The sequence below is a fragment of the Emydura macquarii genome, unplaced genomic scaffold (assembly GCF_026122565.2).
Source record: "Emydura macquarii macquarii isolate MOO-44397 ecotype Brisbane River unplaced genomic scaffold, CSIRO-AGI_Emac_v2 contig_2960, whole genome shotgun sequence".
NCBI classification, from domain to species: domain Eukaryota; kingdom Metazoa; phylum Chordata; order Testudines; family Chelidae; genus Emydura; species Emydura macquarii.
This window is the reverse complement of record NW_027133097.1, coordinates 277,862-348,767: the sequence shown is the minus strand read 5'-3', so window position 1 is coordinate 348,767 and position 70,906 is coordinate 277,862. Positions and strand designations below refer to the sequence as shown.

At 51.2% G+C, this 70,906-nt stretch overlaps 1 protein-coding gene across 1 annotated transcript; it reads left to right on the top strand.

Annotated features, from left to right (window-relative positions):
- Positions 1-18,318: 18,318 nt before the first annotated feature.
- On the top strand, positions 18,319-69,413 carry LOC137167687 (uncharacterized). Its single transcript, XM_067569934.1, has 5 exons — positions 18,319-18,455; positions 21,272-21,338; positions 40,951-41,023; positions 67,726-68,498; positions 69,282-69,413. Exons 1-5 carry the CDS (start codon positions 18,319-18,321, stop codon positions 69,411-69,413), a joined length of 1,182 nt encoding a protein of 393 aa, XP_067426035.1.
- The last annotated feature ends 1,493 nt before the right edge of the window (positions 69,414-70,906 follow it).

The window sequence follows — 70,906 nt, the reverse complement described above, 5'->3', positions numbered from 1 at the left end:
GGGGCCGCTCAGCGCCACTGGCACCTCCTTCTTGCTGGGGCCACTGCCGTCACCCGGGCTCGTGGGACGCTACTTGCTGGGACCAGACGAGCCATTCCCCCCCTCCCCCTCCTCCAGTGGGCTGGACCACCTGCCTGCCCCTCCCCTGCGGGCCCGCGCAGTGCAGCTGGCGGGCTGCCCGCCGACTTCGCTCTCCTGCCCTTTTGCAGCCTGCGGCCCCAGGGGCCAATTCAGCCACTGAGCCTGCATGACTTCCTCCTGCCCTCCTCCGGCGTGGGCAGTGCCGGAGCAGGGCCTGGGGTGAAGTGGGGGAGGAGCGCGGCTGGGGGAGAGAGGCCAAGAGGGAGCTTCCCATGGCAGCTGTTTGGCGAGGCTTAGCCTGCCCCAGCCTATTATACCGGTCCCCTGAGCGCCCCGGGACCTCTGCATTGCACCCTTGTCCCGCCCCGCCTGGAGGCTGGGGCTATAGACTGTGTGCACTGGCCCTGCCTGAGAGCTCTGGGGCCTATAGCCAGTGCATTCTCCCCACTCTGCCTGAGGATCCAGAGGCTATAAACTGTGGAGTTGCTCTGCCCTGTCTGTGGGCAGGAGCTCCCCTGCGGGCCTATTGGCTAATTCCTCCCTCGTCAAGAGACTGTGTCATCGTGAGGCCGTGTGGCCTCCCTCGGAGCCAGATGGGGAGGGACGGCCGATACCCGACTACAAGCCAATTCCAGAGCTTAACTCCCCTTAGAGTTAGAAAGTTCTCCCTAATATCTAATTTAAATCTCCCTTGCTGCAGATTAAGCCCATTATTTCTCGCTCTGCTTTCAAAGGCCATGAAGAGCAATTGATCCCCGTCCTCTTTATAACAGCCCTTAACATATCGGAAGAGTTAGCAAGTCCCCCCCTCAGTCTTCTCTTCTTAAGACTAAACAGGCCCAGGTTTATTTAACCTTTCCTCCTAAGTCCGGTTTGCTCCTCTCCTCGGGACTCTCTCCAGTTTGTCCACATCTTTCTTAAAGTGCGGTGCCTAGAACTGGACCCAGTACTCCAGCGGAGGCTTCACCAGTGCCAAAGAGAGGAACAATTGCCTCCCGCATCTTCCACACAACACCCCTGCTAATACACACTAGAATTAGTCGTTTTTGCAGCTGCATGACCTTGTTGACCGCCTTTACTGCCTCTCAGTCACAGACCTGACCCTCAGTCAGGGCCATGGAGGCTGCCTGGGCCTCCCCCGCCAAGTAGGGCATCAGTCGCAGGGCCCAGGTTGCTTTGTCCCATCCGGCCCCCATGGCTACCTGTTCAAAAGTGCCAAGGAAGTCATCCAGATTATCCACTGGGCCCATTTTACAAAGCCCTAGTCCTGGCGCTTGGGCACCACCCCCCGCCGTGGGACTCACCAGTCTCTGTAGGAGCTGTTGCTGGACTCCAGCTTGTTCCTTTATAAAAAGTCTTGCGGGGCTTCCTGGTGGTCCGCCTGCCCGGTCAGCAAGGTCTGCCTTTCTACCTGGTGCGATTCCTGGAGGCTTTGGAGGGCCTTTCCCATCACCTCCTGCTGCTTCACCACCCACTGCAAGGTCTCCTCCATCTCCGGGCTCCCACCTCTCAGTCAGGCTGGAACTAAGGTCCTGGACAAGGCCCCACGTGTAGCGCAGCATCCCATCACCCTGTCTCTTTTCGGTGTCCCTCTGGACCACAAAGGACTCAGAGACCCTCAAGCCTGAAGTCACCAGTGGTTTATTTACAAGGTGCACAAGACTCTCTCACCACCGTACAGGGCCTGGCCTGGGCCAGCCATCGCTGGGGCTGCTCAGGGTCCAGGAAGACCGGCAACTCCTTTTCCCTCTGGCCTCTCAAACCCCCTGGGGCCTGGCTTATAAACCCTGCCGGGCCCGCTGGGGAGCTGGAGTTCATGGCTTAATCAAACTCCTGGGGAGGCTGCTCTGCCTGTGCCTCCCCTCAGGCAATCAAGCCCCAGCCCAGCTACCCACTCTCCTGCCCCTGAACTAGCCTGGCAGGCGGTTGGCCAGAGGTTCATCCCCCAGCGCTCTGTCACACCCCCCGTGCAGACAGCGCTTAGTCAACAGAAGAATTCTCCCATCCACCTCACTGCCGTCTCTTGGGGAGGTGGAGGTGCCAATGGGAGACTCCCTCCCGTCCGTGTAAGTGTCTACACTGACGTGCTACCAGTGATGCAGCTGCGCTGCGGTAGCGTTTCAAGTGTAGACCAGGCCTCTGGCTCTGTGGATGCTAGAACCTTTGCCGGCAGTCTGATGTCACAGTGACTGGATGGTACAAGGTGACGTGCGTAGTCATTGAACCTGAGTTATGCCCATGCATTGTCGGTTCAAGCTCTCGTATTGCCGGCTTTCAGAGACTGTGTGGTGTTTGTATTCTGCAGGGGCTCCTTTCGCTCTGAGAGACACATTTCTGTTCTAAGAGTGATCTTTTAAAATGCTTGAAAATCCACATAGGCTCTGACTTCACTTTGGAAGTACTGTCAAGAAAAATCTGCATTCATTACACAGAGAGAAGATGAAAGTCTCTAGTAAGCTTTAGGGTAGCATAATCATGATGCATGCGCCTCAAATATTTCCTGAACAATGGAACTTAGCATGATCTAAGGAAAGGAAGTCACTGTGCCAAAGGAAACACATTTTACAGAAGGTAGGCCACGTCAGACCAACCTGATCTCTTTCTTTCAGAAGATAACTGATTTTCTAGACAAAGGAAATGGAGTAGATCTAATATACCTGGATTTCAGGAAAGCATTTGATACAGTTCTATATGGGAAATTATTAGTTAAATTGGAAAGATGGGGGTTAATATGAGAAGTGAAAGGTGGGAAAGGAACTGGTGAAAGAGGAGACTACAGTGGATCATGCTGAAAGATGAAGTGTCAAGCTAAAGGGAGGTTAGTAGTGGAGTTCCTCAGGGATCGGTCTCAGGACTAATCTAACATTTTCTTTAATGACCTTGGCACAAAAAGTGGGAGTGTGCTAATAAAATTTGTGAATGACTCGAGATTGGCAGGTATTGCCAGTATGGAGGAAGACTGGAAGAAGATCATTCAAGAAGATCTGGATGACCTTGAAAACTAGAATACTAGAAAGGGGATTAAATTTAATAGTGCAAAGTGAAGATCATGCACTTAGAGATGGATGCACTTAGGCGAGGATTTTTGCTATAAGCTGGGGACGTATCAGTTGGAAGTAAGAGAGGAGGAGAAAGACCTGGGTATATTGGACATTTACAGGATGACTCTGAGGCGCCAACATGACGTGGCTGTGAAAAAGGCTAATGTAATCCTAGGAAGCATCAGGCGAGGTATCTCCATCAGAGACAGGGAAGTGTTAGTACAATTATACAAGGCACTGATGAGACCTCATCTGCAATACTGTGCGCAGTTCTGGTCTCCTGTATTAAGAAAGATGAATTCAAACTGGAACAGGTGCAGAGAAGGGCTACAAGGATGATCAGAGGAATGGAAAACCTGCCTTATGAGAGGAGACTTAAGGAGCTTGGCTTGTTTAGCCCATCAAAATGAAGGATATGGGGAGATGTGATTGCTCTCTATAAATACATCAGAGGAATAAACACCAGGGAGGGAAAGGAGTTAAGGGCCTATGGTGGTACAAGAACAAATGGCTATAAACTGGCTATCAATAAGTTTAGGCTTAAAATTGGACAAAGTTTTCTAACCATTGGAGGAGTGAAGTTCTGGAACAGCCTTCCAAGGGGAATAGTGGAGGGGTAAAAATCCTATCTTGTTTCAAGACTGGACTTGGTAAGTTTACTGAGATCGCCTACAATGGTATATGGCCCCTCCAAGACTGCTATTAGCAAATATCTCCAGCGGCCGGAGATGGGACACTAGATGGGGAGGGCTCTGAATTACTACAGAGAATTCTTTCCCAGGTGTTTGGCTGGTGAGACTTGCCCACATGCTCAGGGTCTAATTGATCGCCAGATTTGGGGTCGAGAAGGAATTTTCCCCCCGGTTAGATAGGCAGAAATCACAGAGGGGGAGGAGGGTTATGCCTTTCTCTTCAGTGTGGGTCACTTGCTAGTTTTGAACTAAAGTAAATGGTGGATCATCTGTAACATGAAGTCTTTAAATCAAGATTTGAGGACATCAGTAACTCTACCAGAGGTTATGGGCCTGTTATAAGAGTGGGTGGGTGATGTTCTGTGAACTGTGATGTGCAAGTCAGACTAGATGACCATGATAGTCCCTTCTGGCCTTAAAGTCTGAGTCTGTCACTGTGCCAGAGTACAGCCCTCCCCACATGAGATCCTAACATTTGCAGATTCTTTTTTTTTTTTTGGTGCTAGGTAATATGAGGGTCAGAGTAGTAAGGGGAAATGTGAAGCGGACAACAGCAGTGCAAGAGGTATGGTGTTATTCAAACAACAAATATCACAGGATCTTTTTCAGGGGATAAGGCAACAAGCCACATTTATTGTGAATACAGAAATTTGGTAAATAGTATCAATAACAAAATATCAACACTGTCACAACATCAATATACATCAATTCACTTTACTTAGTGAAATAGTATCAATAGTGTAAATACTAGGAAAACAGTATCAGCATTGTATCAATACTACAATTACAGAGATTCTTGCTAATAAAGTATACTTCATTGACACATGTTTCAACTGGTACTTTCATTCACACTCAGACACACACACACACAGACAGGGAGACAGACAAACATACATAGGGGTCTCACAGATGTCATAGTTACCAGCCTCTTGGTGCTCGTGGTAGTCACCGGCCAGGTGACTGTAGCATGAGGGTGAGGAGCAAGGTTCTGCCGATGTGCATCGGTACTCCTGGCTGGTTGGTGATGTAGACCCGAACCTCCAGCCTTCATCTTTCTGTCCCATTTTATAGGGAAAAGACCCCATGTAAGTCTATGGGTTTTGCACTGTCATGCTGCATCTGCATTTGGTGTGATCCTTAATCACCCACATTGTTGCAAGCCTGATCAGATTTTGTTCTTTGAAGTGGGCTGACTCCAAAGTTATCAGGGTGGACTCCTCTTCGGCCAGTTGAGTGGTAAAAGTTATTATCTTCGCACCTTTCTTCCTCCCTCAAAAGTTTTAGGTGAGGCTGGTGTTTTCTTCGTCTGTTTCGACATCCCTTACTCAGACCAATTGTTCAATCACTCTCCCTGTCTACACCCACCTCAATTGCTCAGCCATTCACACTTCAATCACTCAGTGCCAACTCTTAGCTGAAGAATTCACATATTATTTTTAAAGCAAACGTTATTTCAATTTTTGCCAGTGTCTTTCACAATTAGGTCGGTATATTACATTTCACAGGGTGGTTTCTTATACTTAAAATAGGGTTTTTACAAATATATTGAAAGTGGGTAAAACTAACAGATAAAATGGTCAGTGGAGTGGTTTTACAAACAATCTTAAACCAAATAGAATTATGCAAAGTACAGACAGACCTGAATTATTATGCAGTAAATGGATATTTTAAAAAGGCTGAAGTGAACATTTCAAAGGGTAGAACAATAAGAGTCAGTTGAGGTTTTAGCTTTTGATTAAAGTTACAATGTGTCAGGCTGAAGTGCCTCTTGGTAGGAAGGGGGGGGGGGTGTTACACAGTGAGTCAATGACAGAAACAGAACCCAGGTCTCCTTACGCCCCAGCCAGAAGATGTTTCTTCCCAGTTTCACAGAATGGGCCTTCATCCTCTGTGTGCTAACAGTTAAGGCACAAGATGGGGTATTAGTTGGTGTCTGCTAGAGACCTCCAAAACCGCAGCAAGGAACAGGATGATCACCTCCTTACACACACCTATCTATAATGTGTACAGAAAAACACTGTGTGATTATGGGGGACTTCAATTTGAATGGCATATGCTGGAGGTCTTCTGCTGCCAGTACTAAAACATCCCTGGAAATTTTAAACACACCCGTTCACAATTTCATAACTCAAGAAGTGTTGCAGCCAGCACAGGGGAATTCTTTATTAGACCTTGTCTTAACAGATAAGGAGGAACTGGTGACAGAACTAAAAATTAATGGTAGCTTAGGTGATCCTGACCTGATCACATAATGTGCAATCGGAATAAAGTTCAGACCAGTAACATATATACTTGGTGCTTTAATAGGGCCAATTTCACAGAGCGGAAAACAATTATGAGCCAAATCAGCTGGGAGGAAAAATTTAATCAGAAAAAATTGATAATTGGGAGCCATTTAAGAACATCTTATTAGATGTCCAAAAAGTCACAATCATACAAGTAAGAAAGAAGGCCATACTGGTCAAAGTACAGACCTGGTTTAGAGGTCAAGTGAAGGCAGCTATAAAATGATTAAATATAATAAATCAAAAAGGGGGTAGTTGATAGTAAGTAATATAAAGTTAAGAATTGTAGAAAATTGATAAGGGGAGCAAAAGGACAAAGGAGAAATATATGGTCAGCAGAGCTAAGCATAATAAGCAGTTTTAAAAATATTAGGAACATAAAGAATCCTGACAATTGTATTGGTCCATTACTAGATGGAAATGGTGAAATTATCAGTAATAATGAAAAAAGGCAGCAGTGCTCAATAAATATTTCTGCTCTGTAGTTGAGGAAAAAACAGATGAGATAATCTCATCATATGATGATGATGACACTCTTTCCATTTCTCTAGTATCTCTGGAGGATGTTTAGTAACTTCTGTTTAAGTCAGACATTAAATCAGCAGATCCGGATAACTTGCATACAAGAGTTTTAAAAGACTTGGCTGAGGAGATTGCTGGACCATTAATGCTGATTTTCAATAAGCCTTGGAACATTTGAAAAATCCAGAACACTAGAAGAAAGCTAATGTTGTGCCAATTTTTAAAAGGATAAATGGGATGATAGGGGTAATTATAGGCCTTTCAGCCTAATATTGATCCCGGGCAAGATAAAGGAGCAGCTAATTCAGGACTTGATTAATAAAGAATTAAAGTAGTAGAATTAAAGTAATGTAATTAATGGATATCAATATGGGTTTATGGAAAATGGATTGTCTAAAACTAACTTGATATCTGTTTTGATGAGATTACAAGTTTGGTAGATAAAGGTAATAGTTTTAACATAATATACTTAGACTTCTGCAAGGCATTTGACTTGGTACCACATGACATTTTGTTTAAAAACTAGAACAATATCCTATTAACATGGCACACATTAAATGGATTAAAAACTGGCTAACCGATATATGTCAAAATGTAATTGTAAAGGAGAAATCATCAAGTAGGTGTACTTCCAATAGAGTACACAGGGATTGGTTCTTGGCTATTTAACATCTTTATTAATGACCTGGAAAAAAAAACATAAAATCATCACTGATAAAATTTGCAGATAACACAAAAATTGGGGAAATAGTAAATAATGAAGAGGACACGTCACTGATTCAGAGCAATCTGGATCGCTTGGTAAACTGCGTGCAAGCAAGCAATGTGTATTTTAATATGGTTAGATATAAACTTATCTATTTAGGACCAAAGACTGCAGGCCATACTTACAGGATGGGGGGGACTCTATCCTGGGAAGCAGTGACTGTGAAAAAGATTTGGGGGTTGTGATGGATAACTAGCTGAACAGCAGCTCTGAATGTGTTTCCATGGCCAAAACAGTAGAAGAGAGGGTATTTTACGTCTGTATCTGGCAGTGGTGCTACTGCTGCTGGAACAGTGTCCCGATACCCACAGTTCAAGAAGGATATTGATAAATTGGAGAGGTTTTCAGAGAAGAGCCACAAGAATGATTAAAGGATTAGAAAACCTGCCTTAGTGTGATAGATTCAAGGAACTCAAGCTATTTAGTTTGACAAAGAGAAGATTAAGGGGTTACGTGATTACATGGGGAATAAACATTTGATAACAGGCTCTTCCACATAACAGAAAAAGGTCTAACATAATCCAGTGGCTGGAAGTTGAAGCTAGACAAATTCAGACCAGAAATAAGGCATACATTTGTAATGGTGAGAGTAATTAAACATTGAAACAATTTACTAAGGGTCTTGGTGGATTCTACATCCCTGACAAGTAAATCAAGATTGGATGTTTTTCTAAAAGACCTGCTTTTGGAATTATTATATAGGAGGTGATCACACCGGTTCCTCCTAGTTTTGGAATGTCTGACTTTCCCAGTGTGCTTGGTGTTTTTAATGTGTACAAACTGCAATGATTAACTGAGTGAGGAATGCAAAAAGGTCAGTCCCTTTCCAGGTACTATATAATAGGGCTGATTCTCTGCTGCTGGCTGTCTCCTGGGTAATCATGCACACCTGTGTACAGTGAGTGTCTCTGCTCTGAGTCCTGTTAACCTTTACTTTGAACAGGTGTAAATGACAGCACAAGCTGCAAGGAAATGGAAGATTTCCTTCAGGAAAGGCTCTAAGTCACCCCATTCAGACTCCTAACATAAGATTGTGGCTGTAGTAGCCCTGAAGCTTCTCTGTTACGCTGAGGGTCGCCTTGTGATCATGAACCCTGTCCAGGCCATCAAAGGTTCTGAACTGAAGCTGGATAAAGAGGATTGGGAGTGATTTAGCCCACTGCAAAAACTGGGACAAGCAGCAGACCGGAGAGCTTCATCGGGGTTTGAATTTCAGGTTCAAGTTCTGGGGTGTTCACATCTGGTGATTTGGTTGGGCCCTTCTGTACAGAGATGGTGGGGGGTTGGTTCTTTAAAATGGGTACTTTGTCCACCCCTAGTTTCCCATATGCCCCATTATAGGGGCCATGGCTACTGCCCACGCTGGGCGGCCTCATTTCGGTCCCTCTTACCTGCATAGCAACAGGTGGATCTGTTGGTTTTGGCAGATGTCTTTGCTCTGTGCCCTGGGCTGTCTCTGCACAACCAGGAAGTTCCTGAGCCAGCAGTTACCTACCCACCCACCCACAGGCTCCTGTTCAAAGTTTAGAGCAGCTGGGAGAAGGCAGCTCCCAGCTGGGAGAACGCTTCCCTGCGGAGACGGAGTCCCCCCTCTGCCTCCCCTGTGAGAGATTCTGCGCCAGGGTCTTGCCTCTCCTGGGGTGAGTGGCTTTGTGCTCCCAGAAAGCTTGTTCTGGGGGAAGTGAGGGGCAATGAGGGTGGAGACAGATGCTGTGTGCTCTCCCTAGGGGCTTTCCTCTGCAGAAAACAGGCATGGGGGAACCTTGCTCTCCCTGGTGGGGTACAGCATCCTGCTTTCCTAGGGGTGACTCCTTCTCTTCCCCATGGCTCCTGTGCTCTTCCTGGGTTAGAGGGGGCAATCTACTCTCTCCCATGGGGAGTCCCTTTACTCTCCTAAGGGGCCTGCCCCATATCCCCCAGTAAGCCTCCTGTTCTCCCCAGAGGGACCTACTTCCTCTCCTCTCCTGCAGGAGCGGTGCCCTAGGAAGATTCCCCTTCATCTGCGGCACAGCTCTCTGCTCCTGGAATTAAACCTGCCGCCTTCCATTGCTCTGACTCCAGGGAGATCGGAAGGGGAGGCGAGGCGGGGCTTCTCTCTGGGTTTGAAGTGGGGACGGGCAGGGTCTGGGGTGTGTGAATGGGATGAAGAGTGCAATAGGGCCGGGTCTCCAGGTTCGGTGCAGGGGGGGCTCAGAGTTGCCTGCAACGGGCAGAAGGGGCCATAGCTTTGTAGAAGTGGGGAGCTCATGGAATTGCAGGGAGTGGGGTGGAGGACAGTGGTTATGAAGTGCTGCGGGGTAAGATGGGGGGGCACCGGCAGGGTGGTTACGAAGTGGCCATGGGGGGCGATTGCGGGGGAGGTCTCGGGTGGTTTCACGATGGTTATGGAGGGGTGTCTGGGAGGAGTGGTTATGAAGTAGCAGGTGGGGGTAGGGAGGGGTCAGGGGTTTCCACAGGGGCATGCTTTCAGCGCGGTTATGAAGTGGTATGAAGGGAGGGTGTCTCAGAGGGGCGGTTGTGGAGTGGAATGAGGGGTGGTAGGGAGAGATAGAGGAGGGGGGTCTCACGGGTGGCCATGGGGTGGCACGAGGGGTGGTTGTGGGGGGCAGCAAAGGGGTGGCTATGGAGCAGCACGAGGGGGGTTGTGGGGATAGCAGGGGGTGGGGGTTCAGAGGGTGGCTATGGGGTGGCACGAGGGGGGTTGTGGGGAGAGCAGGGGGTGGGGGTTCAGAGGGTGGCTATGGGGCAGCACGGGGGGGTTGTGGGGAGAGCAGGGGGTGGGGGTTCAGAGGGTGGCTATGGGGCGGCACGAGGGGTTTAGGAGGGGCCAGGGATCGAGACACAAGGGGACGATGGACTCCACAGTTTGCACACTGGGAGCAGATCTGAGCTGCATGCCGGGTGTGGGGTGGGGGAGCCAAGCCAGGCCGAGCGGTGCCTGGTATCTCCTACCAGCCTGCTTTTGTACCTTTAAGTGCGGGAGGCAAGTCACTGAGGGACTAATGCGATGGGGAATACGTGGTGCCCCGTATTTCCAGGCAGGGCCTTCTCTGACTTCAGCAGTCACTGGGCATTGGGCAAGCAGCTGGGAGAGCCCATCCCTGCCCCGAGGAGCTCGCATTCTAAATGCACAACAGACAACGTGCGGGTGAGGGAAACACAGGCCCAGGGAGGGGAAGTGATTTGCCCAAGTTCACCCAGCAAGGTCGCAGACACCAGCAAGGTCGCAGACAGCAGTCCGGCTCAGAGCACAGGTCTCCTGAGTGTCAGCTCAGTGTCCTAACCACTAGACTACACTGTCTCCCACGGCAGCCAGTTTCTGGTTCGCAGCCTAAAAGGCGACTTGACGCGTGGGGGGGAATTTAGTTTTGGCTCTTATTGTGCTGTTTTGTGAAGCATAAAAAAAGCCTGAAACTTTGGTTGTTCTCTACAAATGGGATTTCTCTGCCTTATTTTCTCCTTCGACATATCACCAGTGACAACACTTGTCTCTTGTGTCAGAGATTTCCTTGGGAGCTTTCTCATCCCTTCCCAGAAAAAGTTGGGAGTGGGGGAAGAGGGGCTGGATCTTTAACAAAGACATTTCTCCCGAGTGTTTCTCAGGTGTTTGATTTTAAATAGGTGTGTGTCGGGGGGAAGCAAAACAGTGAGCTGTCAGCAGTCTGACTAAAAATAATTTCCCCTCCTGGGGAAACAGGTTTCATTTTGGTCCTGTGTAGATGAGAAAAATGGGTTGCATTTGAAAAGAAGGTGGCGAATAGGTTGTTGGTTGTTTTTTTGTTTAAATACAACGTAGTCTCTAGCTCGGATACAGCTTAGCAGCTTTGAAAACCACCTTGTCAAACTCCTGTGAGAGCCTTTAAAATATACTAGCTGGCCATGGCCCTAAGATCCGCTGTGACCAGTTAACCTGTGTCTGTGCTAGCTCCACGATGCCCACTGAACAGCTTCTCCTGATTTCATGGTGCCCGTCAAGCCCATTATATTGGTGTGTGCCCCAGATTGCAGATGAAGAGACCCATACTGCTCATGATACTGGCCAGCGGTCTGTCCCCCACCACCTCCCTTTTTATCTGGGCAGGCAGCCAGTTACCCCATTTCCTTGATCTCGGCCACAGATATCCTAGACCAGGTTCTTTACTATGGAGTCACTAGCTGTTATTACTTTTCTGTTCACTTCCTTCTTGGTTCTTGTTCCCCAGCTGTTCCTCTTTTGAGGACCGGCCACTTGCTGAGAGTAACTAGGCTGTAAGAGACAGATTTTGCAGCCAAGATTTTTCACTAGTGCTTAGGGATTTTGGGTGCTCTGAGTACAACAGGAAAGGGACCTGATTTTTCACCCACCCTCTGGAAGGCCCCTTCAATGTGTCTTGATGGGCATCCAGACCTAACTAGTTTATTCCTGAAAATCTTGGTCCATATTTTCCCATCTTCCTCCCCAACTAGCCCATGTCTGCAGCTGGATGGTACCTTCCTGCCTGCGCCCCCTGATCAGGACTCTGGTTTTCTCCGATGCTCTGAGCTTCCTTCTCATTCTTCAGGCGGAAGCTCCTGCCGCTTCGACTGTGAGCTCCCTTTGATCCACGTTGAGGATTCCGCATTCTGTGTTTGTCTTTCGCCTTCATGTATTCCTCTCCTCTTGTGTAGAAGCTCAGTCCTGTGTTGTGCTCTCTAGGAACAATTCTGTCTGATGCTCTCTGCCTTGTCTCTGCTGTTAGACCAACCTCCTGTGTGTGTGTGTCTCACACCTCTGATTGCTATGGCTCTTTATTAATAAGGATGAGCTCTGTGCGTGGTGGCGAAGCGGATTTAATTCCGAATGTTGGGTTAGGTCTGTAATATAACTTAATGTGATTACCAGCCTGTCAAGTAAGAGTTTGCCTCTCATTTGCCATTTAGGGGCCAGAAACACCTGAGTTATTCTGCAAGAGATTTAGTCATCTAAGTGGTTTGTGAGATGAGCTTCCTAAATGTTCCTTGGATAGAGATGGAATGCAGAAACCAGTGGCTAGACCAGTTTTCATCAATTGCGATATAAATATAAATAATACTGAGCTCTTCTGTAAAGCGATTCACCCAGGGATCGTAAAGCACTTTTGCAGTCAGTATCATTATCCCCACTTGACACATGGGGAAACTGAGGCACAGTGAGGCAAAGCAACTTGCCCAGTCCAGAGCTCTAGCCACTAGACCACACTGCCTCCCATAAGTGCAGAGAGACAGGCCCAGACCCTTACAGGTAGGCTCCTAATTTCCACTGAAATCAGTGGGTGTTGGGAACCTAACTACATTTTTGAGGATCTCTGCCTAAAGTGACTTGACCAAGATAACCCAGGAAAACGGTGGCAGAGCTGTGAATTGCACACCAATCTCCTGAGTCTCCATCCAATGCCTTAAGCACAAGACCAGCCTCCTTCAGCTGAACCTTCCTGCAGCACTTGGGTTCTGGTCCTGCAATGTGCCCCTGGAATTTATTGACATTGAGGAAACTCAGCACTTCACCCTAATGAGTGATCAGCCAGGATGACTGAAGGTGGATTAATGATCTTTTTCCATTTGAGGGTGGGTCCTTTTTAGCCTTTGAGATCTTCTAGAGACCAAATTTAGATGGCCAGGTTTCCCCGTGGTGTTTCGTGTTAAGTCAGGAAGCTTTGCCCCCGTTTGAACAACCAGATGTAATGGAACAACAAATATTACATGTTATGCTTTCTTTGTAAAGATTCAGAGAGGAAATTCTGTAGAGCCGTAGGGAATTGGAGATTCCTATCGTTTCTAGGTGCATTCAGTGTTGGTGAGAGGTGTCCGACTGAAAATCCTGGAGAGCTAAGCCCCCGAGGTACTCAGAGTAGGTACAACACGAATGGATGGTGCAAATCCCTCATTCTACTCTCCCTAGGTTCACTGCTCATCACTATAGCATCTGAACGCCTCCCAGTTAGTGCATTAAGCAATGCGTCTATGCATCTGTTCCTCTTCTCTCATCCTCTCCCCAAGGGGAGAAATGCATACACTGGAGTGTCTTGTTTTGGTGGGTGTTTAGGTTTTTGGATTTTTTTTTTAAACTTTAAATCTACTTGCTGCTCTATTTGTTAGAGAAAGCAAGGTTTAAAACCATAAAAAAGCACCTTGTACTTGGAGGGGGCAGCGGTGAGGCTTGTGGTAGTCCATAGTTCCCGAGAGAGTTGATGCCCCAGTCTCGGACCAGCCCCTGAGAACATTCTGTCTCCTGCACAGACCAACTTTACCCGTATTTTTGTGAATTCCGTTGTGCCGGAGGAGCAGAGCTGTTGACCAGGGTTGTCTTCCTGGAGCTTTTGGCTGTTTTTAGATACGCTGGACCCAGGCTGTGGAGCACTTTGAAGCTAAGAAGTGAGATCTTGAACTGTGATTCCGAATTCTCTGAGAGGCTGGCAAAGAGAGCAGAGGACAGGTCTTATGGGCTCGCGATAGCCCGTATTGCTGAAGGGACACACTGCAGAGCTCTGCACGAGGTGGAGTTTCCTAAGTGCTGAAGGCTTCATGCCCAGGTATGTTGCATTGCTGTAGCACGGCCAAGAATTAACAAAGGTGCGTGTGACCATCAACCATCAGGAGAGGACAGAGCCTCTAGAAAGTCTAGACAACGAGAGGGAATAGAAAGCTTTATTTGCAGATGCTGCTGCATTGGATCTGAACGTCAGCAATAGCTGAAGAGTACTGCTAAACAATTCACTGAACTGACTTACTGAAGGGATGTACCTTCAACCACAGGGGACTGCCCCATGGCTGCAAACTCCTCAAATTACTTCCCTCCGCCCATCATCATCATCATCTGTCTTGCCTGGGCCATCGTCACGGTAGTGGTGTGATGGTATCTGGTGAAGGACAGGAATAGCTGTGAGCGTCGGCCGCGTGTTTCTGGTGCTTGAGCATGTCTCGTCTGACCAAGTCACCCAGCGACTGTATGTAGAGGCTGAAAAAGACCAGGGAGAGCTCATCCTCGTGGGACTCGGCAAGTGAGGGGTCTTGCAGTGGAGGTAGTTTCCCATCACTGCTCTTTGAATGCCGCTCCAGGAAAAACTCGGACCATTTTAACACATTTTTCTGGACTCCTGCCGCCTCTCTCGCACGAGGGGCACCACCTTGCTGTGTGCACGGTGCACTGAAAGAAGCCCCTCTAGTGCTGCCATAGGTGTGTGTTCTCCGTGATGAATTCAGTCCTTTGCCTCCTGACTTACAGCGCCAACAAGCATGGTGAGGTCTGGGGACATTACACTGTAACACACATATATGCTGCAGGTAAGTGCATATAGAAACTCCCCCAAACCCACCTTCGGCCCCAAAGGCCTCTCCCAGCTGAGCTAACGGAGAACTCCCTGCATGCTGTGATTCGTGGTCCCTTCTCTTGCCGTAGCCCAGCCACTGAGGGAATGCCTACGCTGCAGACGAGGCTGTGGTTGTAGCGCAGGTAGGCACGCCTGCCCTAGCTCGAATCTAACTAGCCCGGGTACCAATGGTCGTGTAGAGATGGAGGCATCGGCTTCGGCACAGGTGCAGGCTGCAGCAAGGACCTCCTCTCTTCTACTGTTACCAGACTAAAGCCAGTGCAGGTACGCCAACCCATGCTACCATCCCACCGACTGCCGTGCAGACACAATCGTAAGGGCACCGCCACTTGCAGGACCACCTACGTCCCAACTCCTTTCACAGGCACCAGGACTGAGAATGTCTAAGAAGCCGGCCCCTTTATCATCATTACTTCGTTTCTATAGCACCGTGAATGCATGTGCTGAGAACACTGTACAGAACATAGCTATGCTGAGCAGTAGCTGGAGTCCCTGCCTGCAAGAGCTTCCAGGGAGCCAATGATGCAGCGGAGAGGAGACATTAACCTCTGTTGCCGGTAACTCCCTGCCTTTGCCAAGAGTCAGAATCTAAGGTTAAGCTGCTGAAGGATCAGCTGGAACATAGCAAATCTGGTATGTGGCTGAGATTCTTTGCTATGGGTGTATTGATCTGAGGCCAGTCAAAACTGGGAGGAACTGAAATACTATAAATCACGTTGGTGCGGCTGATAACAATGCAGGCCTCCCTCGTGAGTCAGCCTCAGCAAAACTGGATCATCTTGTTTCCAGGGACCACGTGGATCTTGCGGCTTCTTCTCTAGGGGGGATCTCTTCTTTGTTCCTTCTGCTCCAGAGGTTGTTTGAAAAGTAACAAATTCCTCTTCTAAATTTTACCATTCTCCTGGGGCTATTTATGCTAATATAATCCAGCTGCGGCTCCACCCAAGAAACAAGGGTCTGCGTTATTTTTCCAGTGCAGATTGAGGGCCAATTCTCTTAGTCTGTCACCTTAAACATGAAACTTTACTCTTCTTTCTGGGGGAGTGAAATCTGCCTGATTTTTAGTCTGAACGCTTTCAGCTTCTGATGGGAAGGAGCAATAATGCGGCTCAGGAGGCTAACTTGGTTTCCGCGGGGAGGGGCGGAGCAGCAACAGGTTCTTTTGGGAAATAGTTTTGTTGTCTTTTTTCCTCCCTAACTTTGGAAATGAGGAACGGAGGCTCAGATCCTCGGCTGGGGAAGTCAACCGAGCTCCAGCAATTGAGGATCTGGTGCTGAGTGTCCTCTTTGCCCACCCCTTGCCCTGTTTATTTCCAAGTGGCATCTAAATGCAAGGCTGGCTGACGGTGAGGATACAGGGAGATCAAAGCTGGGAGGGGCCCATCCACCCACAAACGTTAGAGGGGAGGGCACTCTCAGAGCCTGCGGGATCTCTCTTGGGAATGGGGAGCAGGAGGCAGCCACAGAAAAGGAGCCAGGAGCACTGTGACTTGTTGAGTCTCTTGGGCCGAGCCCAGTTTCCGCTCAATCCGTCACTGTCTAAGCGCATTCCATTCAGTTAATGCTGTTGGCAGGGACGTGCTGCATTGGCTTTCAGCTCGTTTTGTTATTAGCAGGCACGGTGCTGTATGGAGAAGGTTGCAGCTGAACAGGTAACGCAGCCCTGCTTGCAGAGGGCTAGCTCCAAGTGAAAGCAAACAGTGCAAGACAAGACAGATTGCGCGTAGAGCAACAGGGTGGGGCCGGGGTAGCGTGACTGCTTCATGGCATAGGTATGTTCGTAAAGTTTCTTCCCAGAGAAGGCGGGTCTGTGGTGTGGGCAACTATTCCAGGCACGTGGACTGGTGAGGAAGGAGGGGTCAGAGACCCAAGCACTGAACACGGAACACAGTAATCTGCGCTCCTCGGAAGTGCCTTTAAATCCCGGGCTCTTGCAGATGTTTACAAACATTCATTAATTCTCCGGGCTCCCCTGAGAAAGGAGAGAAGTTTGGGTGTCTCCCCCCCCCCCCCCCCCATAGCACAGATGTGGAACTGAGGCATGGTGAAGGGAAGGGAGTTTGGGGTAAAGCCAGGAGGAAAGCCCTGCTGGAAAGGTCTAGATGTCTTGTTACCTCTTTACGCACCCCCGCCCTTCCTTAGTTGCTTTATTCCTTTCCTTGTCTCTGCCCACTTCGCAGGATTTCCCTCCCACGCCTGTGGATTCCACAGGGGCCCCTAGAGAGAGACTGGGACAATCTCCCCTGCTGGTTCTATTCCCTCTCTGCAATCCGGACCTATTCCCCTGCAGTTCATGGGAGGGCGTCACAGTGCTGCGGCGGTGGGAGTTTGGAAAGCTGCTAAGATTATTTCCTGGTGACAGCAGGGGTGAGCGCTGAAGCCACAGGGAAGCAGTCCCCGATTACCTTGTGGAGTGTGGGAGTTCTGTCCCCTAGTGGTGGGGAAACAGGCAGTGATTCCTTAATAAGGCACTTCTGCTTCCCCAGTAACTTCAGGTTGCAGGATGGCAGGTCCAGCAAATGCAAGTCAGTCCCAGGCAATGTGGGGCTCTGAGAGCGAGAGTGTTGTGGGCAGGTTAAGGCCGAAAGGAGAGTTGGGTGGAGAGCGGCAATGCCAGTTCGCGGAGGATTTAGAAATCTGGTTTAGTTCCAGTTCAGAACAAAACCTGGAGATTTTGAAAGTCTCCAAAAGCAAATTAAAAAAAGAAACCTTTTTGTTTTGGAACAATCAAAACACTTTGATTTGATTTGAGGGGTTTTTTTTATATCCTGTTATAATAAAACTTTGAAAAGAAGACTCTTTTCAAAATGAAAATGGAAATGTTTTATTCTGAGTATGTCAAAACAGGATGTCAGGATTTGCCCCTTTCTTACTCCGACATGATTTTGCTAACATTTTGTTTCAATTTCATGACGCGTTCTGATTTTGACAGAGCTGCGTTTCCTGGAAAAAAAACTGTTCTGTCAAGCTTTTTCTGACCAGCTCTCGCTGAAAAGGCATCCGTCCTGGAAGAAGTGAAGCTTTAGGATGGAGATGAATGAAGACTGGTCTTGAGGTTAAGGGCACGCTGATCGTTCTCGCCTTCTGGTTCCCATACTGTACCAATTAGGGCTGTTCATTTGGTGTTCCTCCCTTGCAGTGTTGGATGCTTAAGAATAATCCCTGGAAACTTTTCTCCAGGGTTACAGGAGGGTTCATAAAAACCTTTGTAGGTTTCATAAACTCTGCTGCTGGGCTTGGGGTATGTTCCGAGTCCCTGTCAATCGGCAGTTGGGAACACTTCAGAATAAAGCTTTGTTCTGGGAAAAGCTGAATCTCCCCTACTGCCCATCCCCATCTCACATCACCTCCCTAAACTCTGCACATGCACATATTATTATGCATCATACCTCTGCACAGACCTTTAGACACAGACACGCCCTCTTGCAAACAACATATGCCTTTTGCTTCTGATGCACACTGCATTACCTAACTCATACATTACCTAACAAATACAAATGCTGCAGGTTGGTGCTCACCCTCTTTGTGATTTTTTTTTTTAATCTGCTGTGTGTTTGTTTCTTTTTTTCAGTGGTTTTATTTTTATTCTCCCTTCCACTTGGGTACATGGCTCCCTCTTCGGCAGAGAGACCAGAGTATTCAACAGTCACTTTCAGTTCTTGCCTGCTTCAATGGAGTTTAGGGTCCATTGCCCCTGTCCTGCTCCTGGTTCTCCTGCTCCTTCTCTGCATCCACGTTAAAAGGTAGGTGCTCTCACTCTTGCTCATTGGAAGCTTGTTGTTGGAAGGTGCCATGCTGGACTGACTGCCCTGGGGAGCAAAGGACTGAATTCAGAGGGGAGTCTAAGGGTTGCTGAGATTAGGAAAACTGGCACAGGTACATACATTGATTAAGTTCCGTCACTGTAAACTCCTGGTGCAGACACACTGGGCCCATGCAAAATTGAAGCTAGACAACTTGAGACTGGAAATAAAGTGGAAATTAATTACCCCTTGCTGTTAAAAATCCCTGGAACAACTTATCAGGGGCTGTGGTGAATTCTCCGTCACTTTAAAATCAAGATATGCTCTAGTTCAAACAGGAATTAATTCAAGAAAGCCTGTGGCCTACAGGAGGTCAGATGAGATTAGATTATCACAATAGTTCCTAATCTATCAATGTGTGAAAATGGGGTTTGTGCCAGTGTCTGGTCTATACGCTGGTCTATACGCTGATCTATACGCTGACCTTCACCAATTGCACTAAAGGTGCGTTTTGAAATAGATTTAGTTTGTGGTGCAAACTCCTGTGTGGATGCTCTTAAATCAGTTTAAACCTGGTTTACAGCAATTTGGCTGAATTACTAACTTTTAAAATATACCGGTTTAGATGTGTCTGTGATAGGCTCTAGATCAGTTCAGTTAAAGCAGGGCTCTGCTTTATTATGGGCAAGGCATCCCTAACACTTTGACCTATTTGCATTCTCTGATTAAAGAGTATTTACATGTAAAGGAGTCGGTCTCTTCCCCCCGCCCCCTCCCCCCAAAATAAAAATAAAAATGGGCAATATCAATAGATGTATCAAAGAAAAATTTCCAGCTAGCACAAATATCAGGCATAGGTGATGAGCTGGATATTTCTGCCAGGCATTCATCTATCTGCATGCTAGATTGCTCATCTCCCTGTCCGGTGAGATAGTTCCTCTGGGGAGATGGAGATAAGACAGAGAGAGCGAGCACCTTGCATTCATTGACACCAGTATCCTCGATCGGCCAAGGAGAATACAGATCAGCCTTCATGGGGGGGTCCTGAAAAGTTTGGGGCAGAAGGAAAGGGATGAAGGGACTCTGTGACAGGGACACAGAGGCTCCCCCTTCACTCCAGGGAAGCAAACAAAGCTGTGGTCAGGGACTGTGCCAGATGAGACCTGCTGCTGCCCGCTCGCCAAACTACACTACACGCAATGGAGCACTTTGCCAGATGGGCCACTGGGTGGCATCAGCTCTCACAAATGTCTGTAGGAAAAATTGCCACACACCAGGCTCAACTCTCGCCTTCACGCAGGGCAGAAGGGAATTCGGCCACCCAGCATCTCTCTGTGGGATTTCATCTGCCTCTCCTCAGTGGCAGAGCCGGGTCTTGAACCCCAGAGGGGGTGGTGGATTGGAGAGCCCGCCCACGCTCGCCCTGCAGCAGCAGTGCCGTGAACTAGCACACCAGGTCGCAGGGCCGGCTCAGGTTTGGCCCGGCCACCGCTCCGTCATGTCAGAGGGATGGCTGGGGCAAATCTGAGCGAGCGGTGGTGGTCCATAGTGCCTGGGCTCCCGGAGCCGCGCGAGGTTGTGCACCGGTGTCGCAACACGCAGCGGTGAGCCAGCTGCAGGCCCAGGAGACCAGGGCTGCGTCTGCCCCCATGTGAAAATTTGCGTTGGACGCCTCCTTTTGGCAACTGCATAATGTGCTTGAAAAGGTGCCCCCCATATGCTGAAAGGCGGCGGTCACGGTCGCTTTGCTGCCATGTATCCTGCGCACTGCTCCTCCTGGCTGTGTGCACAGGGCCCCACAAGGGGGAGGGGAGAAGGGGGCTGAGTGGGCAAGGTACCACCTTTCGGATAGGACAAAACCACAAATGGCTCGTCCGCACAGCACGTCACTGCGTGGCAAGCCAGGCTGCGAATTCACTGTGCACGATGTCCCAGGTGAAAGCCCTGGGCGCGGCTTGGCTTGCTACTCCTTGGAAGCGTTACTGCGCTGCAAGCTGGTGTGCTGGAAATCCTTCCCTCCTCCCCCTCCCCCCCTCCCCCCCATGTGCCATGCAGGCCCCCAAAATATTGACGCATGTGTCTAAACTTAAGCGTGCAGCTAGTCCCAGCAGCGTTGAAGTCGGTCTTAACGTGCTTTGCTAGATTGAGGCCTCCTCCGGAGTCCATTGACATCCGTGGCAATGTTCCCAGGGTAGGTCTAGGCTGCGCTAACAGACCTGTGGCCGGTGCCGGTCCAGCTGACATGGGCTCACGGCGCTGTAAAATTGCGGTGCAGACATTCAGGCTGTGAGACCCCACGTGGACGCCGTGGCCCTCGTCCCTCTGCCAGTCACTGTCTAATGTGCCCATGGAATTAGTCGTACGCCGTGAAACAAGGGGGAAATGGCTTGGCAATGGGGACAATACAGCAATACATTTTAGAAACTCGCGCTGGGGAAAGCTGTGTTGTGTTCTGTCTTAGCCCGGCCCCCAGCCGGTGCTGGGCCATTCCTTCTCTCTCTCCTCGAATCCATTCTAGTTTTAAATGTCTCCTGTGACTGGGCTTCCCGCCCTTCTCAGGGAAGAGACTGCAGTCCTAATCTTGCCATCAGGAATTCCCTGACCTTCCCTTTAGCAGAGTTTGATCGCGATGCTCCAAGTTACCCACCTAAGCAATTCCACTCTCTGTCCTTGCTGGGATCAGGCAATATCCCCTGGCCCCCTTCTGATCTGTCCAGCTAATGGCTTTCGGGCACCGAAAGACGATGAACATCAGAGAAACAATTCTGCTCATCCTCTTTTGTGAATCTTTTGTGTCTTTTTTTTCATCTTTACAGGAAAAATCGCCATTTTTCTACCCGGCCTATTGAGCCAAACATCAACGCCTCCAAGCTCATCAGGGTGGTAAGTTCTGGAGGCATCTGGGAAAGGTGCTTTTCCTCAGCACCGCTGCAGCCGTGATGATCCTCCAGCAGTGTTGAGCGGGGGGGGGCGTTCCTGATACTTTCTGCTTTTCTCTCCAGCTTGTTGTACCTGGTGCCGGGCACTCCAGCTCTTAAGCTTTGCTCGTGCTTGGACAGACACAGGAGGGGAGGGGCCAGCCCAGGTGTGAACTCTGCCCACATGGGCTTGTGCAAATTTGCTTGAGACGGGCTCTTTGAGGGCAGGACCTTGAAGGAGGGGAGAGAAAGTGTCTAGAGAGAGCAAGGAGTGTGCTCCTCATTTCCACTTCTGGGTCTGAATTCTTGGAACTCTTGGTGCCTGTGATATGGGGCAAGTCACCTCCCCTTCCTGTGCCTCAGTTTCCCAGTTCAATAATGTCAGTTACAGAGCTCATTGCACTGCGGTCCCCTTCTGGTCTCTGAGTGCATCTCCTACATGTCCAGCCTCGTGCCCTTACCTATCCTGCGGCACGGTTTCACAGTGAGACAAGGCAAGGCTCAGAGTACCACCACGACCATCTGTGCCAGCCACTTACTACCGTGCAGGTCTGACTGGGCACCTGGGTTTCTTCCCTTCAGGAGTGTCCAAGAGTAGCTGGCCCTCTGAAGGGGTCAGGAGCCCAGCCTACCTCTGACCCTTCCACCAGGGGGAATGAGGCAGCTGAAGTTCCCCCGGGAGTAGTTACTCAGGGAGTTAGCGAATCAGGCAGGGAAGCATTGGGGCATGCTGAAAAGTGAAGGAGCTCAATTAGACAGGGAATTCCAGAGAAGAAAGGCAACTGCCAGACAGGGATTGCAGGGGGAGGATCCCTCCAGCAGACTGGTGTGAAGCTGCCAGACAAAAACACCACTCCAAAGAGGGAGAAACCGGGCAGGCGACTGGGGCAGGCTATGCAGATGGAAAGTAGGGACCAGATTGGTTCTGGCTGTCGCAAACAAGGGGCCTGAGCTGGAGGCTAGTGGAGTGAGTTGGCTTAGGTGCCCAGCCAGGACGTCTGGAGAAGAAGGTCCGAAACCCATGAGACCTATGGCTGATGAGCCCTTACTAGCGCCCTGCTCGGTCACAAGGGGGCACTTGGGAGGTGACGGTGACAGATACACTGTGCCCCAGGTCGTTTTTGTAAAAGGAATGTTTGTTAGCAAATGGAACAAACCACTGGAGACAATGACTTCAGAACAACGATGTGTCTGTCGAGGCGCATCCCTGCTTACGCCTCACCACAAGCTACGCTACCGTGGACTTTCCTGTGGAGTTGCAGGAAAAGAATAGACCCTAACTTGCCTTCATTTGGGAAGGCTAGGGGCTCTTGAGACCCAGTCTGATCCCAAGTTGCCTTCAAGATAGGGCATGCCCCAGACTGTGCCCCCTTCCTAAGGACAATGGCCTTTTTCCCCAAAGTCCCACCACCCTGTGTGGGCCTGAACGCACTTATCATATTGCTCCATGACCTTTGTTACTGGGCCATGGTGTGACGTCGTCTCTGTGCCAGTGACTAGCATTTCCCAGTCAGCTAGCCGGCCCATAAGCCAGTTTCCCCCATAATTGTTGCTACGTTGTTTGGCAGTTAAATCAATTCAGCCTTAATAGCTCTTAGTCCCTGGCCCTGTAACTGTGGGGGAGAGTAGCAAACATGTCAGTTCCTTCTGTCCTACCAACACCCCCATGTTCATCCCAAGTTCAGAACTGCTCTGAATTATCTGCCTGGCTGGCAGGGCTTTTGCAAGGGATTGGTAAGTACCGCAGGGCAGGGGCTTTCTTTATTTTTCTCTCTTGTATTGAGCTGAGCCCAATGATGCATAATTAATAACTAGACTGTCTTCAAATTTGTCCATTTATTTTCAAACTTGGGTGGTTAGTATTAGGCACCAAAACCCATATTCAGTCACCTAAATAAATGTCCTGATTTGTCATAGGCACTGAACACACTCCATTCTAATAGCGCCACTCTCTGGATCACATGATGAGTGCCCGTTCTATTCATTCCCTCTGCAGCACCTGGCATTGGCCACTTTTGGAAGACTGGATACTGGGCTAGATGGACCATTGGCGTGACCCAGTATGGCCGTTCTTATCTGAAACCATACCCAGCTCTTTGAAATGCTAGTGGTACCCTGTAGAAGGATAACTGTGGGATGTCAAATATTGCAGAGTTGTTCTTAGGTAGCGCCATCCCCTCTGCGTATTTGAAAAGGCTGGCAAAATCTTGCAGGGAACAGAGGAGTTCGCTGGCACTGCCTGTCCTGTCTCTAAGAGATGCTACTGGAGGAAGAAGAGTGCCTGAACTAACAAATGTATCTGTTTGTTACTGTCAATGGTCCTCACCTATCCTACTGGTTGCTGGACAGCCCTGATTTTTGAAGGGACTAAGAAATGGGAGAAGCAGCCCTTGGCCTTCAGATCAGCATCTCAAGGCCAGACATTACAAGTCTGTAAGGAGTGGAAGTTGTTACCATCTGTACTGAGTGGGTGTGGCCTCCCTCTGAAACTGACAGGGAGAAACAGGCTGGGCCTCTGGGGGCGGAGCCAGAGACTGCCTGTCCACCTGCCTGGAAGTGAGGGGGCGGGACAGGAAGTATAAAAGAGAGGCCCAGGAGCTCAGTCAGCGGCCAGCTCCTGGAGGGGAAGGACGTCCCTCCCTGCCCTCCAGAGCTGCCTGCGGCCTAGTACCCGGGTGAGCGGACCAGGGCCCACGTCCGGGCGCTGGTGAATGAGCAGCATGCGGCCTGGGGCCCAGAGGTACCCCCAGATCTGACCACCCCTCCAGATCCTGTGATCCAGAGGGGCCAAGACCTGGAGGAGCTGCCGGACACAGATGAGGAGGAGGTGGCCATACTGGGGCCAGACTTGGAGAAGCTGCCCTTGGAGTTGCCAGAGGACGACGATGAGGCGCGGGCCCTGACAGGGCCAGACCTGGAGGAACTGCCCCCCGCCAACCTCCCTGACGAGCTGCCTGACCTACCGCCCCCCGACGATATCGAGGGGTTCTGCAACCTACCCCGACGAGGTCGACTGGACGGTGGCACACCAGGTACCCAAGGGAAAGGGGACAGGAAGTAGCCCAGGGGAGGGGCCACCCAGTCCGTGGACTGGGGAACCGGACAGTGAGTCAGCGTGTTGCGGGTGGAACCCCGCTGACTCCATGGCATACCCCTCTGCCACGGCTAGGGACCTGGGCTGGGACGCAGTGGAGTCGGGTGGGCCTGCATCCCCCTTCCCTGACCACCCCATCGGGGGCCTCTGAACTGTTCACTGCCCATCAGAGCTCAGGCTATTGTCTTTGGGCTGCCCCGCCCGAGCCTGGCGACTGTTTCCCTGCCCCGGGCTGGGCAAACCCCTGCTGGAGCAGGGTAGGAAGTGGATGTGGCCTCCCTCTGAAACTGACAAGGAGGGACGGCCACCCGCTCTACATGTGGTGGAGAATGCAGACACCCACCCCCTGACGTGAGGCGGGGCTGCCCGCTTGGACGATCCCTTGGCCCCTAGACACCAATGACTAGCGGCCCAGCAGCAGCAACTGATCCAGCAGCTGGCCTCCCTACAGCTGGACCAGCAACGGCAGAGCTTTGAACAGCCGGCTGCTGTTGACCTGCGCTCCAGAGGCAGCACCCAGGGGTGGAGTGGGTGCCACAACCCCCACGATGCCGCTGCGGCTTTCTAAGATGGGGTCAGGACGACCCGGAGGTATTCCTTGTGACCTTCGAGTGGGTGGCCTCAGCTGTCAGGTGGCCCCTTGAGCAGGGGGCCACCCTATTGGCGCCCTACCTCACCAAGGTGGCCCAAGCGGCCTACCGGGGCCTCTCGAATGAGGCAGCCCAAGAGCATGCCCAGGTCAAGGCTGCCATTCTGGATGCCCTAGATGTGACCCTGGATACCTTCCATTGCCAGTTCCGGGGACAGACCTACCAACCAGGTGCCCGACCCCGAGCAGTGGCCCAGGAGTTAAAGGATGCCTGCTGGAGATGGCTCCAAGCTGACCGGTATTCCGCCTCTGAGGTAGTGGAACAGGTGGTCGGGAGCAATTTATCCACATCCTGCCGCCACAGAGGAGAGCCTGGGTCCTGCGACACCGACCGATGACACTGACAGCGGCCGTGGGCCTCATAGAGGACTTCCTGGCTGCAGAGACTCTGGTTGTCCCCGCCGTAGTGCCGGCCCCAGACCAGCCAGGGCCCCGAGTGGGACCCCACTAGCTCAAAGGCCGGCAGAGTCCCACCTCCCCACCCAGATGGCAACTGACGGGGAACAGAAGGGACCCTATCCATCCCGAAAGCGCCAGGGGGATCGGTAAATGGGGGGTGAGGAAAGGGGGCTAGCCTGCCCTAGAGATCCACTGGAGCGGTGCGAACCCCACCAACACCCAAGGAGTCTGCAGCAGTAGGGCCCTGCTTTACCTGTGGCTGATTTGAGCACCTGCAACAGCAGTGCCTGAAAATGGAGTGCTCCTTTGGGCAAGTCTGTGTCGCCGAGACCCGGACCCACCTGGCCCTCTGGCGGGCTGGTGACCGTCCTGGTGACGGTAGGGGGGGAGCACATCCAGGCCCTCGTGGATTCCAGCTGTGGACAGACCTTGGTGGGGCCGTCAGTTGACTTGTGCCACGGGGGATACTATCCGGCTGTGGTGCATCCACGGGGACATCCGGACCTACCCGAGTATGTGGATCGCTCTCACCATGGGCGGATGAACACATGAGCTGGCGGTGGGACTGGCACCCTGCCTTCCCTACCCCATCATCCTCGGTCGAGACTGGCCGGGGTTCAACCAGGTCTTGCACACGGCCACACGGGAGGCCTCCTGGGAGCAGATGGCCCTAGAGCGGGGACCACCAGAGGATCTCGCCAAGGAAGGGGTGGAGTCACTCTGCCAAAGTCCGCCCCGTCGACCCTGCATGCCCTGCGACCCCTCAGAAGGTACCCCCCGACAGCCGGGGCATGAGGGAAGGGAGCCCAGAGGCCCGAGTCGACTTTAGTCGGGACCAAAGGGAGGATCCCACCCTCTGCCGGGCTTATGACCAGCTGGCGTATGTGGATGGAGAGGTCGCAGATCCCCAGCATGCCGGCCGGTGTTTGAGTTGCATGCCCCACTTTGAGTTGACTAAGGACCTCCTGTATCGGGTGTTCCAGGACCCACGAGCTGCATTCTCAGCTCGTGGTCCCCCGGGCTCATCGGTGGGCAGTGCTGCGAATGGCACACGATACCCCTGCTGCAGGCCACCTTGGGCAGGTGAAAACGCTCGCCCGAGTCCTCACCCGGTTCTACTGGCCAGGGGTGCAGCAGGAGGTCCATGACTACTGTGCCTTTTGCCCCAGATGTCAACTGACAGCACCCGCTGGTGTCCCGAAAGCCCTGCTGGTCTCCATGCCCAGGGTGGGAACACCGTTTGAAAGGATCGTGATGGACCTGGTGGGACCCCTCGCTAAAAGCACAGCCAGACACCAGTATATGCTGGTCATTAGGGACTATGCCACGCGGTTCTCCGAGGTGATTCCCCTGTGATCCACGACCGCCCAGACCATAGTGGCTGAGCTGATGAAGGTCTTTGCTCGAGTAGGGCTGCCGAAAGAGATCCTAACTGACCAGGGTACAAATTTCACCTCCCAGCTGTTAAAGGAGGTCTGCAACCTCCCAGATAGATGGGTTGGTGGAGAGGTTTAATCAGACCTTGAAGGGGATGCTCAAAAGATTCCCACCTGACCAGCTCCATTGATGGGACCAACTGATACCACCTCTACTCCTGGCCATCCGGGAGGTGACTCAAGCCTCAATCCAGTTCTCTCCATTTGAGTTGTTGTACGGGCAACAATGCCAGGGCTTGCTCGACCTAATGAGAGAGACCTGGAAACACACCCCTTCCATGAGCCAAGGGCTCCTGTAGTATGTGACGCAGCTTTATGACGCCCTGACATGGGCCGGGGACCTCGCCAGACAAAACCTTCAGGTGGCACAAGGGGTCCAGGAGAAGACATACAATCGGCGGGCCCGGGTCCAGACCTTTACTGTGGGAGACTGGGTTCTGGTCCTGCTTTCCTTCAAAGGATCCAAATTGTTGGCTCGGTGGCAGGGACCCTATGAGATCTTCCGACAGGTGGGGCTGGTCAATTATGAGATGCATCAACCCAACCGGAAAAAGACCAAGCAGATATATCATGTAAACCTCTTAAAGCCCTGGCGTGAATGGGAAGGGCTGATGATCACCCCGTATCCTCCCGAACCGGAGCTGGGACCCAAACTCTCCCTCCCTCCCAGGCCAGAAGAACCCATCCTAGGGGACACCCTCGATGCAGACCAACAAGCCCAAGTCTGATGCCTCCTGGAAGCGTTTCCCTGGACCTTCACGGCTGTGCCAGGGCGAGACGCCAGAATACAGCACATCATCCAGACGGCCCCCGGGGAAGTAATCCGCGAGACCACTTGGCCGCTCCCACACCGCATGTGGGAAGCCGTCGAAGAGGAGGTCCAGGTAATACTTGACCTGGGAGCGATTGAGAAGTCGCAAAGTGAATAGCGCAGCCCCATCATGCTAGTCCCAAAGCCCGATGGGGCTCAACGCTTTTGCATCGACTTTAGGAGGGTCAATGCAATCTCGACCTTTGATGCCTGCCCTGGGTGGACGAGCTTCACGAGCGGTTAGGGGAAGCCCAATACATTAGCACCCTGGATCTAACAAAGGGGTATTGGCAGATCCCGCTGGCACTGGGTTCAAAGGAAAAGACGGCCTTCGCCACCCCTAGCGGATTATACCTGTTTACCCGGCTGCCCTTCGGCCTCCATTGGGCCCCCGCGACTTTCCAGTGTCTCATGGACCACCTGCTGGAGGAGCATACCAGCTACGCGGCGGCCTATCTGGATGATGATGTGATATATAGCCAGCGTTGGGAGGACCACCTGCCTCGAGTGGCGGCCAACTTGAGGACATTCCGAGATGCTGGGTTGACAGCGAATCCCCGGAAGTGTAAGAATGGGTTCCAGGAGACTACCTACCTGGGGTATGTCTTGGGGCGATGACTGGTATGACCTCTGGTGGGAAAGGTCCAAGCCAGCCAGGAACAGCCGGCACCAGCTACGAAACGGCAGGTGAGGCAATTCTTGGGACTAGTCAGCTATTACCGCCGGTTTATTCCCCACTTCACCTCGATTGCAGCCCCTTTGACGGGGCTCCTGACAAAAGATCATCCACAAAGAATCTGATGGACCCCGGATTGTGACACAGCCTTCCAAGCACTGAATGGCTGCTTATGCAGGGAGCCGGTCCTGTACAGCCCCAATTCGATCTGGACTTTGTGGTCCAGATCGATGCCTCCACTGTGGGGCTCAGGGTGGTCTTCTCCTAGACCATCAAGGGAGAGGAACACCCAGTGCTCTACGTTAGCAGGAAACTGTTCCCCTGGGAGCGGAACTATTCCACGGTGGAGAAGGGAGGCCTTAGCAGTCAAATGGGCAGTGGAGCCCTTGTGGTACTACCTGTTCGGAACCACTTTCACGGTGGTAACAGACCATGCACCCCTCAAGTGGTTGCAGACCATGAAGGATACAAATGCCCGCCTTATGCAATGGTATTTCGCCCTCCAATCATTTGCGTTCACAGTGCTGCATCGCCCGGGTAAGGACAACGCGAATGTGGATGGCCTATCTCGATTGGGCGAGGGAGGCCTGCCCAGCACTGAAGTCTGGGAGCTGGACTTGAAGGGGTGTGTGTGTGTGTGTGTGTGTGTGTGTGTGTGTGTGTGTGTGTGTGTGGTGAGTGGGTGTGGCCTCCCTCAAACTGACAGGGAGAAACAGGCTGGGCCTGTGGGGGCGGAGCCAGAGACTGCCTGTCCACCTGCTCGGAAGTGAGGGGGAGGGACAGGAAGTATAAAAGAGAGGCCCAGGAGCTCAGTCGGTGGCCAGCTCCCGGAGGGGAAGGACGTCCCTCCCTGCCCTCCAGAGCTGCCTGCAGCCTGGTACCCAGGCGAGCAGACCGGGACCTGGTACCTGGGTAAGCGGACCAGGGCCTGTGTCTGGGCGCCGGCAAATGAGCAGCACATGGCCTGGAGCTCAGAGGTACCCCCGGATTCGACCACCCTGCCAGATGCAGACGAGGAGGAGGAGGTGGCCATACCGGGGCCAGACTTGCAGGAGTTGCCCTTGGAGTTGCCAGAGGACAACGACGAGGCGTGGGCACTGACAGGGCCCTGACAGGAGGAACTGCCCCCCGCTTATCTCCCAAACAAGCTGCCTGACGTACCACCCCCCAATAATATTGAGGGTTCTGCAACCTGCCCCTGGGCGCCTACCCCGACGAGGTCGACTGGACGGTGGCACACCAGGTACCCAAGGGAAAGGGGGCAGGAAGTAGCCCAGGGGAGGGGCCACCCGGTCCGTGGACTGGGGAACCAGACAGTGAGTCAGCGTGTTGCACTTGGATCCCCGCTGACTCCGTGGCATACCCCTCTGCCACAGCTAGGGACCTGGGCTGGGACGCAGTGGAGTCGGGTGGGCCTGCATCCCCCTCTCCTTTTCCTGACCACTGTGACAGCCTCTGGACTGTGTGTGCTGCCCTGCCGGGGCCCTCTGGGCTGTGTGCTGCCTGTTGGAGCTCAGGCTATTGCCTTTGTGCTGCCCCGCCCGAACCCGGAAACTGTTTCCCTGCCCCAGGCTGGGCCAACCCAGCTGGAGCAGGATAGGGAGTGGGTGTGGCCTCCCTCTGAAACTGACAAGGAGGGATGGCCACCCGCTCTACACCATCTTTTAGCTGTTTTTGGCAGCCTAGGTGTAGCAAGTCTCCGTGCACTTCCTAGGGGGCAGGTATCCATCGTACGCTGGGTACCGTAGATGTATATGGCATACCATGCTACAACTAACCCTCATGCTGGAAGTCTCAACACACAGACCAAGGACTGAATGGATCTTCAATTCGCATCTTCATGGTTAGGATAGTCCCAGTGGGGCAGGGAGTGATAGGCTTGTTCTACTTCAGTCTTTGTTGCATGCAGGGTTTGCACAGGGGGACTCTGTCATCTGGTGCCTTTCACCCACACAGCGTTCAGAAAGGATGGCCCTAGTCTTTGCTAAAGGAAAATCTCCATTGTCCCCTCCCTGATGAGAGAGAAAATTGAATCTGGGGAAGGGGGAGAAGTCAGTGTTCATGCGGAGAGACTGCTACAGCCTGGTCCAGTTCTGGTATATGGGGGACAAGTGGTAACTCGCTATAAGCAGCCTGGAGAAACACAGCTTTTGCTGTAACAGCTTATGCTAGCAGGCTGGCTGTGGATTGAAAAGAACCAGGAGAGGGGAGGATTGGCGAGAATGACGCTAATTAATATCATCAGAGGATCTTGCAGCCTTTTACCCACATTAACCCTCTCTTCCCCACAATGAAACAGAACTTCTGTTGTGATCCCCATTTTACAAATGGGGGAAATGGGAGACAGCGATTAAGTGACTTGCCCTGGTCACCCAGCAAGTCTGTGGCTGAGCTGAGAACTGAACCTCACCTCTTAATTCCCAGTCCTGAGCCTTGTCCAAAACTACCAAGTCTCTGGGCACTGCAAGAACTTAGCACCTTTGCAAATGAGGCCACTTTTCTTGAGGGGCCTACATGCAGATTGAGGAGCCCGATGTTAGGCAGGGAGTTAGAAAAGGTCAGCCTGTTTTACATCTGCCGAGTGCTGAGCCAACACTGCTGATGTGCCCTGAGTGGTGTTAACAAACCATCGCTTAGGTGCATATCGAAAAAGCCCCGTCTACACACTGATTTGAACAGTCCGGTGTGAGAATGCCTCCCCCCCGCACCCCAAGTCAAGTTCCCCACTTAATAAACATTCCACAGGCCCAGTCTATCGTTTTCCCACAAGCTGTACCTTTCTGCCTAGTATCTGATGGGAAATTGATTGGCGATGCTATAGCCGTCCCCTCACGATAGTAGGTAGAATCTGTAAGCCTGACACAAGGGTGGTGGGAATCTATAACGCCACTTCAGTGCTAGTTGCTCTGTGTATGAAATATCCGACTCCGATATCAGTCTCGTGCTGTGACAGCCCTCTAGTGTGGGGAAATGGAAAGTTCTCTGCCTTTTTATAAAAGGGGTGTTGGAGGTAGTCGGTAAATGTTTCAATAGCCGTTTGAAACACTGAGTGTTACTTAAATGCTAAAGACGATTAAGTTTAAAAAATGTTGGTGGGCGCAGGGACAAGACCAGTAAACAGGAATACGGCCAATTCTGGCATCCTGCAGAAAGAGTCCTATTTTTTTTAACCATTTAAAAACCATGCACACATGTATACACCAATGGCAACAAAGCTGCCGAAAGCATGAACGTTCTGTACGTGAGAGTCAACGATCTAGGGTGAATTTCTAATCAAGAGCCGCTGGGTGCAGTGGTGCTATGTGGAGAGATGGGCAGTGTCCGCTCATTGCTTGTAGCGTCTGAGTTTTCCAGGGTTAAGCACAGGAAAGGGGAGCAGATTGGAAAGGACGTTTGTTTGTTTATAAATGTGCTCTTTTTTCCCAGGGTAATTTAGTTAACTCAGGGCTGATTGTAGCTGGTTACGTTGGTTCCTCTGGTGTTACCAAGCAGGGAGGGCCCAGGTGGGTCAGAAGATGCCCACAGTTCCTGTTTTGATGGGAAAACCTGCAGCTGTCCAGCACAACCCCAAAAGCGGTTGGTTGGTTGGTTGGTCTGTCTGCTCTGCTCATCATCACACACTATCTGATCAAAACCACCCCACAGCTCCTCCCCACGCTAAGTAGAATTCCCTGACGGGGCAAGGATCATCCTGTTCTTGGACCTCTCCTGGGGCCTGAACCAAAGGTAATGAAGCGGATAGGAGTCTTTCAGGCCCCTGCTGTTTAGTTCTCTGGTCAGGCTGGCCTGCTGCTGGCAGTGCTATTGCCATGGCAACAGGTGAATGGCAGGCACCATTGATTTGGTCGACTTAAGACTCCCAGACTACGGCACTGGGCAGCACGGCATGGGGAGGCGGTGAGCAGCCCTCAGTGCTGACAGAACAGGGCCAGGACTGTTTCGAAAGGCTGGACATGCACAGGTCCATGGAGCAGATGCAATGCACCCGAGGGTGCTGAGGGGTTGGCTGATGTGATTGCAGAGCCATTGGCCATTAGCTTTGAAAACTCGTGGTGATTGGGGGAGGTCCCGGACGATTGGAAAAAGACAAATCTAGTGCCCATCTTCAAAAAAGGGAAGGAGGAGGATGCGGGGAACTACAGACCGGTCAGCATCACCTCAGACTCCAGAAAAATCATGGAGCAGGTCCTCAAGGAATCCATTTTAAGGCACTTGGAAGAGAGGAAGGTGATCAGGAACAGTCAACATGGATTCACCAAGGGCAAGTCATGTCTGACCAACCTGATTGCTTTCTATGAAGAGGTGACTGGCTCTGTGGATGTAGGGAAGGCGGTGGATGTGATATACCTTGACTTTAGCAAAGCTTTTAATACGATCTCCCACCTTTTTCGTGCGAGCAAGTTGAAGTACGGGTTGGATGAATGGGCTATAAGATGGATAAAAAGCTGGCTAGATCATCAGGCTCAACGGCTAGCGATCAAGGACTCGATGTCTAGCTGGCAGCCGGTATCAAGTAGAGTAACCCAACGGTCAGTCCTGAGGCTGGTTTTGTTCAGTAACTTCATCAATGATCTGGAGGATGGGGTGGATTGCACCCTCAGCAAGTTCACAGATGACACTCAGCTGGGGGGAGTGGTAGATACCGTGGAGGGCAGGGATAGGATACAGAGTGACCTAGACAAACGGGAGGATTGGGCCACAATGAATCCGGTGAGGTTCGACAAGGACAAGTGGGGAGTGCTGCACTGAGGAAGGGATAATCCCATGAACTCGGGAAGGGGGCATGCCCCTGGGTGTTGGCTTGAAGAGTGGCATTGGCCAGGCCCTCCTCAGAGGAGCCGCCCTGCCCCGTCGCAGGCAGCCAGGGAGTACTCCCAGCCCCTTCGTCCCTGCACTGGGTGCAAGGAGGAAGCGCTGCTGATGCTGCCGACGGGGGGGCAAGTGGGGGAGAGTGGGACACGACCACGCAGACCCCCCGCCCAGCAGATCGCTGCCCCGTCCTGGGGGGGTGGGTGGGAGAGCAGGACACAGGCCCACAGACCCTTCCCACCCCCGCAGGTCACTGCCACCGACGTGCGGGGGGCGGAGAGGGACATGGGCCCACACCGGAGACCCACAGCACACCACTGCATGCCATGCTACAGACTGGGGACCGACGGGCTAGGCAGCAGTTCTGCAGAAAAGGACACTGGGGTTACAGTGGACAAGAAACTGGATATGAGTCAGCAGTGTGCCCTGGTTGCCAAGAAGGCTAACTAATGGCTAACTAAGCTAATGGCATATTGGGCTGCGTTAGTAGGAGCATTGCCAGCATATCGCGGGAAGTGATTATTCCCCTCTATTCAGCACTGGTGAGGTCACATCTGGAGTATTGTGTCCAGTTTTGGGCCCCCCACTACAAAAAGGATGTGGACAAATTGGAGAGAGTCCAGTGGAGAGCAATGAAAATGATGAAGTGGCTGGGATACGTGACTTCTGAGGAGAGGCTGAGGGAACTAGGCTTGTTTAGTCTGCAGAAGAGAAGAATGAGGGGGGATTTGCTAGCAGCCTTCAACTACCTGAAAGGGGGTTCCAGGGAGGATGGAGCTAGGCTGTTCTCAGTGGTGGCAGATGACAGAACAAGGAGCAATGGTCTCAAGTTGCAGGGGGGAGGTCTAAGTTGGATATTAGGAAAAAGTTTTTCACTAGGAGGGTGGTGAAGCACTGGAATGGGTTACCTAGGGAGGTGGTGGAATCTCCATCCTTAGAGGTTTTTAAGCTGAGGCTTGACAAAGCCCTGGTTGGGATTATATAGCTGAGGTTAGTCCTGCTTTGAGCAGGGGGTTGGACTAGATACCTCCTGAGGTCCCTTCCAATTCTAATATTCTATGATTCTATGATTGATTTAGTTGGCGTTGGCCCTGCTTTGAGCAGAGGGTTGGACTAGTTGACCTCCTCAGGTCCCCTTCCAACCCTAATCTTCTATGATTCTATGAACGTATCCTCTCTACACATATGAACCTAATCCATCTCCTGAAAGCTTATGTCTACTTTTAAGCTGTCAAGTGGTACTGTTACCATAGAAATGGCGATAGACAATGATATCATCAACACATTAAAATAACTACTTTGAAATATTTGCATTCATTTCTGTTAGTTTAATGGCTGTGTATTATTTCAAGACATAAAATCAGATTTCTTTGACCTCAAAACAACACAACTACAATCTAAAGCATCCTACAAAATCTAACAATGAATTTGTACAGATAGTATTGAAATGTAACAGTGCTGGTGAGATTTCTGGTCAACATGATCATCGCATCGTGTTCATCGCTATGATCTGTCGAGAGTGCCCAGGTTGCCACGTTCTTCGTTGCCTTGGCACGTACACAGCTGTGTGCAAGGAAGATGATTCTGACTACAGACTGGATTGTGCAGCGACCTCTCCTGGCCCAGACACACACAAGCTCTTGTAGAGGCTTCGATACCCCTGGGCCCTTGAAGAATACAGGAAGTAGTTCATCATCCACATTTTTCCATCCATGTTGCCGTGGTGATCCAGTATCTGGCTTTCCTATGCATGAAGACCTCCAAATCTTTGTTTGCCAGCAAGCTCTTTTGACATGCTCTTCAAAACTGTCCTCACGCCGTGGGGAATTTGGCCAGCAACTTGTCCTTTATCGATGGCTAGATTGAAGCACGAACAATTCAGGTCTCTGTGTGTCTCCTTTTCTTTCTCACTCTGGTCATGCAGCCCTGCTACCAACTTCATTGCCGCAGATATTGTGTCTTGTCCATCGTTCTCTTCCAATCTGGCAAGATCTCTGCAGTGATAAGGTCCCTTTGTTTTGACAACATGAAACAGGTATATTTTTCCACCGAATAGGGATGACCAAGATCCCATCCTGTTAATGCATATACAGCAGGAAGTCGGGAGTGAATGCACCACAAATTGCACATACAGGTATGAAGTGGTGCATGTCAGTTGTGCTGGTAATGGTGCCTGTTTCCAGGAGTGGAAGACATAGATAACACATGGCTTGAAAACATGGAACAACCAGGACCAAAACATCTGTACCAGGAGGCCCAATTACTTTGGTTCCTTTGACACCAGGAGACCCCAAAGCCATATGGACACATGCAGAATCATCCTTGAGTACTGTACAAGTCTTGGGTTTCTTCAATATCTCTACTGGTGATGGATGTTGCTACTTCACTGTTGGAAAAGCCTCCAGCAAGGAGGAGTGTGTGTTTGTGCTGGGTGTACTCCGATACTCTCAGGTGCATTTTGAACCACATATTCAAAGAGGAGCTTTGCAAGTGACTCTAAACTTTGGCATCCAGCAAGCAACCTTTTCCATGGAGGCCCAGGGCATCCATCGATCACCTGGTATTTCTGTGTAGCTCTGTCCTTCTGCAGTTTTCACAGTGAGGGTTGTCATAGCTGTCAGACTTCGATTACAGAATTATCGATGTCTAATCCTGTTCGGACGTACCTCAAGCACGCAGAAGCCAATTCAGCAAATGTGTGGACTCTGTCTCCAACCATCATTTGTATGACAGCCATGGCATCTCTGAATCGTGGTTTAATTTGTTGCAGGCCGTTAGCTCACCGATTCTTTCAGCTTGAGATTCCAGTGGATGCCCTAAGAACAGCTACCATTGAAACAGCATCTCTGCATCTTGCTAAGGACAGGGGTCTGCAAAAAATAATTTCTGGACTGATGGCTGCTGTGATTGTCCCTTCCTTCCCCAATAAAACACGATTTGTCTGGCATGCCAGCAAACGTTTTGGTACCCTCAGTTAAGAAATCTGGTGTGTTTTCACTGCTGCAGCAGCAGGCATCAACGTAGCAGCATCAGAGGGCGCTCTCTGGTCAACTGAATTAATCCACCTTCTGAAAAGGAATGAGGCTGCATCAACAGGCGGGCATCTCTCTTCAACACAGTGCCTTGAAGATGCTGCGCTACGTGAATGGGAGAACATCAATGGGAGATACGCAGGCTACATTACATAGCTTGCGTATCTCCTGTTGACCACCGCCGCTAGCGTAGACCAGCCCTGAGCTGAAGAAGTTACGTGTCCCCATCAGAATCAAGTGCACCGCTCTCAAATCTCCCCCTTGTTCTTCACCAGCATCTGCTATTTTCAGTACTGACTCCTGTGCATCTCATGTTGCAGGCAGTCCAGTAGATAGGCTGATAGGCAGCTCTGGGTGATTCAGGGTCAAATGGGTTTGTCATCATTGAGGACAGGGTTGGTAATATGCTCTTCAGCCCTCTTCAGGGCAGAGGCAAGGACTGGTTTCTGGACTTTGTCTTCACTACTTCTCATTAGGCTACTTGTTTTTCTCATAGCTTTTGCATATTCATAATAAGAAGCTGTGTATTGTCTTCTCCAATCCTGACCTGTGGGTAAGTGTTGCTGAATTAAAAAGCTAGTTTCTATAGTGTGTCAAAGGCAGAGGCAATTGCACATTAAAACCTTCTAGCAGGCAGACTAGATGCTTCATTTATAAATGGAAAAGCATTACAGTAGGAATTTGCATACATTTATACCTACCTGCTATGCTAGAGAAATTATGGGAGTGCAATCTATTGCTTCTCAGGCCATGTCTACACTAGCATTTACGCTGGCAAAACTTTTGTCGCTCCAGGGGTGTGAAAAAACCAACCCCTGGCGTGACATGAGTGGTGCTGGTATAAACGCTAATGTAGACCAGGCCTCAGTGGGAGATTGATCTGGTGAGCATGTTTCGACTGAAAATTGTACGAGTATTATAATCAGTTGTGAGATACTTTAATATGCATGTTAATGTGTTGCACAACTTAGCATGCGGCAAAAATAACAAATCTCAAACCAGCTTCATCTTTTTTTTAAAGAAACAACACTTGCCCATGCAAACCAATAAAAATCTTTGAATACATTTGTCACCAGGTAGCTTTGACCTAATAAACACCCCATGAAGCTGTTGAAATGAACAGTTTACAGTAACAACTGTAGTCGCGGTCACGTTGCGGTGTTTCGGGTGCTGTGTACAAGACCGTTGTTTTGCCCCACGTCCGGCACCACTTGACAGCTGTACTCCGTACCTCGTCTAAATGTCCATAACAAACTTACAAATGACAGCGGATGGGTGGGGGTGTAAGCAGGGTAGGTTAAACTCCACAACCCTGGCCTTGTGTGAGCATTGCTGCAGGCCAGCAGAGCTGGGAGTCGGCCATGGGATGCAGAGTGGGGCTTCTAGATGGTCCTGTGCCAAAGGCAGTGTTCGTCCTTCCCCTGTTGCTAGGGAAAGAGCGTCCAGCGCTTTGAAGAACAGGCACACTGTGGTGGCAAAGGCCTCCGTGATACAAGATCTGAAATGCCCTCTTGGCATAATCTCCCTAGACAGCCCTTGGTGGGAGGCGATCCTTACCCCCTGCCGCCTGCGCAAGGCCAGGAGCCGCCTGGAGCTGGAGCCTAAAGGGCAAGGCAGCTGGGTGGAGCTACCCAGCACTGGGTCTGGCCAGGCTGCACCGTGTCAGGGAATTCAACTTGACCCTGGGAGCCGCAGTAACTGCAAACGGTTTCACTCCTCCTGGGAGAGAGGTGTGCTAATATCTTCTGCCTGCAGGTGGCGGCAGGTACCTACATATTCTCATCCCAGCGGTGCTGATCTGTAGGTGGCTGGGCTAGGCGCCTTACTGTGTAAAGCTACGCAGACTTAGGTTCTCTGATCTCTGCAGCCAGAGGTGGCCGGGCAGCCACATCTGGGCATGGCTGGAGAACCGGGGGGGGGGAACCTCCAGGGAATGCATGAAAGCCTCGGGGTTAGTCCTGTTCTAGCAATGCCCGGGGTGAGGGAGAAGGCTGGGGCTGGCCCCTGCTTTATTCATTCAGCCCCCTCCCCCAGCCCTGCTCATATTCCCATCGTGAACCAGGCCTACAGCCACTGTGACCCTCAGCAGGGCTTGAACCCAGGACTTTCAGCCCCAACAGCCCAGGATTCCACCCCGGGAGCTAAAAGAGCCCCTCTAGCTGGGAGCATGGAGCAGGCGAATGCAGGCGGGGGGGGGGCCAGATGCTTTGCATTGTGATGGCAGAGCCCCTGCCTCTCTGCTGCGGGGTACCTGTGCTCTGTAGGTCGGTGGAGCCCTGGTCCTAGGCGTTGTGTCTGGGGTAGTAGGCTGCTGCCAGGTGGGTGGGAGCAGAGATCCTTTTGCAGATGCCCATCAGTCATTCTGGGGATTGCTGGGGGGGGGGGAGGTCTGCTGCCTCTCCTAGGGGGCAACTCTCAACCTTTCCCAGCCTGAGACCCCCTCCACTTCTTCAGCAACATGGGAGAGGCAGGCTGGGCAGAGCCCCTGGCACCTGTTCATGACTCTGCTGGAGGTCATGATCCCCAAGACAACCCCTGCTCCGAGGGCTCCCTCTTGGCTGGGGGGGGGGTGGGGGAGGCTGGAGCTTGTGCTGAGAATAAACAAACCAGCCTGGTTCCCAGCCTGTCTCAGCAGGAGTCCTCGGGGGCTGCGCTCTCCACCACGGCCTTCCCCTCTCTCGACATAGCACCTCAAACACGAGAGAAAAGGACTGCACGGGGGGGGAACAGGAGGTCCGTGACCTACCCCCAGCTGGCTGCAATGCCTCTAGCAACCAGGCTCCCCCCGGGGGCCGTCGTCAGTCCTTGAAGTTGCTTAGAAGATGGATTCCAAGGAGAGCCCCGAGACGAAGCTGCCTCTTTCTTTTCACAAGTTTCCTCGCGCCCCCCCCCGGGCTCAGGTGCTTGGCCATGTCAGGCAAGGGGCAGGATCTCTTCCGCCTGAGCCAAAGTGCTCACAGGTGCTTAGGCCAGTCCATTGTTCCTGCCTGCAGGCCCCTGCGGGCCGTGGAACCGCCGCTGTGTGTTTGTCTGCGTCTATTCAAGCCATGCGAGGCGCGCGGTTGGGGATAGGATGTAGCAGAGTTTCAGAGCTGTGCATATGCATGACATTGCAGGAAACACGCCCCCCACACAGTAATGTTCAGTAGGGCAGGAGCGTCCCAAAAACCCCTTATGTGGCAGACTTTGCATCAGACAAAACACAGTTACACTACAAGGGTGAACGTGACTGATGCACAAATCACACCAGAGGGGTGTACATGGGGTACGGTGTGTCACACCTGGTCCATGTGGAGGGTCACCTCCGCATTCCCCTCTCTCTGCTGGAAGACCTTAGCGAGATCTGTGGAGGACCTGACTCGTTGGGTTCCCTGCGGCTGCTGTGACCTGAGCTGCAGCACCCCGCCCAGCTCCGAGGGAGGGGGATGCTTGTTCTTAGACAAGCCTCAGCTTCTGCTGCCCTCCAGCTGGGAGCCACATGTAAGATGGGGGGGGGGGTTAACCCTTTATGCACAGCTTGCTGGGCTGTAAATTCAGCTCCCTTGAGAGCGCCAGTGCGAGCAGTGGATTGGAGCTGCTCACTCGCTAAGCTAAGGACGTCTCTGCCCTGAGGCCAGGTACAGATGAGGCGAGCACTGAGCGGAGCCCTCGCCTCCAGGCAGCTCCTGTGGTCAGGCCTGTTTTCACCACCGTGTTAATGAACCCCCCACTCCCCCCTCAGGAAGGGCTCCCGCTGGCACCGGCTCAGGTTCAGCTGTAGTGGCAGGAATACTCGGTGTCTCCCCCAGCGTAGACACAGCCTCGGTGTCTGTATCAAGGAGGGTCCAGAACAAAAGCCCGGGGGGGGAGAAGGGGAAAGGTAAGGGCCAAGTAAGATGCAAGGTGTCCAAAGAGGGGATGAGGAGGAGTAATGGGAAGGAAGGGGGAGGCTGCATGGTGCAGGACACCTGAGTTCTCACCCAGCTCAGCCACTGCCCTCCTGTGTGACTCTGGGCAAACCACATCCCCGCTCTGTGCCTCTCCTTCCCCTCCGCCCTTTGTCTGTCAGGTTGTGAGCTCCTCCAGGGCCCGTCTCGCAATGCCTAGGGCCATGGGGCCCTGATCCAGGCCCGAATTTAATAAGAAGGGAAATTGAGGGTGATTATCTGGGGCTTTTGGAATAATCCCCCGAGGGCAACAAGGTTGGCTCCCTTGTATAGATGGGGCCCACCAGCTGCTATCATTTCAAACACCATGTCAGCTGGTCCTGCTCAGAGCAGGTCTGATTAACACGGTCCCAGCCTCTGCAGGCCACCCTCACCCAGGGCAAAGAAGCAGAAATTGGGGGCAACAGCCCCGTTGTGTTGGAGAGAGGGGACTTGCCTCTGTGTCGTGTGGTAGAAAAGATTTAATCCAGAAAGGATCTAATCTCTGAGTGTGGGTTTACACTGTGCCCATCACCAGGGCACGTTGGCAGGTTTTTCACACTAACTGTGTACAAGGAACGTGGTCTGGTCCTGTTGCTGCCTGAAACAGGCCATGGGGGAGGAGGCCTGGCTAGAGATTCAGGCTCCATTTCAGCAAAACACTTAATCAAGTGCCTTATTGCTTTGCTGAATCAGGCCCTCTCGGGGGCCCAGAGAGAGCCCACCCCCCGCAGAGCTGATGTCGAACTTCTCTTTCTCTCTGCAGACCCCGCTAGGCGACCAATCAGCCACCAGTCCTGAAGGGAAGCAGCCGAAGGCTGGAAGATCAGTGCAGGAAGGTAGGACAATGAGAGACACCACCGGCTATTAACTGGTCACAGTTCCTGCCCGCCCTTCCCTGTTCTGCAGCAGTGCGTGGGGTCCATTCCTGGCATTTCCTGGGTCCAGCTGGGAGCTCTAAATCCCCATGGACAAATAACACGAGTCGATACATGTCACAGCAGGGATGTCTCCGGGGGGGCCGTGTGGATCACTTCAGGTGTGGTGGGGGGGCTTGCACACTGCATGGGGCGCCTGCTCTACGCCTCGCTCATTTGGGGGCTGTCAATCCCTTGCTTTTGGGAGCGTGATGAGGTTTGCATTCCTGGACAGGGTTTAGTGTATTGCTTTGAGCCTAATCAGCCCTGCCTGCCCCGCCTGTAGGGCATGTTAGGCTGGGAATGGTGGGCGTAAGAAGGGGAATGCTGCGCAGTATAGGGCTGGCTGGGAAGGAGCTCAGAGCCACAGACCTGTGGGGAGAGAAGCGGTACCTGGGACCTGCTGATGGTTTTAAGCTGAGCCATGGCCCAGGAGACAGAAGGAAGAGAGATGGATGAATAACCCCTGAGGGGCTGACCCTTAAGCCCAGTTTAGGGGCAAAGACTCCTTTGTTTAGTGACTTTGGTCTCTGCTACCCTAGAAGGGAATTGAACTTGTCCAGTGACTGGCCAGAAATCTGAGCTAGGTAAGCCACCAGAGTGGGCTGGGAACAGTGGGAGAAACTGAGGCAGGGAGCCTGCAGCAACGTGGCTCACCACTAGGAGGCGTCGACCTAGGCACAGGGGAGTCTTTCACAAGGTACAAGAAAACAGGCCTCTAGCGCATTGGGATGGGTCGATTGCTGCGAACGGTGGAGCAAGCGCATGCTGTGCACGGCGCTGCTTAAAACCCAAGTGGCGTTGGGCCTACACAGGCCCTCTGCACGTGGGGGATTTGGTTAACAGCACAGATCTGCGTGGGGTTGATTTTATTTTATTTCCATCTCATTGCTGGTGAAGGCCCTTCGCCCTGCCTGTGTACGATGACGGGCAGGGCTTGCACTAGCTCTCCCCAGCTAAGCCGCGCTGGGACTGGCCAGTACTTGGATGGGAGGCTTCTCCTTCCCAGCAAATACACTGTGAAGTGGCCTCACTTCTCCTGGGCGTTCGCCAGGCTGTGTGACTCTCTCGGCCGGCCTCATGATGTCTGAATCTTTCTATTCCTGGCTGACATAAAAGCCTGATCGAATCGCTAATGGCTCGTGCGAGCCCTTTATCCCAAGTGCTGCTCGGCAAAGAGTAATCTGCCCCTCGCTGACTCTGGGCTGGGCCGGCAGAGCAGGATTTATAATACGTGTGTGTCGCCTGGCAGCACCTGTCCCCTCGCCTGGCTAATCTGGTGTAATCCCTTTATAAAGACACTATAAACGTTGGGCTGCCTCCGGGGCTTTGTTTGCGTTTCAGTGTAATTAGGATTTCCGTCAAATGAATTGGGGGGTGGAGGGGAAACAGGGGGCGGGGTGGAGGGACTCCTTTGATGGCAGCTGCAGAGAGCAATCCTCTGGCCTTTGGGCGTGAGTGCTGGAGCCGGGAGAAGCCTTTGACTCTATGAGAGGGAGCAGCGGAGGAGGAGGGTCCTGTGCGTCCTCTCTAGAACGGCCCGTGGTGCGAGGCTGCAGCTCGGAGATGGGTTTGTTCCTGGTGAAAAGTGCCCAGCTGGTGCCCCGGAGAACGGAGCTCTCTCCATCCAGCCGGCATGGGCAGGGCCAGGGCCACCCACCTCCATTCCAGCAGGGTCCCTTATGACGATGGGTGGCCCTTTGGTCTGCTGGGCCTTCACTCCTTGGCCTGGCCGCTGAGGCTGGCAGCAGAGGTAGCAGCGATGCCCTCCAGGGTGTGTGAGCCGTGCATGCTCAGAGCCAGCCAGAGATCCCGGCGCTCCTGTCACAAAGATCCCTGCGCTGCACTGCCTGCCACTGGTGAGGACTGTGTGACCCAGCCCAGGTTAACAGTCACTGTGGGGCCCGGGGAGGGCGGGGAGGGGTGAAAGCAGGTGTATGCCAGTCAGTCAGCAGCGTCCTCCCCCTCACCTGCTACCTTGGGTGGAGCGGCTCACGTGGTTTGCTAAGGGAAACGCTGTTCCACAGAGACAGAAGCTAAAGGGAGCCAATGAGACTTCATCTCTCCTCTCCAGCGTCCCAAGGGCTGAGGCCTGGGCGGGTGGAGAATGCCCCACCTCAAAGGAGCGGGGAAAGCCGTGTGTGTGTGTGTGTGTGTGTGTGTGTGTGTGTGTGAGACCGTCACCATCACCCAAAGCCACCCAGGGCAGCAGATCCTCACTTCCAGGGACTATCTCCCGGCCCACTGGGCTGTCCTGACTCTCACCCTCCTGAAATTACCCTGTGTCGGCGTGAGCCTCCTGACGGCATCCCGCTGGGGCGGGGGAAAGGTCTCTCTCCGGCCGTGAGCCAGAGGGAGTCCTGGGCGACGGCACTGGCATCAGAAGCTGGCACCGAGCATCACTCAGGAGAGGGAAAGAGAGGCGGGGTGGGGCCGGGGGGCAGAGAAGGAAAATCCCAGGGCTCTTTCTAGTCAGGCCCATCTGATCCCCTCTGTCTACGTGCCTGGGTGCTCCCCTCCCCTCAATTTGAGGCCCTCTGTATTTCCTGGGGTCACTGCCCCCCGTTCCTCCTGCCCCGCCCTAAAGCTCCAAGTCCCCTTTGCAGGACGCCTGCCTCGATGCAGCAACTCCCCTCCGCGGGCCCTGATCTGGGAGCTGCTCCTTTCTCCTGCCCCGCTCCCCCTGCCCCAGGGCTGCTGCCCCCCAGGGGATCCTGAAACACAGTGGGGTGTCTCACGTGGCAGTACGGAGGGGCACCACAAGGGGGCACTAAACCAACCCACCGCTCATCCTTGCCCGGCCTGGCCCTGGATGTACCATCAGCGTTTCCATGTCACTTGGGCTCGTTTCTCTGCTCCCCGAGTGCATGGGGGCTATTGAATCGAGTGCCCATCACGGCGGTCACCAGGTGCTGAGTGAAGAGACACCCGCCCCACCCGTTCCCAGTCTGGCCCATCTCTGCTGCTGCATCTCTGGCAGGGCTGGTTTTTAAGGTGGGCAGCCAAGCGGGCCAGGGGAAGATGCCAGGCCTCCCTGTATTCTTCCTGAGTGAGAAAGTGCTGGGGAAAGTGGTGCATTTTCCACCAGCTCCATCCGCTCCTGGCAGGCTGCATTAGAGATGGAGGAGGCTGGCGCTGGAGTAGCGAGAGGGAAGTTGGGAGCAGAGCCAGGTCTGTGAGGCTGGGGTGGGTACAACAAGCCTGCTGAAAATCACTTCCCAACACAGTCTCCAGGCCAGTGGCCCCTGTGCACGAAGGTGCCTGGTCCAAGCCATGGGACATGCAGATCCTCGCACGGTAGGACTTCCTCTTCCTGATCCTGACGCACCAGAACAACGCAGCTGGGAGCGAAGCCAGCGGGAAGCCCAGGAGAGGGGACTGGTGGCCGACTGGAGGGCATAGTCAGGTGCCCAAACGTTCCTTTTCATATCACTTCTAAATCCAGCTCAGCCAAGTGAGACGTCCCCTCCACAGCACACGAGAGAGGGGCTCCCTGCTCCCCGCCTCCGGGAAAGTGCGTGGCTGCAGCAAGGGGAAACGCTTTCTCCCGTTGCTGAAACAGTTGCTGGCCGGTGGTGAATAGCTGTATATCTAGTCAGAGCGCTCGGCGTGTCTGCTCGGCGGCTCGCTTTCAGAGCGGCATTGTAGGTGCTGGAGATGGAACAAACCCTGTTATAGCATCCAGCCCTTCTCTCCTGAGCCAGCATAGTGCTCGTCCTGCCAATCTAATGATCCAATCAATGGGGATCCCACCAGGTCCCATAGCCTGATACAGGCCACACGCAGGATGTGTCTCCTGATATTCAGCCCATCACTCCCTGTTATAACCCGTTGTGCTACCCTGAGCAATTCCTCTCCTACTCTGGTGTTTGCAGCCTTCAGATGTTTGTTGATTATGTATCCGTTGCGCTTTACTCAACCAGGCGAGACGTATTTAACGCTTTCACTCTTGCCGAGTGAGCGAGGCGGGAGTTATGAGTAAAGTCCCTTCATAGGAGCCAGGAAAGGTTTTTCTTCTCTCTGATTTCTACTATAGCAGCATTTAGAGGTCCCCAGCTCGGATCAGTTCCCATTGTGCGGGGTGCTGTAGAAAGAGGCATATCATAAGAGGCAGTCCCTTCCCCAAAGAGCAATGTAGACAAGACAAAGGCTGGGGTAAAGTTCTGTTTTGTTCTCAGGTCTACCACTGACACCTGTGTAACCTAGGACAAGTCACTTAATAGCTCCATGCAACAGGTTCCCAATCTGCAGAGAATCCCGCCCACCTGTGTTGTGGGGCGAAGTGGTTCCCTTCCTCGGAAAATGCTGCAGAAGTTCAAAGTCTGGTGAACTGCCTTGTTTTTTTGCACTGCTCTCTGCCGCTGGGCAGCCGCTCAGCTTGTGTCATAGGCCTTATATTGCTAATGGAGATTCTGTAGCTGATGAGGCCTGTGCTTGTGGTGGATGTGGGTCTGAGTTCTGTCCCTGCGCGAGCCGGGAAGTTCCAGGAGGCCTGGGTGTGCGGTATGACGAGTGCTGAGAAGCCGGAGCTGGCAGTGGCTTTGTTACAGTATCATCGGTCCTTCCAGCCCCAAGCGGTCACTGTTGCTCATCTCCAATTTGTTTCTGACCGTCTGGTGATGCGGTGCCCAGAACCCATTGTCGCTGAGTTAGTATCACCTACCCAGTAATGTGACTGGTGCAAGGTTCGCTTTATGCTAACCTCCCTGGCATAACCCGCTGGCTCCTCCAGGGAGAGCTGAAAGGCCCCTTCTGCTGTGGAACCCGCAGGAGGCGACTGGGATTTATTTAACATGGATTATGCTGCAAAATAATAGCCAGATGGAGGCTGCGGTTTAACACAACATCTGTGGAGCTTACACTGCATTGATTTCATGTCCGAGGTTATGGGATGGGGAAAGGCGTTTCCACTGGAAAAGGAGGATTCCCTTTCCCTGTCTTCTCTCCTCTCCAGCTGATATTCCAGCCCAGCTGATCTTCATTCTCTGTTTTTGGAGAGAGAAGGACTAAATCTCTGATTAACCCCCGCTTGGCTCCGGGTTTCCCAGGTCTTTAAACAGTGAAAGGATCCGTCTAAGCAGAGCGAGTGCTTTCCAGACTGAAGTGCAGCACTTAAGGCTTCTGATAAAGCTGGTGGTGAAACTCTCACACTGATTTCCATGGGAGCAGGCCCGGGCTTTGAGGGCATGTTGACTGACATAGTGGCTGCAAGGGGCATAAGTGGCTCCGTTTGTTTGTATAATAGCTGCACCAGCCCCTCGCGTTCCCTGCCCGGGAGGAGACAGTAACCGTTGGACCTATGATGGCAGAGGCACTGACAAGGGAGCTTTTGAGCGGTGAAACCACACAGAATCGCCCAGAGCAACACGAGTGCGACCACAGCCTGGAGACTCTTCATGGACTTTAAGACCATGATGATCTAGTCGGATCCTTTGCGTAATGCAGTCCAGAGACCTCGGCGAGTCTATATTGAGCACATCACAGAGCTGGGTAGTGGCTGTAACCAGGCGGGCGTGTGGGTGTCCTTGTGGGAGGTGTGACGTTGTTCCGATTGGAGCTCCCCAAGAGATCCATGCTAAGGCAGACGTGATCTCCCCAGGAGCGAGTGGCAGAGAAGTAATTGCTACACCTTCCTACATGGTCCAGCATCTCCACTTCTGCTGTGCCAGCTGGGGCAGAAGGAGGCGTGGCTATGACCCTGCCTTAGTCCCGCCTGCCCTGGGAAAGCCAGCGCTCGCCCCAAGCAGGGAGCTGGGGAAGGGCTGGGCGGGGGGTTGACGATCCACGACGCAGATGAGCACATGGGGAGGAGGTGTCTTGAATCCTCTTCTGCATCTTTGCACGCCCACCCCGAATTAGGATGATTTAGCGCGCCTTTGGGGCGGGGACCGTGTGCACGTACAGTGTCTAGACCACAGGGGTCCTGTCCTGACTGGGACCTCTGGGAGCTTCTGCAGGACATATTAACAATAGGCCGTCAGCGCCCAGTGAATTGCCTGGCAGCTACTACGAAGAGAGTGCGGGCTACTGTAACACGAAGCCGACATGCACACCACAGGAGGCGATCTCTGCCTTTGCAACTAGCTACACGCTTACGAGAATTATGCCTCCAGTGTGTGGTTTTTGCATTCCTCTAGTGCCTCATCCTAAAGCACTTCTCCGCATACATGTACCACACAGTGAAGTGCAGTCACCTCTGCGGTGGAGGATACACAGAAGAGACAAATCGTGTGGTATCGTTAACATCCGCACGGAAAAGCCAGGACCTAGACTTTTCAGGTGTCTGTGGAGCGGCCTGCACCGGGTACGCCCTGGAACTCGGTGCATTGCTCGAAATGGCCTGGGCATAAATGTTTGCAATGCGCTTGGAAGACAGACAAAGCTACAGTACTATTACCTATGAAGGGCTCAGTCAATCCAGACAGGACTCATTGCGTCCAAGAGTCTGGGTGATGTAGGCCTTGCACTGGGACCACAGAGCCATTCCTTTCCGGGTCTGACCCAGAACCTTGCATCTGAACACACCCAGAAGTGGGCCGAGATTCATTTAAGTGGAGCTATCTATACCTCTGAACTCCTGCTCTGTGGAATTAGTTTTTCAGAGAGGCGGTGGTCCTTTACACGGCAGAGACATTGCATGTGAATGGCAGATCCAGAGCCTCTTTCGGCATCTACTACCAATGCGGGACAAGAGGCTTGGCAATGCATCAGAGCTGTCTTTGGGCTTTGGTGCGTGAATGTCAAATGACTGGGGTTCTCGAGAAATATCATGTGCCGGCTGATCATACCCCAGGGGTGGAGGAAAGTAGGCTCCAGGCTGGCCGGCCGCATGCTTGTTTTGAGCGGTTCCTTGTTTCTCTTCAACAGCCATCCTATCTTTGGTTGTGATCTTGCACACTATGCAGAAACAAGCCTGGTCAGTATTTGGATGGGAGACATCCAGGGAAAAAACCCCAGTGCTGCAGGAAGCCATGTGGGTGGTTCTAGGAGCCACTTTTCCCTGTGAGTCAACAACGAGCTGATGCCCTAGAGTGGTATTTAGGGGGATGTTGTGCCGAGACCTAAAACTAACATCTTGACCACTGGTGGCCATGCCGATCCCCTGGGGCTCTTCGCAGAAGCAGGCGTATTACTCTGAGCCAGCTTCACACTCAGGCACTTTCATTCTGTTCATCTAAAATTCCTCTTGTGGCGTCGGCTGGCAAAGCTGCACACCTGCCGTAACGACGCAATCTTATTGCTCGCAGCCTTGTTCTTCCTCACCCCTTCGCCCCCCTGCTGTTTGTTACTCCCATCTGTTGCATTATGTCTGTAATTCGATTGTAAACTCTTAGACTCAGTGACCGTATCGCCATGTGTCTTCTCTGCAGTGTCTGGCATGCCGCTGGGTGCTGTTCTTCTCTTCCCTTTGTAACGCCGATGGTACAGAATGGCTGCACGGTCCCTCTCCGGCAGCCGCTGCATTGCTGTGAGTATAGTGATTCCTATACCCAGAGAACAGCGGTTTGTGACGCACTTCCTTCAGGATGAAAGCCATCAGAGAAATAAACTCTGCAGGTCTATAACCTCTTCTGTGCCCGGATCTCAGTGCGCTTTGCAAACACACATGAGTTCAGTGTTCAGAACCTCCTGGGTGGCTGCGTTTATCCTCTCTCTTGCAGGTTACAAACATCACTTCTTTGTGTGCGCAGCAAGGAGGTCAGTGGTAGATCCACGGGCGGATTGCCTTTCAGAAATGTGCAGCACCAACAAGGCAGCCTCTTCTCTCAGGCAGATCCAGTCCAGCTAATGAGTCTAGGTTCCCTTCTTTCAAGCCATGCCATATTATCCTGCACTGTGCACAGCAAGCGGATTAAATTCTGCACCAACTTCAAAACTGATTTTTCCAAAAGCCATAAGACTGTTACAGTAAACTGACATCATTTCCTCATCTGAGCTGGCGAGCTGCCTGGTCTGACAATGCCAGGCCCAGCATAGAGAGGGAGTTGCAAATCCTTTTTTCTGGAAGGGAATGCGCTAGTCGCTTGTATGTCAAGGATCCTCTCTCTGCTGCCTCCGCTTTTTAACTCCAAGGATCCCAGAGCTTGGGCTCCAGCCTGAGCCCAGAAGTCTACACAGCAATGAAACAGCCCCACATACCCGAGCCCCACAAACCCAAGTCGGCTGGCCAGGGCCAGTTGTGGGTTTTTCTTTGCTGTGTACACAGATCTTCTTTGAGGTCTGGGAAACATAGGTGCTAAGAATGTCACAGCTAAAGACAAGCTCAAACAGATCGTTTAGCATAAGTATTTTGGAGTGGTGTGTAGTGGTCAGAGGGCTATAGATGGCGAGACCCCAGGGGTGGTGTTTTGTTCCTTGCGTTTGCTCAGGAAGTAGATGTCACTATTAAGTTTTTCTTCATGTTGTGGAGTTTCCATTTCAGATGGCGAAATTTGGTATCTTTGTTGATTATTCTATATCTGACCTATCAGTCCTGCTCCTCACTGTCAAAAAAATGAGCCTGGGAGCTTAAATTCAAACTTTGCTAGACACTAAAAAGCGTGGTCTTAATAAAGACACTGGATTTACAACAATCTGTTACCCACGAACCCCTATTGTTGTCCTATGACTAAAGGTGTGTTAACAGGCCACTTCACCTTGAATGGTCCTTTAGAATATGTGCTAACTACTTATACTAATCCGTCTGTTTGATCTTGTATTTAGCTGTGACACCCTTTCTCAGATCTGAAGAAGAGCTCCGTGTAGCTGGAGAGCTTGTCTCTCTCACCAACTGAAATTGGCCCAGTAAAAGACATTAATTACCTCATCAACCTTGTTTCTGTGTTAGTTGTATTTACTTGCAGTATAGTATTCAACCACTAGATGGCTCTGTGTGCTTTATAGAGCTCCAGGCAAGGTGTGGTAACTGGTAAATAAGAAAGGCTAAAGTGGAACTCAAGCTGAGTGGAAGCTCATTTGTGCCTATAGCTAGTAGCGGTTTTCTCTAATGAATGTTTCCTGTTTAAGGAGGACAATGATTCCATCTATTATGACACCATCAGGGGCAGTGACTGAGATTTCATGGGAATCTGGTTCTTAGCATCACTTTTTTTTTCTTTGTTTCAGGGTAGAGTTCCTTCACTTCCCTTTGTAGAACCCTGAGACTCTCTCTTGTCCCCTTATCACATCTCAAACTGCAGCTACTCCCCTTCCTCCCAAAGGGGACTGGTTGAGGCGCCATTTGGAGAACATTCGTGCTATTTTTCAATCTGCTGAGTGATGTGAGGTGGTCCCTCTTCCCATGGGGGACGTTGAGAGATTTGGGAACAAGACACTAGAACAAGGAGCCGAACCTGGCTCTTCAGCCTGGCAGTGCAAATCTTACCACCAGACAGTTGGGCCAGTCCCAGACACTGGAGAGCGTTCAGAGAAGAACCAAGAGAACGATTAAAAGACTGGAAAACTGGCAATACAATGAGAGGCTTTCGGAGCTCAGTCTGTTTAGCTTGTCAGAGAGAAAGTTAAGGGGTGATTTGATCAGTCTGCAAGTACCTACATGGAAGATAAAAATTTGGTAATAGGGCTCTTCAGTTAAGCAGAGAAAGACACTATGAGATCCAAGAGCTGGGAAGCTGAAGCTAGACAAACTCCGACTGGAAATAAGGTGTACAATGTTGACAGAGAAGGTAATTAACCTTTGGAACAATTTACCAAGGGTTGTGACAAATGCTCCTTTACTGGACATTGTTAAATCAAGATTGGATAGCTTTCGAAAAGATCTGCTCTGGTTCAAATAGGAACTAATTCAGGGGAGTTCTAGGTCTTGTGTTATACAGGAGGTCCCACTAGATGATCACAACGGTCCCTTATAATTCAGGGTACCCTGCTGCTTCCTCTCACAATTTCCTGGATCATTTGCATGGTCTTTTCCAACTAACATTGATACGTTGTTCACAATCTTAGGAGCTTTCACCTGAAATCTGAAAATTCTTACAAAATACATCTCCTCGTCCCAGTAAACAGGCAGGCAGTAGGGTAGCTTGAGTACTGGGCACCGTGTGCCGGCTTCTTATTGCAGAGTTAGCCTGTGTCCCCTTTATTAGTATAGAGTTACTTGTGAGCACACAGTTGAATGCACTGTTTGCTATTGGAGGGTCACTTGTGAGTTGTTGGCACAGATTACTCCATAAAGCAATTGCTTTCAGTGCTGGTTTTTAGTCTCTGTCTCCCCCGATGGTATACCAATGTCCTACGTCTGTGTATGGCTTGCTGTCACTGGTGTTTCTAGGAACAGCGAGAGCACAGAGCAACCACAGCATAAGGAACTGAAGATGCCTTGCTGATATCTGACAAATACTGGCCTGGAGGTGAACATTTACATGGAGCTTGATATTTATGCCTCTGGCTGGAACTCTTCTCGACACTTGATCGATATGGATGAAGGAAGAAGTACTTGAGAGCAAAGAAATAATAAGGGAACTTGTTAGCAGTGAGCAGCAGCTTCCTGCATTCCCTACCCTAGGAACAGGACCACAGAATGAAGCAGTCCAGGGGAATAACATTTCAGGAGAGACCATTTTGGAGAATTAAATCTGCAGGTGAAGGGAGAATTAAAATCAACATGTGGAGAAGGTGGCTGGGGAATCCCAGCAGACATCACCCCAAAGCACACTCCAGAACCTCTGAAAAGGAATACTCTGAATAAGCAGTGGCCACTGTGGTTTCAGGAGTGGCTGGTCAAGAAATGAATGGTCAGATACCTCAACTGCAAGTGGAAAAGGCAGAGGCAACCAAGGCAGGTCTGTGTCAGTAACAAGGTGCAGGGAATAGATAAGGGCCTGGAAAAAAATTAGAGGGGCTCTAACAGGTATATTGGGGGAAGGAAAGCTCAATGGAAATTAGGCCCGTGAATGAATTGGGAGTGAGAATTTAATGACGACTCTAAAATGACTGAAATTGTTAGCATCTGGTATTTTTAAAAAGTGAGTCAAAGACTAGAATAAAGCAGTTTAGGAAGTTAGGAAGAAGGGTAGATCTCATAGAAATAGCTATTAATTTGAATCAAGGGTCTGATTGCCTTGGAACAAATCTTTAGCCACCTGGGAACATTAGCATTGTCAGCACCTGAGTCAGTCTAGCCCGGTGCTGAGCGTCCCTGCTGCAAGATCTGACCTGTGTGTTCACTGGTTCTGTACTCGCCCGGGTCTGGCTGGGGCCAGAGCTGCTGGTTCTTTGTGCTGAGATACTTTAGGATTCTTTCCCCCTCAGTTATGTCAGTTGCAGGAGAACTTGCCTGTTGTTTAAGGGAATGGCGGAAGACATGGGAGGTCTGTTAGCATCTGAGAGAGATTTAACCCCACTAAAAGGCTGGGGTAGCTGTACGGTGTAAATGTACGCTCCCCTGTCCTCCACTCTGCACATCACAACAGTGCTAGAACTTGGATTCTCCTCTCCCAAAGCGCAGATTCCCTCCCTTCCCCATTTGAGGAAAAGGAGATTCTCCTTTAGTTGTTATCAGTCTAGTGACTTTGACACACAGTAAAGCAGTTCTATTTGCTGTCCCCTAGAGGGCTGTGCTACACCAAGAAGTTGGCTTCACTAGAGCGGTTCCTTGCCGGTTTAGAAGGGACATGAGTCTGTTCAGGATCAGTGGTGATTCTTCTAACAGTCTCCTGTCAATTGTGGTTTCGCAATATCCCCTGTTGTGGGTTCTGTGTTGGCTGGAAGCCAATCAACATGGGAAAGCTTTAAAAGAACAGAAAATTAACACTCCAATAAGAGAAATCAATCTGCAGGCTTAAAAATTCAAAGATCCGCCTGCATATCAAACAGAAGTGTAGTTGAATGTACTTTCTATATTTTTCTGTAGAAAAAATAGTGTAGCTTTCTATATTTACCTGTAAGCAATAATACGTTATTTAGACGCTGGGAATGGGCGACGGGATGGATCACGTGATGATGACCTGTTCTGTTCATTCCCGCTGAAGCACCTGCCATTGGCCGCTGTCAGAAGACAGGAGACTGGGCTAGATGGACCATTGGTCTGAGCCAGTATGGCCGTTCTTATGTTCACATGATGGATATTAAAAATCGCTTGTGTGGCAACGTAAAGGCAGGGCATTTCACAAAGAGAGGCCAAAAAGTGACTAGTGGTTGTGCATGCCCAATCTGAGACGTCTCAAGCTAATTTTCAGAAGGTGGGTGCTCAGCGCCTTCCAGAAATCATGCCTGTTTTTAAGGTGCCCGGGGACTCATTCGTCACTCTTGAAAAGGCCAAACTCTGTGGCACTCAATCAAGCAAAACTCCCCAAAACCTTACAGCTGAAATAAGGGGTTCTCAGACTTTGTAACAGGGCAGACCTTCTCTTACTAGAGATGGCCTTGTGTGGACACTTTGCATCCTGTTCCCCGTTGCCTGCCCGTCCCATTCACAACCATCCCCTGCCTTCTCATTCACAATCTCCTAACTTCCCAGTGGCCACTGCAGCAGTTGCTCACGTGGCAGGCTGACATTAGGACACCTGTGTATTTTGTGCTTTATTAATGTGATGTAGCAGCCGGAAATGAGGAGGTGCCAACGTCATGTGACCAGCCCATTCTCCGCACAGCACTCTGCAGCCCTCAGCTTGGGGGAGCACGGATCTAACTAATAATGCATTGTAAAGTGGCACGTGCCTTTTCTGCCCATTTGTCGGTGATGCTGCTGCCCAGGAAAGAAGCTCCAGAGGCAGGCGAGAGGCAGCTACGCCCTGGAGAGGGGCAGTGGGAAGGGCAGGCTTTGTGATGCTAGAACTGGGTTTAGATTTCAGAACAGGCTTGTGCACGCAGTGGCTCCCTCGCCTTAGCTCCCCTGCTTACTGAACTGTGCTGAGACGCTGCCGGTGTGTTCCAGGCCTGGCCCTCTCTGCTCTGAAAAGCTCTGAGCGTGAGCCCTGAGGGAAGGCAGAAGGGGGGGTAACCTTGTGACTTCCTGGCTTCTGGTCAATGAGTTTCTTCCAGGGAGTGCGGACGTGATGGGTGAGGAATAGGCATCTGACATGCAGGGCCCGGAACAGAGGCTGCTGCTGTTCCTGGTGACTCATTGTGGTTTCCCTGTGAGACGCCTCAGTGAGAAGATGACAGGTTGTTGGGGAGCTAATTAGCAGGGAGCCACGGTGAGCTACCCCTGGCGGGGGCCTGGGCTGAGATGATTGCCCCGTAGGCTGCAGAACGGGACTATAAACCCTGAGCCATAGTTAAAACGAGGGAGAAGCAAAAAGCCCGAGTGTGGCTTTGCCTGCCGCAATGAACGCTGTGTTATGTGCTGGGCCGTTCGCTGTCTCTCTCCACCTGCGGCCTTGCTTGCGCCGTGCTGCTGGAAAGGGCTCTCGTGGCCGGGGACTGAGTTCTAATCCTGTTCCTGCTGCTGCGTGGCCGAGCCTCTCTGCCTCCGTTTCAGGACACGCCCCAGGCTACCTGACGGACATGCTGCGAGTGCAGATCAGCGTGGGGAGGGAAGGATGGGGGATAAGGTTCCGCAGTGTAACTGCAAGATCAAAGCCCCAATGCAGGCCTCGCTGATTTCCTCTTTGAGCTGGGGGGGGTCTCACTTCCCTGCACTGGGCCTCAGCTTCCCCATGCAAACGAGGGAGATGACACCGCTCTGCTCTCCCAAAGGGGCTGTGAAGTTTAGCTCATTAATATTTGCGAAGAGCTTTGAGCTGGTTGGAAAGTCCAGTGTAAGGGTAAAGTATTATTACCCCTCCTCCCACAACTGCCTCCTAGGACTGCATGGGTCAGATGTGCGGAATGGGGGATTTCACCGCCAGGTCACCTGTTCAAGCCCCCCACTACTGACCCTTGGCTGGCTCCTGGGAAGTGAGTTGGTGAGTCTAATTCCTCTGGGGCAGGGGTCCCCCTCAGAGACCTAGCGACTGAAGCTGGTGCTCTCAGGCGAGAGGGGTAGGACTGAACAGGCCAGGGGATAGAAACGGAGCGACCCTCTCTGACCTAGAGGGCTCCCTGCGGGTCAAGGGGAGACACGTTGCTGGAGGAGTGGGGAAGTTAAGGTTGCCCTGCCCATGTCTGGTAGGTGCCAGTTCTGTAGCTAGAGAACCTCAAGCCCCAGGGCTTTCATTTGGGAACCTAGTTTCCTCTACTGGGAACCCCAGACTTTGGCTGACTCACGTGACTGCTCTCCCGTATCGAGTCTAGGTGCCGGGGGTGAGATGCTAAAGGAGCGTGTGGGGCAAGCCAGCCGGGGACAGCTTGAGGCAGGGTATGAGGCTGTGGCGAGAATGCAAGACGTGCTGGCTTCCCCACCCAGGTGTGCCAGGCACAGGGAAATCTTGGCTCACTCCGGCTCTTTCCACATCCCGTTGTCCTGGCAGCAACTTGTTCTTCGGCTTCTTGGGAATGCTGGCCGCCGTCCCGTGGCAGATGATGAGCCAGCAGAGGGGGAGCTGTCTGGTGGGAGTAGGGTGACCAGATAGCAAGTGTGAAAAATCGGGATGGGGTAACAGGCGTCCATATAAGAAAAAGCCCTGTCTATTGGGACTGTCCCTATCAAATTGGGACATCTGGTCACCCTAGTTGGGAGGAAGCATTGCCTGTTGGTTAGAGCAGGTGACTTCAAGCGGGATGTTCTGGATTCTATTCCTGACTCCCCTGCTGGTCTTTGGGAAATCTCTGAATGCCCCTATGTGCCTCAGTTTCCCATCTATCTATCATTCTACTTACCTCCCAGAGCTGGGAGCAGGTGAGGCCTCGTTTAATGTTCGTAAAGTGTGTTGAGATGCTGGGATGGGCCCAGCCAGCGGGAGCCCTGGGAGGCCTGTCTCGTGAAGCCCAACCCACCTGCTGGTTAAGCTGTTGGGTTTTCTGCTCTGGCTGCAGCATGGAGAATCTGAGTTCTGCTAGTGAGGTGCCCTGGATTAAACGCATGCTGAAGGGAAAGCCTGCTCTGGATGTGGGCAGAATAGTGTCCCTGATAACCTGTTATCGCCCGTCGTGGTAATGGGGCACAGGACGGGTCATGTGATGCAGGAAATAATGAAACTATAAGGAGTGGGACAATCAGCAGGGGAGAATTTGACTCCCAGAGTAGGGGAGCGTGACCACCTCCTCTCTCAGAAGTGACACTGCTGGGATTGAGGATACATTGGCCTGCAGGTCAGGACTTGCGATGTGTGGTCTTGCACCAGGAGCACGAGACCCCTGCTGGGTTTAAGGGCCACGGATCCGAAGTCTGACAGCCCAGGGCCAGAAATGAATGCTTGATATCCCTGCAAAACTGCCCTTCCTGGCTTTCCAGTAGTGCGAGTCATTCACTGCCAGCTCCGGCAGGGCAGAGCAGATCAGGTCTGAACACGGACTCCTGCTGATTGCCGCTACTCCCCACGTCAGTTGCGTTCTGATTTTAGCAGCTGTTGTCTCAGCAGGCTCTTCTGGAGCTTGGAGTTCCAGCTTAGAAAACGGCATCCGACCTTAATCTCTGCCTGTCCTGAGCTATCTGCTGCCAACTCCACTGGGAAGTGGAAGTGGGGAGGGGTTTGGGAGGCAAACTAGTCGTGGGATCTGTAAAGTCTAATAGCCCAAGACCTGCCGTGGGCTGCGAATGCCACTGAGGGGCCTTGAACAGAGCGTTCCAGGCCCAGCAGACTTTTCTGATCACAGCCCTGGACCTGCGATGGGAAGGGACCAATCATAGAATCCTAGAAGATGCAGGTTGGAAGAGACTTTAGGAGGTATCTAGTCCAACCCCCTGCTCAGAGTAGAACCAACTGCAACTAAACCATCCCAGCCGGGGCTTTGTCAAGCCGCAGCTTAAAAACCTGCAAGGATGGAGATTCCACCACCTCCCTAGGTAACCCATTCCAGTGCTTCACCACCCTCCTAGGGAAAAAATATGTCCTAATATCCAACCTAGACCTCCCCCACTGCAACTTGAGACCATTGCTCCTTGTTCTGTCATCTACTACCACTGAGAACAGCCTAGCTCCATCCTCCCTGGAACCCCCTTTCAGGTAGTTAAAGGCTGCTATCAAATCCCCCCTCATTCTTCTCTTCTGCAGACTAAACAAGCCTAGTTCCCTCAGCCTCTCCCCATAAGTCTTGTGCTCCAGCCCCCTAATCATTTTTGTTGCCCTCCGCTGGACTCTCTCCAATTTGTCCACATCCTTCCTATAGTGGGGGGCCCAAAACTGGACACAATACTCCAAATGCGACCTCACCAATGCCGAATAGAGGGGAATGATCACTTCCCTCGATCTGCTGGCAATGCTCCTACTAATGCAGCCCAATGTGCTGTTAGCCTTCTTGGCAACCAGGGCACACTGCTGACTCCTATCCAGCTTCTTATCCACTGTAACCCTTTACTGCAGAACTGCTGTCTAGCCACTTGGTCCCCCAGTCTGTAGCTGTGCCTGGAATTCTTCCATCCTAAGTGCAGGACTCTGTACCTGTCCTGGTTGAACCCCATCAGATTTCTTTTGGCCCCATCCTCCAATTTGTCTAGGTCACACTGCAATGCTGCTCCCTGTACTGCATCAGCTTTTTGCACTACAAAGACACTTGCTTTAGTCAGATCTCCCACCATGGAGTGGATCTGGAGCGCCTTCTGGCATAGCCAGGATTCAGCACTGGCCCAGTCTCCATGCTACTCATGACGTTCACCCATGCATTCTGCCATGCTAAGGGTCCTCAGCCTTATTGCACTTGCCTCTTTCCCTGGAGGGGAGAGCACTTGACAGGCCCCTGCCTTTCTGTCTTCCCTTGATCTCAGCGGCTGAAGAGGCTTTTATAGGAGGAGAAACCTTTTAGGGTGGCGTTGGCCCCTTTAAACCTGGGCAGTGGAATTTTGGTTCCATGAGTGTGGAGCGATTTGATTCCCTTCTGGCTGGGAAACAGCGGAGGGGGAGGAGGAGGCAGCGTGCTGCTGGCAGAATTAACATATACCTACGCAGTCAGTGACCATGGAAAACAGCAGGGGCAGTTGGCAGATCTCCCATCAGCAGCACAACAGCCTGCTCTGAGAAGAAGTGACCCTGGGATCAGAAAAGCCCTTGAGGTTCAGAGAACAGCTGTGGCCAGATGTTCAGTGAGAGGCAGAATAATCCTCTGGTCTGTGCGCGGGGGGGACGACGACGACGACGACGACGACGACTCAGGTCATCGGCCCTGATCTGCATGCTAGCGTCTGAATGTGTGTTTGTCTGTGTTACTGACTGGGTTAGGTTTGTGGTGCTTATTTTTAGATGCTGTTTTATTTGCATTGAATTGGAGCCAGCAGAGCCTGACCCCTGCCATGTGACGGGGCGTTCATCTGTAGTAACCCTGCTTGTCCCATGCCAGGCAGTACAGAGCAGTACAGAGCATTGCTGTACGCCACGCCCTTGTTCCACTTTGTGAGATTGGCTCCTTAGTTGATTGCCGTGCAACAGATGGGGCGTGGGGGTAGCACTTAATAACTCAGAGGCTGTGCAAACGTGGCTGGGCCTGGGTGAACTGCAGCCCTGTCTCAACCACGTGGGATTTGCTTTGCTGGAAGAAACCTTCCAGCCTCTGTGGTTTGGAAGGGCATGGGGGAGAGTGTGTGCGCTGGCTGCTCATTGGGTCATGCCCAGGAATACGAGGTGGGTGCAGTTTTCGGAGCCTGGGTGGCAAAACCTTGGCTCTGCAGGCCCCTGCTTGCTTCCTCCGCTCGCTAATCTCCAAAGGCTGGCACTGCCTGCGCTGTGATATTTGATGATCGCTGCTGCTCCGGGGAAGAGGAGGCAGAGGGACCCAGGCCAGGCAATGGCAAAGTGGTTTGGCATGAGGATGGTGGTGGTGTGTCAGTCTTATTATATTGCAATGCTGAGCTGTGCACGTCTGTAATCTGAGCTAGATTACCAGATCGTAATACACAACAGCCAATTATCTCCTATTAACCTGGGAGGGATTCGTTTATAAATAGACCCACCCCCGCTTTTGTACGCCTCTGGTAGGCAAATGCCCTGCCTGCTCACCAGGGTAGAGAGGAGGCATCTTGCACCAGAGGGGTTAAAGTGAGGCAGGGAATGCAGTCCCTCTCTTCTGCTAAAAGCAGCAGGAGCACTCTCCTCACTGTGGATGAGTGCCCCCTCCTCCGTGGCTGGTGCCGTGAGAGCCTATTTCAATCCACAATTCCCCCCCCCCGCAAGTAGTAGCAGAGGTCAGAGCCTTTCTGCTTCTGTTCTTGTTGGAAAGGGACCTGGATTGTGGAGTCTGGGTATATGGTTAGTGTAACTTGTTTGTTTCCTCACATACACCAGTCCTGGAATGGGGGTGGTCACAAACAACCTGCAGGCAAACCCCTCCGTCAGCAATCTCAGCCCAAACGCCACTGCTCAGTTCCCAAGGAGCAGCTCTGCACCAAAAACGGACTTTTGTTAGAGAGAGAGCACGGCACACAGCAAACTCCCTTGCTGCTTGCCTCCAAAGAAACTGTATCACAAAACAAACGACAGTGCAACCTTTCTTCAAAGACCGGACATTGCTTTATGTTCAGAAAAAGAACCGCTGGGCCTAGGTGAAGCATTGCCATCCACTGACTCCCGGCGCAACACTGCTTTTAACCTCCGCTTGCATGAATGAGACCACGCTATGGTTCAGCTTTCTGGATTCATGCTCCTGTGGGTCGCCAACTGAGGAACTGGGATTTGAGCAGCCCCAGTTCAGATGAGAAAGTAGATTCTGTAGGTCAGTCTCAAAAGGGCGCTTAAGTAAAAGGACAAGGACTTCCGAGGTATGCTAAATACTGGGCCTGGGTCTCAGACAGTGGCCCTTTAAATCATGGCATCATTCAGTGCCTCAGAAGAATTCAGTGAAGTCTCTGCCAAAGGCTTTCGTTAAGTGAACAAACCTGCCTGGCATACAGTTTTGCTAGGCACCCGTGTTGACAAATCCTGTATGGGGAGTAGAACCCCTTCTTAAATAAATATTTGACTAAAGGAATAAACTCACTCCAAGAAACAACACCCTGCAGCCTGTGGGTTTGAATGCTGCGGTTCTCCAGGGTTAGGAAGAAGAGACCTGCTAAGCAAATGTCAGAACCTGCCTTGCGCTGATCCCTGTCCGTGCTATACGGAGCATGCAGTGCTCCGAGATGAAGACCTGGCAGGGAAAGAAATGGGCTCCAGAAATAGACTTGCTGAACCAAATCCTCTCTATTCAGGGAGAAGGCTTTGCACATAGCACACAACCTGTTTGTTTGTTTTGCAGAGAGCCTTCCTTTTAATAAGGGGATCTAGGGATGTTTGCTCTTTGCCTTGTGTCACTGTGGTAGATGTTAGCTAGGCTTCCCTTTCTTCCCCATCGGAGCCAGGGGAGAACCAGCCAACTTGGTCTACAGGGGGCACTGGGAAGCCATTCTCTTCCTTTCCCTTCCCACCCCCACTGCTGCCGCCATGCGGGACAGACAACCTCTTTGTGTCTCCTTTTCTGTCTTCTAGTGCTCTAGGTGACCAGAGCCATCAAGCACAGGGATTATTCAAATCCAGACCCCCTATAAGGATAGGTTATAGTCAGTACAGCACAGCACAGCACAGCATTAAAAGGACATTGTCTGGTTACGAATGTCCTTCCTCATGGTGGTCGTGGTAACACCACACGTTATTAACATTGGATGATCCAGTGTAGCTTTTACCCTCTTGGCTATTTGTTTCCTTCCTTGTACAGTTAGCTTTAGACAACAAAAATAGGAACATAGGAATTGCCAGACCAGCTCAGACCACTAGACCGTGTGTCCCAGCGCCCTCTCTGACAGTGGCCCGTACTAACTGCTTCAGAGACTGATACAAGACACCTCAATGTAGGCAGTTATAAATAACCTGTCCCCAGGGATGTTCCTTGTTCCCTTGTTCAGGAGGGTTTAGATCCCTTCCCAAGCTCTTGTTAATTGTTTTATCATTAATTATTATAACTCTGGATATTATTCATAGATTCCAGGGCCAGAAGGGACCATTGTGATCAGGTTGGACCTCCTGTATAAGACAGGACTGCCCTGAATTAATCCCTGTTTGAACTAGAACAGACCTTTTAGAAAAACATCCAATCTTAAGTTTAATATTGCCGTTGATGGAGAATCTACCATGACCCTGGATAGGTTGTTCCAATGGTTAATTACCTTCCCTGTTAAAAATGTGTGCCTTATTTCCAGAGTGAATTTGTCTAGCTTCCACTTCCAGCCATTGAATATTGTTAAACCTTTCTCTGCTAGATGGACGTGCCATTTACTACAGTTTTGTTCCCCATGTAGATACTTATAGACTGATCAAGTCACCCCTTAACCTTTTCTTTGATAACTAAACAGGCTTGAGTGCCTAGAGCCTCTCACTATAAGGTATGTTTTCCAATCCCTTTGTCATTCTCGTGGCTCTCTTCTGAATCCGCTTCTATTTATCAAAATCCTTCTTGAATTGTGAATACCAGAACTTTTATTGTTGTCCATATAAATGTCCCATCCCTCTTTTTGAACCTTCCTAAAACCTTGACTTCAATGATATCTTGTGGCAATGAGAACCACAGTCTAATTATGTGTTTTGTGAACAAGTATTTCCTGTAATTAGCTTTGAATTTGCTGCCTTTCTGTTTTAATGTCCCTTCGTTCTGGACTGGTCCATGTAACTTTTGTTTTCTAGACATTCTCACTTCTTGGTACCCTACGTTAGCACAGCATTGTGATGTCGGGGTTGCAATTGCTGCAGGGGCATATTTTAAATCTGAACCCCTCAAAAAAATTGCCTTAAAAAACCATGGAAACCTGTCTAATGATCTTAGGTTTTGTAGATGTCTATTTCTATAAAACCTGGAAGTTGTGCCTACAAAGACATTTTTTAGCAAAAAGACCAATAAAATGTACTGATGCATAAATAACAGCTTAATTCCAGCTGTTCTGATTAGTCTTTTGTAAGTGGAATACACAAATGTACCCAATTTTCATTAACTTAACATGCTAAAATTACATTTAAAGAAGGAAAAAGCAGAATACGGGTTTGTATCACTATTAATTCTTTTAATACGGTAGTGATTTAAGACCCCATCTGAGATCAAAGGCCACATTGTGCTCGGCACTGGACAAAGGCATAATAAGACACAGATGCTTCCCGAAGATCTTGCAACCTAAATGGAAGGAGAAAGAAAATGTTCTCATCATTCCCATTTTACAGCTCTGGAACTGAGGCACAAATGGATTAAGAGACTTATTTCAGGGTCATGTAAGAAGACTGTGGGAGAGCTGGGAATGGAAACCAGCTTCTGCAGAGCTCAATGATGTAAGCACAAGACCAGCCTTCCACTTAGTGCTACGTTTACTGGACCCAGATTTGTTTGAGAATTTGTCCCCACTTTTATTATTTTTTTAATAGAGATTCTAAGTGAATTTTGTTAAACAGGGTTCACTGAAATCTCTAATTGATTCTCACATTCCCACTTTTTGTTGCTGTAGAGGGAACTTTTCTGGTGTATTGCAATGCCTGTAACAGGCTGGCAGAGTTTGCCTGAAACATCCCTTCTCTGATCTCAGGTGTGTTTGATCATGTCAGGAAAGGGTTCTGCTGACTCACTGAGGCAGGTGGCTTGTCACCTGGATATGAGAAGGCTGGTAACGGCGCTCCAGAAAAAGAGGATCTAGGGTGTGGGCTGAGCACTCCTGAGGGAAGAATCCTAGGAACAGCCAAACCTGGGGAGAAGGATTGAGCTGATCTTTGTTGTATAATTATTGACCAAACCCAGGAAAGGGGTGAGTTTTGGCACTACACAGAGTGGGGACTGCATTTCAGAGCAGGTTGGGAACGGCACCTAATCACTATATCCCATTGCTTCTTGGGAGGGCAGCCAGAAACTGGTAATGGCATTCTATAAAGCGCTGACCTGATTTGTGCTAGCCTGGTTGAGGGGGTGGCTATTTAATGCCATTGATTTATGGGGCTACTTTAAAGTGATCAGTAAGGATGTAGGATCACGTAGTGGAAGAGATTTACTGGTCCTGTTTTCGCTGTACCGGGATCTCTGCAGATTTGAGTCTTCAGCTGAAATAAATGCACATGGGGTGAAATACACACCTGTGCAGAGGAAGACCAGGGCCTGTGCACCACATAATCCCACTCTCTTCTTCAGCATGTGTGGTCCTGTGCTGGCCCTCTACGGAAAGGCGAATGCCACCCCAGGAACATGGGTTCCCAGTCTGGGCTCACAAACAGGTGTTAGGGTAAGAGGTTGTGTCACTGCCTGCCCTGCAGCTCTGGGTGCCTTGAATGCTGTGCTGCTGCCCGGATGCCATCAGCCAGCCTACAAGGCTGCAGGTCTAACCCTGGCTTCTACCACCCAGGTTCTGTTTGCAGAGTGACCCCCAACAGCCTCCCGGTCTTGAGTTTTCCCAAGACCATCTGCCCTATGACAATCTGCTGGGTTTCCCAGAATGGCGAGTTACTGAACTACCCCTTCTCAGCCTCCGCAAGTCAGAGTTTGCTACCATTCAGCTATGTGACAACTCCCTGATATACCAGCTTGTCTGCCTTGCCCGTAAACTCTTCAGGGCTCTGCCAGCCCAACCCTTACCTTGTAGGTAACAAGTAGTCAACCCCAATTCCCGAGTTCCCCAGAGACATCTCTCTGTGGTGCCCAGCCCCCTCCGGGAATGCTCCCAGAAGTTATTCAGCTTGTTACTCCTTGAAAGAGACAATACATAGCAGCTCGTAAATTGAACTGGGGTTTGGCAAATACTCTTATTTCAGTTACAGCCCTGAGCTGGTTTGTAGTAAAAGTCCTGAGTTGAACTGGTCTCAGGTATAAGGAGTTAACGACAGCAATGGTTACAAACACACAAGTAAAAAATATGTTTCTAAGGCTAAACCTTAATTTCGGCAAGTTATGATCTTTGCCTAAGCTGGTTTCTCACCTATGTTCAGTTCCCAGAGACGTCAACCCCGTTGGCTGAAGGATCCGAGGGTCTGTAATTCCCAGAGTTCTGGCCCCTTTAATCCCCCCAAGTGATGGATACCAAAGTCTCTGCTTTTATCTCCCAAAGTTCATTGATCCTGTTACAAAAGGCAAAGAGGCTTCCTGCTCTGCTTCCCTTCCGGCGGACTTCCCAGCCTCCTCTTATGTAAATGCGGCTTCCATTCTTTTGACTGGACAACGCTGAATTTACATTGAAGATAGGTAGACAGCTAGCTTTCCAGGGAGAAAAACTCTGTGACCAGAGGTTAAAAGCATGATAAGAACATAAGAACGGCCATACTGGGTCAGACCAATGGTCCATCTAGCCCAGTACCCTGTCTTCCAACAGTGGCCAATGCCAGGTGCTTCAGGGGGAATGAATAGAACAGGTAATCATCACGTGATCCATCCTGTCAGCCATTCCCAGTCTCTGGCTAACAGCAATCCCTGCTTATTCTTGTTAATAACCATTAATGGACCAATCATAGAAGATGAGGGTTGAAAGGGACGTCATGAAGTATCTAGTCCCACCCCCTGCTCAAAGCAGGACCCACCCCAACTAAATCATCCCAGCCAGGGCTTTGTCAAGTCAGGCCTTAAAAACCCTTAAGGATGGAGAGTCCACCACCTGCCCAGGTAACCCATTCCAGTGCTTCACCACCCGCCTAGTAAAAAAGCTTTTACTAGTATCCAACCTAGACCTCCCCCACTGCAACTTGAGACCATTGCTCCTAGTTCTGTCATCTGTCACCACTGAGAACAGCCTAGCTCCATCCTTTTTGGATTCCCCTTTCAGGTAGTTAAAGGCTGCTATCAAATCCCCCCTCATTCTTCTCTTCTGCAGACTAAACAAGCCTAGTTCCCTCAGTCTCTCCCCATAAGTCTTGTGCTCCAGCCCCCTCATCATTTTTGTTGCCCTCCACTGGACTCTCTCCAACTTGTCCACATCCTTCCTGTAGTGGGGGGGGGGGGGTCCAAAACTGGACACAATACTCCAAATGTGGCCTCACCAGTGCGGAATAGAGGGGAATAATCACTTCCCTCGATCTGCTGGCAATGCTCCTACTAATTCAGCCCAATATGCGGTTAGCCTTCTTGGCAACCAGGGCACACTGCTGACTCATATCCAGTCTCTTGTCCACTGTAACCCTTTTCTGCAGAACTGCTGCTTAGCCAGTCAGTCCCCAGTCTGTAGCAGTGCATGGGATTCTTCTGTCCTACGTGCAGAACTCTGCACTTGTCCTTGTTGAACCTCATCAGATTTATTTTGGCCCAATCCTCCAATTTGTCTAGGTCACTCTGTATCCTGTCCCTGTCCTCCAGCATATCTACCATTCCCTCCAGCTTAGTGTCATCTACGAACTTGCTGAGGGTGCAATCTACCCCATCCTCCAGATCAGTAATGAAGGTGTTGAACAAAACTGGTCCCTGGACTGACTCCTGGGGTACTCTGCTTGTTACCGACTGCCAACTAGACATCAAGCCGTTGATCGCTACCTGTTGAACCCGACGATTTAGCCAGCTTTCTTTGCATTTTATAGTTCATTCATCCAACCCATACCTCTTTAACTTACTGGCAAGAATACTGTGGGAGACCATATCAAAACCTACATCCACAGAGCCAGTCATCGCATCATAGAAAGCTATCCTCCAGGAACTTATCTAGGTCTTTTTTGAACCCCATTATAGTCTTGGCCTTTACAATATCCTCTGGCAAGGAGTTCCACAGATTGACTGTGCATTGTATGAGGAAATACTTCCTGTGTTCGTTTTAAATCTGCTGCCTATTAATTTCATTTGGTGACCCCTAGTTTTTGTGTTATGAAAAGGAAAAAATAACACTTCCTTATTTACTTTCTCCACACCAGTCATGATTTTATAGACCTCTAGCATATCCCCCTTAGTCGTCTCTTTTCCAAGCTGAAAAGATCCAGTCTTATTTATCTCTCCTCATATGGAAGCTTTTCCATACCTCTAATTATTTTAGTTGCCTTTTCTGTACCTTTCCAATTCCTATATATCTTTTTTGAGATGGGTGACCAGATCTGCACGCAGTGTTCAAGATGTGAGCATCCCATGGGTTTATAAAGAGACAATACGATATTTTCTGTCTTATTATCTATCCCCTTCCTAATGATTCCCAACTTTCTATTTTCTGTTTTGACTGCTGCTGTATATTGAGTGGATGTTTTCAAATATCAATGAGTATCCATAAGTCTCCTGTAATGGTAATACAGACATTTCACAACGATATCAATCACCAGTGTGTCACAGGCTTTCATAAAAGATCTTACACAATATACTTTTATAGTACAGTTATAGTGTGTACAATCGGTTGATTCAGTTGCTTATCATTTGACGTTCAGACCACCTATCTTCATCGCTCAATAATTCTTTGACATGTATTCATTGAAAATGAGGCCTAGATCAAGCTTCTCTTTCTTGCAGGGACGCAGATGCTGAGCTGTCTTTCCAAAGTTTATTGACCCTGCTTTAAGAGGCTGGAGGTCTCCCTGGGGGTGCCTGCCACCCCCCATTGAGAATCTCAATTATTCATCTTTCTCCATTTATTCGCTTGATGGTTTTGTTTACCTGGCATATAAACATGCTTTTCTTTGTCTTTGGGTCCACCTTGCCTAACTTACATTGGAGACACATTCCTTTGTCTCATGTGAGGTACCTTATGAGGTACTTTCTAAGAACATAATTTCAGCATGTTTGAAGTTTTGCATATGTTACACGCGCGTACACCACACAATAATATTAATGATCAGTGAGTTATGAGTCTTCCATTGATATATTACATGCCACCTTTTGCATATATAGCATGAAAACAGTGTTAGGTGTAGTGAGTATGTCAGGCCTGAAGAGTTGCTGACACATAGTGGGCCACCAATGGCACTCAGTGTCACAGAGGGGGATTCTAGTTAGATGGGTTGAGGTCGTGGAAGGGTCCTGGCATGGAAAAGGTGGAAAAATCACTGCCACGGGGCATTTATTTTTGTGTCATCACACAGTGCTTTTAACCTCAGGAAATTCGGTGCAAATATCCTGTGCTGCTGGAGCAGGAATTTTAAAATCCAAATCAGGCAATTCAAAGTGAGGGTTCCCACATAGTCTTGCCTGTGTTTGAACCTACACTAAGCAACACGTACAGCAACCCAAGGTTACGACCTTTGAACACGGAAGGTCGACGTAGGACCCATATGTTTGGCTGCTCTGGGTTCTGTGTATTTAAGCTCTCAGCCATAAGGCTACATTCACATAGGACCGTCTTGCACTGAATGCAGAGCTGTGAATAAACATCTTGTCATCCTTTACAGCCACTGTGAGAGAAGGCGTGTGATCCTTTTCCCCACATCACACCTTGGCAACTTGGAGCGAGTTCCTTCCTAGACACACGTTGTCTTAAATATGCTGAGGATGAGTTGGTACCCGGGAGATTAGCCCTAAAACAGACCCAGGGAGTCACAGGTTGCTAAGGGATTAGGGAGAAAGAAACTGATCTCAGGTGAACCATCCTTGAGGGGTTTGAGCGTTTGCAGTGATGCTTGGGGGCTTCTGGGCACAGACATCCCCATCCCAGGTCCATATCTCGCTAAGGGGCTGCAGTGCACTCTCCACCTGCCCAGCAGAGTTTGCTCGCTTCGCTGGTTTTCCGCTTGTTGTGGTTGCCTCGTTCTTTCATTCTGCTTTTCTTTCTGCAGGCGGCTCTTTGCCCAGCGACCCGGGAGCACAAGCCCAAAGGCAGACAAATGGCTTCACTGGAAACTCCCGTCCTCAACCAGGAGGCTCCAGCCCCACAAAGGATTTGGACTCCTCTCCAGCAAACCGTCCAGGGGGGAGAGAATCCAGAGCATCCGCCCCAGGTGGCCCGGCAGCTCCTCAGCAAAACCCAACCGCCCCAGAGTCTGTGCAGTTCCGGGAGCTCCCCAGGGCTCCGAGGAATGTGAAAGTAACGACCGTAGAGCATCTCGGCTCCAGTCGGGACGCATATGGTCCAATCTACGAAAGCATCAGGGATCAAGGAATCACTGGCTGCCGAGGGCGTTGGTGTGAGCGAAGTGCTGGCGCTGCAGCAGGCCCTAATATGAACTCAGGCCACGCGACTGCCGGGGATCCTCCAGCGTGGGCTAGTGAGGGTGAGGAAAGCGAGCCCGTGGCAACGCCGCCACGCCGCAACGACGAACAGAAGCAGCTGGTGGCTGATCATTCCAGCGGGGACCCAGGGGCGTCACCTCCGGTGTGGCAGGAGCTCGCCTTTGAGGAGGACACCGCGAACGAGTCCTTGCCTGAAAGGGAGAAGAGGCTAAGGGCGCTGTACGCTCGGGTGTGCAAGAAATCCAGGTCACCTGGGCACTCACAATCTGCAAGCCCCGTCGCGTCCCCGGAGCCGGAAGAGGAGGAGCCTCCGCCCCTACCAGAAAAGCACTTCGATGCGATCTATGAAACCATGAGCCTTCTTGGGTCTGAGAGACAGGTAATGTGGGGTGCCCTCGGCCTGGCCAGGTCATAACTGCCTGATGATCAACGTGCCCTGAGTTCTCTGAACATCTGCAGCTCTCTCGCCTTCAAGATGCTGCCTCCTCCATGCTGGGCTTTCTCCTGCCCCCCCGGCTACAGACGTTTCCCAGGGGAGGCTTTGTGGGTGTCTCATCCTCTGTCGGCTAGGAGCCTGAGCTGCTACACTGCTCTGATCTTATCCGCTCTCCTCAGCTCCCCAGGGCTGGGGCTGGCCAGGGCTTGGTTGGAGAACCCTGCCAGACGCTGAAGGGAGTGTGTGTTTGGCACTCAGCGTGTACAACTCCTCCCCGAGTGAGTCTGTGCTAACTGGATTCCCCACCAGGGCGCTGGGAGCACTCTGCAGCAGGAGGTGCTGCCTGATAGATGGGACGTACGAGGGATGGTGGATGCTGTGTAGTTAAAGATCCCACGGCATAGTGTCAGCAAGGAGGGAGTCTGAACCCCATCCTCCTGGCTAAATGCCGTCTTGGGGAATTGCATCCTGACCTATGAATTTCGCATGGAAGTCTCCCTTCCCTTCCAGTCAGACCCTGCTTCGCTTGGGGCCAGATCCAAAGCCCAGTGAAATTAATGGTAAGATCCCCATTGACCCCAGTGGGCTTTGGACCAGGCCCTTGCTGCACCGCTTAAACATCCCCCAGTGACTGAACGTCAAAGATTTCTTTCTTTCTGAGTCTGCACCGTTGTTATCAAGGCCCCTGTTCTGTTCTGTTCTGTTCTGTTTTGCTTTTTCTTGTAGCAATATAGCCCAGCCTGCGGCTCTCCGTCTTCGAGGCACGTTCCTTATTCTGGAGCCAATTTCAACCCATGTCCCGCAGACCTGGGGTTATCTCGCGGCTGCCCCGTACATTCTTTGCACCAGAAATGCTGATTCAGGAAAGTGGCCGGAGTTAGAGGAAACGTGCTGCTAGAGGAGAGAAGCCCACGTGATTTAGGGGCTGTCCATAAATTGCATAACATGTTTTTTGGTGATTTTTCAAGACCTACCCACCCCCTTGTAACACAGAAAGAAGCCCTCACGCAAAATGAAGGGCCCACCTACTTCCCAGGTAATTTATGGACAGCCCCTGGAAGCTTCCCTGCACTTCTGGTTTGTGTGTTCCCGCCCCATTCTGCATCCTGATCCTATCTTGGGGAGGTTGAGAGCTATTGGGCGGGAGGAGGAGGAGGAGAGCAGGATGTGGGGGGAAGCGTGGGGGCAGAGCAGGAGCCGGAGGGGACGAGGCAGGCTGAACCATTTGGGAGAAGGGGAGTGGCCCACTGAGAAGGGTAGGAGGGGCAGTGGCACGGGGGCGGAGCGAGCGGAGCTAACCTCGGTAGTTAGCTCTCTAACTTTGCAGCACTTGCTAGTGGCTGAGCCTGGGACCTCTCCGGCAGGATCCTGCACGTCAGCCCAGCGCCGCAGCTAGGCGATGACATGGGAGGGGAATCCAGAGACTCCACTTCAAATAAAACAGGGCAGAAATCCTATTTTAACCTCTCTGAAGTCACTGGGGCAGATTGGTCGCTGGTGCGAGCAGGTGAGGCTGCGTGCACCGCAGTTCTGAATCTGAGCTTAGAAATTCCTTGGGGTTCACTATGATGTGTTGGAGAAAATGTGGGTTCTTTCTTCTCTTTACCGAGCTGAGACAGGCCTGTGAGCCACAAACAGCTCTAAGTGTGACCCATCCAACTTGCCGGCACGTACACTAGGCATCACACCTACAAAAAGCTCAACCACAAGATATGGGCTTGACGTGGGACTCAGTGAGGTTCTCCCGCCTGTGCTCTGCAGGAGAGAAGATAATCGCAATTGTCCCTTCTGGCCTTAAAACCTATGAATCTACCTCCACAGCTCTGGCCTGGCCTGAGCAGGTGTCACCCCTGCAGATTCTGTCCGGCTCGTCTGTTTTGTTACAGGAGAAGGCTTAGCTTTGTTTTGAGTTTTTTTCCCCTCTTTTGCCTGAAGCTTTTAGCTCGATCATGAAGGACGGCTTTGTGGACAGGCCAAGGCAATGGGAGACCTGGATACTATTCCCCACTGTGTTGCTGACTTCCTGTACAAAGTTCAGGGTGTTCATGTAGCCTGTCTATGCCCCTGTTTTCCCATCTATCGAAGGGGGGTGATGGCAAGTCCTTCTCTCGCAAGGGGTTTAGTGGGGAGGCAAATTATAAACCGTGGTAGCATTATCCTCAATAAGTCTGGACCAGACTCCCAGATCTGGCCGCTTGCCAAACTCCGGAGATGTTTGGACCTGGAGCCACTTGGGATCCATCTCTAATTATTGCTCAAACTAACAAGCTTTTGCTTTCTTCTCTGTCGCCCCACAGGACAGTGAGGTGCTGACTGTCGTAGCGTAGCCGGAAGAATGAAGAGCGCCACGA

Bases quoted from the DNA above. Each gene is read 5' to 3' on its own strand.
- LOC137167687 (XM_067569934.1), top strand. From the start codon at position 18,319: ATGGCTCCCTCTTCGGCAGAGAGACCAGAGTATTCAACAGTCACTTTC. The intron at 21,339-40,950 runs GTAAGTTCTGGA...TTCTCTCTGCAG, and splicing joins CCTCCAAGCTCATCAGGGTG to ACCCCGCTAGGCGACCAATC. The intron at 68,499-69,281 runs GTAATGTGGGGT...TTTTTCTTGTAG, and splicing joins TTCTTGGGTCTGAGAGACAG to CAATATAGCCCAGCCTGCGG.